At 52.4% G+C, this 70,698-nt stretch overlaps 1 protein-coding gene across 2 annotated transcripts; it reads right to left on the reverse strand.

Moving 5' to 3' along the window:
- Positions 1–17,581: 17,581 nt before the first annotated feature.
- On the reverse strand, positions 17,582–57,762 carry LMO1 (LIM domain only 1). Of its 2 annotated transcripts, XM_032359140.1 has the most exons (5): positions 57,558–57,762; positions 52,902–53,161; positions 22,143–22,356; positions 19,453–19,578; positions 17,582–17,993 (listed from the first exon to the last, which is right to left on the reverse strand). In XM_032359140.1, exons 2-5 carry the CDS (start codon positions 52,924–52,926, stop codon positions 17,888–17,890), a joined length of 471 nt encoding a protein of 156 aa, XP_032215031.1. In that variant the 5' UTR covers positions 52,927–53,161; positions 57,558–57,762; the 3' UTR covers positions 17,582–17,887. The 2 variants fall into 2 exon arrangements, with proteins under 2 accessions (XP_032215031.1, XP_032215032.1); XM_032359141.1 differs by lacking the exon at positions 52,902–53,161.
- Positions 57,763–70,698: the final 12,936 nt, after the last annotated feature.

Genomic DNA, 70,698 nt, shown 5'->3' on the forward strand with positions numbered 1-70,698 from the left:
CCTTGTTCCCTACTAGACGGGACCCCCAATAGGCCATGACTGTGGCACCCTGTTCTACTGCCTCTTGGCGGGCCAGTCCTAGTGTTCCCAGACTGCCTCGTGCCCCCTGCTGCTCTCTGTGGGTAAGGGGAACGTGACTCTCTATGGCAGGACCCAGCAATGTGCATAGCTAATTCTTCCCCAGCCTGGGTAATTCTGAGACACAGCCAGAGTGGAAACTCTGCTTTTGTCAAATGTTTCTTGAACTTCACGCATTTGGACCACTTAAAGAGCTTGATAAAACTTATATTCCTGGGCCCCATCCCTAGAAAGTCAGATTCAGGAGATCCAGGAGCTGGGGCGTGGGGGGCGGCGGGGGAGGAAAAAATTCGTGTTTCTAGCAATCTTCCCAGCGATGGATGCTTCAAGACCACGGACTCCATTCAGAGTAGCAAGAGTCCCGTCCACCCTCTTGACGCAAGGCACGGGATGCTGGCCACCTGCACAAACACCAAGTCTATGAGGGCTTGGGTTCCCACTTGAGGAAGGCAACCCAACTCAAGCCAAACCCAAGCCGGTCATGTTGCCACGTGTCGGACCTCCCGCCTGGCCCAGATGGCCAGGGCATCAGGAGCGTTAGCCACTGTCATTGGCTGGTCCCTCATTGACAGGTTGTCATTGACGGCAGACAGTTGGCCAATGGCAATCAATCAGGGGGCCTGCGCTGCCTTAAATACCAGCAGAGCAAACAGCCTCAGACAAAGCTGCGCCATATATCAATTACCAAGAGGCTGCGTGCTCCTCTGGGTGGAGGGAGCCCAAGCGAGCGGCCGGGCGGCTGCCCCAGCTGATAAGGGCCTGCATTGTTCGGGGACAGCTGGCGGCCCGATAAGGGCCTGCTCGCCAGAGATAATGGCACTGGGCAGGCGCCTCGCGGCAGTTTAGAATTTCTTGGGTCTCCAAGAAAGGTTCTATTAAGCCCACTGACCCCAATTGAATATTAATTAGCTAATTAACGGATTTATTGTTCCACGCCATTTCTGGAGAGGCCATTTTTTTCGAGTGCCATTATTTTTGTAAATGATTTTTCGCATTGTGCATAATTGAATCTTTGCAGCTGCCAGCATCTTCTGCATGATTTGGCAAAAAAAAGGAAGCAGAAGCACTTAGGGCTTTTCACCCCACCCCCTCTCTGAACAAATGTTTTCAGCCCCTCCTGCTAATGCTGGAGTGAGGGGGAGGGAGGGGGCCTGGCTCTGTTTCACAGGTTTGCTTTTTAAGCCGAACTGCAAAGTCCGCACTCCTTTTCCCTTGTTTTCCAAGGCAGCAGGAGGGCCTAGCACTCCCCCACGGTCCTGCACTGGGCCTTTGGCTGTCTTCAAACCTGGCCAGACTTAGCTTTTCTCAGCCCCAACTCCTTATGGTAGGGGGTAGGTAGAGGGAACCAGGCCTGAGCTCATCCACCTGGAGCTCCCCATGGAGGGAGACAGCTCTGACCAGGAAGACAGTGCCTCCGTTTCTGCCCTTACCTACCCCAGCCCGGCCTTCCCTAGCTAGAGCTTACCTTGGATCTGGTGGGCTCTGAGGGCACTGAACCCCAGCCTTGCACATGTCAGCTACTCTTTAAATGAGTCCTCACTCCGAATTCCACGCCCGGGCTGCCTGACTCCCTGGAGCTGGCGTCTGCCCGTAATAAGTTGACCTGGAAGGTCCCACAGGCAAATGGCTGATTGAATCCAACCCATTCCTCAGCAGAGGGTCTGGAGGAGGGGGGGCGGGGTATGGGCGCAGGGGTGGGGCTGGTGTAGACACTCAGCAATATTGTCAGGCAGCATTGGGGAGCCCCCTTGGACCTCTTGGCCCCTTCAGCATTGTTAATGAAGCCAGGGGCAGGTGGAGGCTCCAGGAATATTAGTCGGGGCCCCCGGGTGGGCGGGTCTAAGGAAAGCTTGTGCCCAGGACCTGCCCCTGGCCACCAGGGGCTGCAGAGCTTTATTGGGATTTTTTATTAAGCCACCTCTTCCTGCCCTCATCCCTGTCCCTATCCTGCTGCTTGTGCTCAGAAAGAGGAATTCTGAGGGCTTTTCTGAGCAGAGAGATGAATCAGGAAGTTCTTGTATCTTTGTCTGCAGACCCCGGCCAGGACCATCTGCCTCTGTCCTTCACTCTGGACTGGTGTCGAAGCCCAGTGGACAGACTGACAGACTGTCCTGGGTATCCTCCCCAGGTACAAAAGTGGAAGGGATCCCAAAAGTCTGGCTAAGAACTGTAGGTGGTCCTTAGATTTAGGGCGAGGGGTCAGTCAGCCTCTGTTTGAACAGCTCTACGCGCGGGAAGCTCTTGGCACTGTGGCCGCTTTCATGACAAGAAGGGTCATCCTTATTACAGAGTCTGCGGGCTCCTCTCTCCGATCCCCACCCCTCCCACCTCTCTCCCTCTCCCCATGAGAGCCACTCAGATAATGGCAGCAATAACCGTAATAGTATCTGATAGTAGCTGAACTAGGACCACACAAAGTACTGGGCCCGTCACACATCACCTTGGTCGATGTTCCTGCTCTCCCTATGATGTAGGTGGGAGTCTGAGGCACGGACACAGGACATAACCGAACCTAACCGAAGCAAGGTCACTGGTGAGAGCTGCAGCACAAGGCATGAAAGCCCACTTGGCCAGACCTGAGCCCTCGCTTTTGACCTCTCTGTTCCACAGAGAGGGAAACCATGGCCCTGAGGCTGCTCCCGCAGGGTAAGCCAGCTCCGTGGCCACAGCTGCTCCTTGTCCCACAAGGTCTCTCCCCTCTCTCCCACCCTGAACTCTTCTTCCTAAAGCCCAAAGCCCGGAGGTGGTCTGGCCAGGAGAGAGCAGTGTGAGTCTGTCCTGCTCCACACATGAGACACTGTCCTCTGGGAATTCAGCCTGGCCTGCAAGAAGGTCCTCGGCAGGGGGTCGCTGCCCTCCCCACAACACCTCCTGTCCACCAAGGTTCAGACTCACTGTTCTGTAAAGGAGCTAATAAGATCACTCTCTCCAGTTATTTGACTTTTAGGAAAATTTGGTGTGATCTTCCCCAAGCAGGTTTCCTACAGCCCAGGAATTTGCTGAGGGACCCCCCCCCTCTGGGCTGCAGCCTTCTTCAGGGAGTTAGGGGTATGCGAGTTGGAGGTCAGGGGGGCTGCATAGCCCTGGCTCTACCTTTCTAGGGCATTTGAACCCTGTTCTATTAATGTGACCTTGACAGGACCCTCAGCACTGGCAGTGTCCTTTGCTGGATGCCCTGGGAACTGTAAGCCACATCAGGCCTTTTGGGAAATTCCTTCCAGTTTCTTCTTTTGTAGAGAGGAGTAGGGAGGAGACCTGCCCGAGGTCACCCAGCCACATGATGGGGGCAGGACCCTGTCCCGTTCTTCTCTGTCCCTAGGGAAGGGCCTTTGAGTATCTGGTAATGGATTGGGGAGCCAAAGGTCACACTTGGCTCAGAGGTCTAAGGTCACCTCCTATCAGGTTGCCTGGGACCCTGCCCTCATTACCATGTCCCCGTTCTGGGAGCCAGTCTTGCTTAAACCCCAGCCCCCTGCCCCCTCCGTCTCTAACATGATGTTACCGAGCTCTCAACAGCAATCCTTTCATCAGCTAGGACGACTCAGGCTCCAGGGAGCAAATCTCTTCCCCCCGGGGCTGTAGGGTGCTGGCGGGGGTCTCATGCTCCCGACTCCTCCCTCAGGCTCAGTGGGCTTGGGCAAATCGCATCTCTCTGAATATCAGTTTCTTAGCCGCCAAGTGGCAAAAATAGTAAGGCTAGTCCTCATTTCCTGAAGTTGCTGGGAGCACCGGGTGGGAAGAGGCTCTGTGCTTCTCCCTCTGCAGTGCCCAGCATGATCGTGGGGCCTGTGAACGCCACGGAACACGTATGGGTCCCCACCAACGACAGTTTCACTACACAGAAAGGAATTTAAAACATATTTTGAAAGGCATATATTACGGACTGGCAGAACAGAGGTTACCTTTCAGGGGTAGTGACTAGAAGGGGCCCTAGGGGTTCTTAGGGTGCTGAAGAGATTCCTTTCCTTTGGGTTCTGGTGGCATAGGTATGCTTCTTTTGAAAAACCCTGGGGCTAAGCATTTCTGATTTGAGCACTTTTGTTTACATTTCAATAGCAAGCATACCTTACAAAGGCTGTATTATGAACTGGAATCATGAAGATGTGTGTGAACTTTTGCATGTGATGAAACATGAGACTTACTTTAACCCAATTTGTGCAAAAGGCAGACCACACCCCTCCAAGGCTCCTTCCTTCTGATAACTGGGGCCCTTCAGAGAGAAAGTGTGAGACTCACACATGATGTCACTGGGTGCATGGATAGGGGCTAATAATGATGGTTTTAGGCTCTAGGCAGTTGGGCTGGGGGTTATTCTGGGGCCTGGGGAAGCCTCCTAGATGACAGATAGGCTTTCATTTCTCCTGTAGGCAGGACCACCTGTGAGCATCCGAGTATCAAAAGGCTTGCGTGTCCTTTCTAAGAAAGGAGACTGGGGGATGGGCAGCCTCAGGCTGGTGCCAGCAAAGGCCCTGTGGCAGCCTCTCTACGGAGCCCAACTCTTTTATACAGGGTGACTTAGATTTCACTTGAGAAGAAGTATCTCAGCTACATAGATCCTAGGAGGGAGGGTGGGAGAGAGGGAGAGAGTCAAAAGGAGACAGAGACTGAAATGTAGGAAAAGAAAGAGGGAGAAACAAAGAGAACACAAGGCAAGAGTCACAGGGGAGAGACAGAGAGCATGGACAGGGAAAGGTCTTTTCAGTGGGTAAGGCAGGATATCAAAGCAACCAGCATGGGGCATCAGAATCCCTTTCATGTTTCCGAGGCAGGGGAGAGGAGGAAAACCAGCTTTGAAGGCTCCCCACACCACACCACACCTGCGGTCCTAGCCAGGCCATGCCTTGGAGCTAGGGCAGGCTGCACTGCCCACACTACCTTCAAGAGCTTTCCAGAGCCCTTCCTAGCTGATACCTCAGCCTGAGGGCAGGAGAACAGCAGCTTCTGGCTTTTGCCTGCCTGCCAGTGGAGCCCTTGAGACACTGCCCTCGAGCTTCCACTGGGCTCTAGCCCAGCACAGTGGATTCCCAGGAGCTACCTGCCTGTGCATGGCTCCTCCCTTCAAGACACAGGGTCAGGGACCGGGTGAAATGTGGGGCTCGATGGGATTGAGTAAACTGCGACATTTGAAGAGAACCTGCAGCTCAAGGCTCTCCTTTCTGGCCCTCAGGGGAGGCACACACATGGGTCTGATGATATTCTCTTGAGATGAAAATTAGGAAATTGGCCCTTGAACCCTCGGGCCTGGGGAGCTGCCCATGTCCGGAAAGCCCAGGCTGTGATGCCCAAAAGCAGTGCCAGCGTTCCATCTGAGGACAAAGGAGAAGGTCCTGCCTCTTCTCTGAGTATCTTCTCCAGGCCTGACACAGAGGATGGGGGTATAAGCAGTTTTTCTGCTGAAGGGTTCGGCTAAGCACCTGAAATCAATATGGGAAGTTGGACGATGGTGGCATGACATTTTATGCAACCAAAAAGCTCCTGTACCACACCAAGGGGATACAGGGGAAACAAACTTTCACCTCTGGAGTCTTCTGGAGTGGATATTAGTAAAGATGCTTTAAGCTGTAAGTAACAGAAAGTTACTGCAAGTCCTGATTCCAAGGGGCCTAAAGAACAGGGACATCGGAAGTATAGCAGGGCGCCAAGTATGAACTCCCAGCAGCGTAACGAAGCTGTCAAGGACCTAGGAGATTCCCATTCCTCCATTCTGTCTCTTCGGTGTCATTCAGCCTTCCTAGTTCCCTTCGTGGTCATAAGATGCTTCTGGTGGCAAACAGACTACCTGTTTCCTTACTCACAGATGAAAAGAAAGAAAAAAAAAACCTCTCGTCCAATCAAAAATATAAGTCCTTCGTCTGCTCAGGATGACTTGGATATCTTCTCGCCCTACACCGATAAATGGTCCATTTAGACCGATCATCTGCAGAACAGGGGTTGGGACTTAACCAGATGTCCACCACGGAGGGTGTCTCAGGGAGATGCTCCCTTGTCTACACGAGAGAGAAGAAGATGTTCACGCTTTGACTCTCTCTAGTTCAGTCTCTCAACCAGACACACACTGCTTCCTCCTGGAGAGAGCTAAGAGAAATTCACCACTGCAACAAGCTGATTCTCACCAGAGGAATGCATATGCTTCCCAGCACCCTGATTTTTATTTCTCTCTAATAACTATGACCCAGAATTATTGTGCTAAGGACATGTTTGACTCGTTGCTGCCCCTGCTTTCACAGGACCCTTCATTCACATTCACTCCCTCCCCGAGTCATTTGGGACATTTGGCAGCATTCTCAATTCATCTCTCTATGACCCCCAATGTCTTCCTTGGCAATGGGGGACTGAGGAGGTGGCCACAGCCCATCTCAATTCATAAAACATTCTTTGCCCCACGTGTACATTTTTCCTTTGGCCATTTTATTCTCTGTGCCGGTAGAAGCCCTAGGAGCAGGTCATGGGTGAAGGTCCTCACAGGGGATCTGGGAGGCTGGGTTTTCTGAAAAGGGAAAAAGCAGATCTTGGAAGCTACGGCAGAGTGGAGCATTTCACCTCTGCATCCCCAGGACGGTTCTAGTATATGTTTTTGAGTGGATACAAAAATAAAATAAAAAAAAGCCCAGCAGGAGCTCCTGAGGAGGAAGTCATGCAAAACTCATTTCTCACCTGGGCAATTGAAACGGCAGGTGTCCCCACTGTGGGTGTCTGCTCCTTCTGATTCTCCCTTTATTTCACCCCAGAGTGATCTTTCAAAGAGTGCGGATCTGATCATGCCTCGTTCCCCTTACAAAGCTCTGACATTTTCCTGTTCCTCAAGGACAAAGCCCCACCTTCCCAGGCGGGCAGGAGAGCCCCTGCCGGGAACCTGCCACCCTCCTCCAGGACCTCTGTGCCTGTGTGTGGGCCCACAGAGCTCAGGGCCATCCTTCACCCAAGCTCCACCCTCTCCGGCTTCTGGGCCTTTCCCCACTGTCTGCTATGCTCATTCTCCCTTGTTTGATGTTCAAGTGTCCTTCCCCAGAAACTTCCTCACCTCCTCTGCCTTCTTTTCTGAAGCTGTCAGGACACCGACCACACTGACTTAGGACTTTTCTGCAGGCTGGCTCCGGACTCGCCTTCTTTCTGTGAGAGGTTTTTTAGGGCAGGGACTTCGCTTCATTCCTTTTGTGCCTCCCTGGCCTTACCCTGCATTAGATGCTCAACATACAATGGACAGATAGAAAGGTGGGCGGAAGGAGGAACAGAAGGAGGCAAGGAGGGACAGTGGGTGGGAGGGATGAATGAAATCAATCCTACTTTTTTTCTGCTTAGGGCACCAGAGAGCTATCAAGGATGCTTTGTGGTGTTCAGACTTTTGATAAATTCTTTCATAACCTCATCCATGCCTGTGATGGAAAACTGCCTCAGACATGGTACTACGCAACTGTTTAAAGAACCGCCTCCAAAGAGCACTTAATAACGGTAATCTGAGGGGACGCACCTAGTGACCAGCCACAGGACTTTGCCCTGGGCCAGGTCATGTGCAATTTCTAGCCAACAGAGTGGTCATCTCTGCTTATAATTGGCTTTTTTGGCAGAGATGGCATTGAAAAACGTCACTCCATGTGCAGAACTCTGCCATCTGCAGAACCTTTTGGGTCTATTGGTCCTGAGTTCTCCCCCAAAAAGGGTACCCCTACCTTGATCATGTGCCCAATTCCCAAGAGAGAGACCATCCAGTGTCTCCATGCACCACACCCTTTTGCTTGTCACCTCCTCCCCTACTTCTAGCAGCACAGCTGGGCACCTGCTGTACCCAGAGCTCCCCTAATACTGTCCCACCCCTGGGCCTTTGCACTTGCTTTTGTCTCAGCCAGAAGTGTCCTTTCTCTGTGTCTCCACCCAGATGAATCTAAGGCCCAGCTCAAATAATTCTGCTTCCTGGGACCACCAAAACCCTTCTTTCTCAGCACTCTTTCTTCACTGCAGGCTAGAACTGCCCTTACCAAGGTAGAACTTTGATAAGTGGAAGCCAGTGAGGTTTCCTGTGGGCCTGCAGGAAAGGACATATTGACAGTGGCCATGACTTAGAAAACAGAGGACTTGTGTGCCACATTCTGCCCGAGAACCTAGAACAGCTCTGAGTGTTGCACGTCAAGGCTTCACCTCTTCTGTTCAGTTTTGCATTCTTGTCCCCCCACCTCAACTCCAAGCCCGCTCCCCTGCCAGTGTCCCCTCTTGTGTTCCAGCCAGTCAAGATTTCAGACCTCCCCCTATTCCTGTAAGGCCTCCCTCATCTCTCCAGTTACTCTTTCTGCAACAAGCAACCCAGTATCTGCTTCCTCTCAGGTATTTTGTTCCATGTGCGCTGCCCATCCTTCAGAGTTCTCACGACAGAATACACTTCCATTCATTCTCGCCACGTGCTGCTTATATTGATGTGTGCACCTGAGCTACCAGAGAGCAGCTCCCCGTCCCAAGAGGCAGAAGAGCTGACTTCAATTCTCTCCTCCGCACCACCCAGCTACATCCTGATGTGTTTTATTTCCTCACCTGTAACCTCTGTGCTCCCAGGGACGCTTCAAGACACAGTACAGCAAAGGAGGTGATGCTGATTTAATAAGCAGAAACATTTTCTAGTGTGGGGGGGAGTTGTCATTGGCCCTGTTGGGGCTAAGTTCCCAGAGGGTAGAGACCTATGAGCTCGGGAATTTAGTGTGCAGGGAGCAAGGAGCCCTTGATATCCTCCCTCTAAAGCCTCTTGTGCCCAAGGGCATTGTTTTGCTACACAAAGGGGCTATAGATAGGCGGTGGAGGTAGGTGGAAATGTGAGCATTCTTCTAGGGAATAAAGGCAACCAGAAGTGTAATGGGGATCTAGACATCACCCATGGAACTGGACAGGAGTCTGAAACCTACATCTGTTGTGGGACTCTGGAATCTGTGCCTCTTCCTCTGTATGGAGTTCTTATCCTTGCCTGTTTCCCTGCAAAAGACCAGAAGGCAAAGCTTCCAGGTTTACAGAACTGGTAGAGCGCAGCAAGAGGGGGAGAGGAAGATGGTGCCTCATGCTTCAAAGTGCTGTTGGTGGTGAGGGCCATTAGAGACAAGAGCAGTGGCAGAGGGCAGAGTCTGAGTCCTGCTTGGCTAAGCACGGCCTGGTACTTGCCCTACAGGGCCTTGCAGTCCCCAAGAAGGCAGATCATGTTACTTTCTTCCCCCTTATATTCATTTCCACTTTTAGCTCCAGGCTAAACATAGCTATGCATCCACTGCCGGTGGGGGTGGGAAGACAGCAGGTAGTGAAAGCCCACTGCCACATGTCCCTGGAGAGGGGACTCAAGGGGTCCCAGAATGTGGGAAGGGGAGTGACCTCTAACATGTAGCAAAGCCCATGATGAACAGAACCAGATTAAGTCTGGACCTCAAGTTAGAGGCCCCAAGTTAAAAAATATTAGGGGATCCCCCTATGTGATCTAAAATAAATATAATGGCTAAATTGTAAAATAAAATTATATTCTTGAAAGGAAAGCTTACATAGATGCTAAAATTAAAACCACCCCTTTGTAGATAGTCTTTTTTTTTTTTTTTTAAGTTTGGTTTTTCCACCTTGTAGGTCCCAGACAGAGGGCAGAAGGAAATACACGGGTCACAGTGAAGGTCCCTGTTGACATCATTTCTTGGAGCCAGAGGGGCCTGAGCAGGGGCCTTCCTTTATAGAATCAAGCTGCTTCTGGAGATCATGAGCTTCTGTGCTGCTCTTGCAGGCGTAGCCCACGTCGTAATACTTGGAGGTGCTCTCCACCACCCCTTTCACTCTGTGCATCTCATCATGAGGCCAAAAGCTCCGGCTCAAAACCTTCAGGACCACGGAGAGCTCCTGAGAGCTTCCCCCTCCCACTGGACATGTGCAAGTCTTAGATTTGGGCAGGGAACTCTTCCAGCACTGAGGCTCCAAAGGGGCTGGTGTTTTTCCCTCCTCCTTAACACCATCTCTCCATCCAACTCTCCAGCTTGAGCCTTCCTGAACTCACTGGGACGTCTGGCTGGAGGGAGAAGAGCCTCGGATGCCTCCACCTCCTTCCTTCCCAGCCACCTGGAAAGGATTCTGTGAGGAGCCACTGTCTGGGGAAGACAAGGAGCAGGGTCCCTCTTTGGATGGGAAGTGCATAGTAATTAGTTTTAATAGGGAAGGAAGAGTAGCCCATTTCATTGCAGGGAAATAGGATTTTTAAATCATTTAAAGAGCTGTGTCAACTCTAAAATGGCCTGTGGTAGGGCCTCTGAGGGGTTGGTAATTGGCTCTCTTGTCTCTAATGAAAGCAGAGGGACAGGAGGAAGGGTCACATAATGAATGCAGGGATTAGCTTCCAAATAGGCCCCAAATAAGTAGGCAGGTGCAGGGGAGGGAGTAAAGGACAGGCGTGGGCCAGCTGGGTCTCAGGCTGAGGAGCAGCCAGCCCGTGGGAACTTAGAGAAGGTGTCCAGGGTCTCCTGAGTCCCATGGAACCAGTGCCCACCCAAAACTGCTTTGGGCAAAATGCCTCCACTCCTTCACTATGAGGCTAGGAGTGAATGATGGCCTGTTGTCCCCAGCCTAGAAGCAAGGGGCTCTCCTGTCAGCCGTGTTCTGGAAATCCCCAGCCTTGCATGAGAGCCCAGGGTAAAGTTGGGAAGTATCGCAGGAGCCTTCCTCCAGGGGGCACCTCATGCATGGTACATGCTGTTGGCAACAGACAGGGGATGCCACATCTCAGCTCTGGGCTGCAGGGCCATGAGAAACCCACTTGCCTTGGCTTCCTCTGGATCCCTGGAAGCAGGAAGGCCCAGTAGCAGGGCTGAGCCTAAGCCTGGTGTACCTCTCCCCTCAGAACAAGCCAGCAGGCTGAAGGCAGTGAGTCTGGAGAACGGGGAAGGAGGACTGGTCATGCCAACCCCATTGTCCCTTGGCCCTCTGGGCATTGCCAATTCCTGCTTTTACAGCAAATCTCTTTTTTCCTGGAAAACTGGTCATGCGGAGCCTGCAGAGAAAGTGTGTTCTTGGCGCATTTTCTGCAGAGGGCAGTAACTCCCAGCATTCAGAATAATCGGGTTGCAATCCTCCAAAACCGTGGGCCCAGCCAACATATCCCAAGTTAGTGGCATCATGGGGCAGGGAGACTAGTGATGGCAGCCAAGAACCCAAGCCCAATGTGCTGGTATTTTAAGGAATAGTATTTCTTGTTAACCTGGAAAACAAAGGGAGAGGAGCACTGAGCCGACGTCAGGGCTGAGCAGCCCTTTCTCTCCTCTGTGCACTGTGTGCCCAAGTGGGATCCCTGGAGAATGAAGGTCTCAGGATGCGGGAGACTCCGCTCTGGGTTGCGCTGAAGGCCAGAAAAGTTCAAGCCCCCAACCCAGGCTGGTCTCAGTGTGCCCCTGTCCATCGCTTCCTGTCCGGGCCTCAATTTCCCCAAAGAGAGCCCATTAGAGAAGACGGTTACTCTAAAGGTGAGCAAGAAAAGATCATTCTTGCCCATTCTATATAAAGCAGGTCTCTTTCCCATCTCTCCGTGCTATCTTTAGCTTGTTATTGATCTATTTCTTTGTTTATCATGATTCTCCCCTCCTGGACTGTAAAGCTCACACGGAGAAGGACCCTGCCTGCCTTATCCACCAGGATTTCCATTCCTCTGCACCCACCACCACAGCTGCCACGTGGCAGGTTGGCTTCCTGGCGGACTGAGTGCTCTGGGGCCTGCCTCACAAATAAAACTCCAGCCCAGGGACTGGCCAAGCTACCGGGTCAGATCCCTGTTCCGGCCCACACTGCTCTGATGACATCATCTGAAACCCCTCGCCCCATGGACAGGCTCAGGCAGGGTGTGCAATGTGGGAGAGATGCGCCTGAGTCACTTACTCTTCCTCTCTTGTCTCTCTATCTCTTAACACAAGGATCATGTTTTCTGCGGGGGGGTAGGCCCTAGAGAGAAACGGAGACAAGGTGGGGCTTCTAAGGGCTTTGTCACGGGCATCATCTACCTGTGCCCTCCCAGGCCCACTCCTGTGCACGGGCAGTCTCTAGGGGTCCATTTCACATGGGAATTCCCCGACTGCAATCTGGAGTCAGATGGGGCCCAAGTTCAGACGAAGTTCTATGACTTCAAAGAATAATGCTTAGAGCTTCAGTTTCTTGAGCTATAAAATGGGGATGAGGATAATCATCTCACCTTCCTAATGGAGTTCCCAAGCAGTTGGAAGGGGCTGGGTGTGTTTTTATTTAGGAAAGCCTGTTCCGTTGGTCTGCTGGGCTGATCTCCCCCACAGTCCCAGGGTGCAGGGCCCCTTCCAGAGAGCAGCTTACTTGGGGGGAAGGCAAGTGGCTGCCGTGGGGAGCTCAGGCCTCCTGCAGGAGGGCCTCGGGCCTCAGAACCGGCAGACCTAGTGCTGGTTGGGTCAAGCCTGTGCTCCAGCAGCAGCTACACATTCCGGCATTCACCATGAGCCGGCTCCATTGGGACAGGTGCCATGCACGTGATGACTCCTCTGAAGCTCGGCTCCGGGTAATCTCGAGTAGGTCTTACCATATCCCCCTTGTAAAGATGAGGGAACACCTCCTCTGTAAGATGGGTGTGAAGTGAGCTGCTGGAGGCTGGGCAGCTGCCACGCAGAGGAGTGACGGGTCTGAACCCACGTAATGTGGCTCCTGGTCACAAGTCACCGCCATGCCATGCTGCCCTTCGCTGCCACAGCTGTCCTCACCCCACGCCTCCCACAGTTAGATTCTTCCCAGACCTATTGCCCATTTTCTCCCCCTGCTCTCTTGGCCCGTCTCATCTCTTCCCATCTGTCTCTGTCTCCCCTCTCCTTCCTTCCCTCCTCTTTTACTCTCTTTCATCTCTCTCTCTCCATTCCTCTGTCTCAGGGAAGTGCGCCATCTCTGATCCCTAAGCTGTGCAGGCCGATTGGGAGAGAGGCAGCAGGCGGGGATCCTGGGTCATTCCGGAGAGCCCTCAGACCCCCTGTGGGGAGAGCCCCATATTCCAAAAGGGCAGCCGGGAGACCTGTTACAACAACAGGTGTGCCAGGAACGTTCCTGCCTCTCTCACCCAGCACCTTCAGACTCTGAGAGACAAAACTGCACTTGCCAGAACTGTAGGAAACCCCAGGGGGTTTCCTGGGGGCTCCCCGACTCTGCTCACAGAGCAGACCCAGGAGGTAAGAAAATAAATCAAGCCCCAGGCAGGAGCCCCTGGACCAGCTCCTCTCCAGAATCTAGTTATACCCCTGGAGAAGGCCGAGGACCAAAGAAGCAGAGACCCCAACCCAGTGCCACCAGCAGCCAAAAGGCTCCTGAGCCCCTGAGGGGCTCACGCTTTTCCTGCAAACGCCACAAGGTCTACAACACTCAGTGCCGCTGGGATAGTCTGGGGACTGGGCTGTTGTGTTGTGCTGCGAGCATGTAAGCTCAGAGAACTGAGGTCCATGAGGCACCCACGGGAAGCCTTGCATAGGTGTGCAGCCTGGGGGGTCTAGAGAGGAAGAAACTCATATTGCGGGGAACAGCACAGAATTTTCACCATGTTTCATAAAGGGGAAGGCTGCTGCCCTGAAATAAAAATCATTTGGGAGAGTCCAAAATATTTGAATCCAGCTCTATTTTCCTCCACAGGAAACAGGCTTTAAAAGCTCATTTGTCTCTCTGAGCTGCAGATTTCCTTCCTCCCTGAAACCTGGCCCTAGCCTATTTCTCTTCCTGCTACAGCAGTTGCATAGTAAAGCTCCCTTTGCTCTGCCCCGCGCCATGATGGATGTCCTGAGCAGCAGCACCTGCATTCCCCTTCCTAGGTCTGGCCCTGAGCCCCAGGAGAGGGTCTGGAGGCAAATGCCAGCAAGGGAGGTCGCCTGTCCCATGAAAAAGGTGCAGGTGGTGAAAAGGAGAAACCACAGAAAGAAGTGTGATGTGAAACTCACGTAAGCACAACCCCAGCCCAGAGCGGAGACCAGTGGAGCCTCAGGGGATCTCAGCATGGCTGCAGGAGCAGGTGGGAGCTCAGAGGTGCTGCTAGGTTGGGGGCAGACCAACTGATAAGAGGGGCTATCGCTGGGTGACAAATATGGCAGCAACTGGAGGGAGCTCAAGAGCTATCAATTGGTAGTCTACTTGACTCTAGGAAGTCTCAGAGATCTGGCCATCTGGGGGGCAAGAGACTCCTGCCCTTGTTGAAACACGGCAGTACGAATCCCAGGTGCAGGGATGAGGCTTGTCCAGAGGCTTCTGATCATCTAGCATTCTTGAGCTGTGTGTGTGTGTGTGTGTGTGTGTGTGTGTGTGTGTGTGTGTGTGTGTGTGTATGATATTTTCTCTGATGATTTTATCTGATGATTTTCATCTGATGATTTTATCATGATTAAACCAGGCTTGACCAAGTATTTTTCTAGACTAACAGATCTTCACAGCAGCCCATCTTTAGTCATTCATTTTTGGCAGCTATAATTTTAAAGGTAATGCACAGTTGCAGTACAAAGCATCTGTCCTGAATCTACCCTCACTTGGTGCCAGGGTCCCTAGATGGGCGGTGCTGGGAGCACCCCATGCCAGACATAGTCAGCCGGGCTGTGACGATCACTGACTGCTTTAAGGGAGAAAAGCAAGCGTCTCAAAGATGAGACTGCCTAGGCAGGAATTTCACGTGGGTTCTGCCTTGGCTCCTGTGTATCTCATGATGTGGGGCGCAGTTTCTGGGGCAAGGCCTGGGAGAAGAGAGATTTCATGATGGGCCATGCAGCACTGTCAAGATTAGAACTGAACTTTTTTCCAAACATGGGACTACCTGGTTCAGCTTCAGGCCAAGGAGCGGGGCATCAGCAGGTGCCATGGTCCATGGGTCCCAGGCCCCTCATTAGGGTATGTCTGACATAGGCCACCAAGGAACACAGGGAGGAAAGATGGGGTCCCGCAGGCTGGCTGGAGGACAAGAGGACCGTGCCTGGCTACCATATGATGCCTGTCCGTGCACAATGCCACCACCCACGTGGCCTGGGCTGAGGCTCAAGCTGCTGCAGCCTCCAGCTATCCATGCTTGATGCTTCCTGTCTCCCCCTACCCTCATCTTCCGTGGGGCTGCATCCCCAAGGAGAACCAGGTCATGGCCACTCATGCCCTTCACTGAACCGCCACCGTGTCAGGCTCTTCTTGGGAGCCCCTGGGGTACTCCCCAGGTGCATAATCGCTGGCGCCAAGCAGCCACAGCAGCCTGGCCCCGCTGCCTGCTACAGGAAGGCCCTGGCCTCCTCTGTGCTCCCCTGCCCTCATTTTGGTTCCACACCAGCCACATGTCCACAAGGCCCATGTGGTCTCTTCTTGGAGGCACCTGTGGACCACTGTGGGACTTTCTGGGTGAAGGGTCTCCCACTCAGCAGGTCAGGACATCTGGCATGGTGACCCCAGCTCTCGTAAGCATAGCACTTCACAGTATAGATCTCTGCCTCATGGCTGCCCTGGGAAACAGATCAGCCCCCGTCCTGGAGGGGGACCATGACACAGGCTTAATCGGGGCCCTGGTGTTGGATCTGGCATGCTCCACCACATGCTGAACTGGGGAAGACCCCCAGCAGGGTCTGCGGTGGACAGAGGAGGGCTGGGGTCCTCCTAGAAGGCCAGCTCTGCTCTCAGGGGCTTCCAGAGGCCGGCTGCCTGATGCGGAGTCTATCTCATTGTGAGTGAATTAATTGTTGTGCAACCTAGAGCGGTGAGACAAGTTAATTACATAATTACTGCAAAACGACATGTTATTTCATGGCTGCAATATGGGAACTCTGTTGGAAACAATTGTAATTGCCCAGAAACGGCATTCGAGTGGCTCCGTTATCTCTCGATAACCATGTAATTAACTTGTGTTACAACTTCATCTGCAGTAAACTCTGAAGTTAGGAATTGGGGGCCCAGGGGTGGGCACAGCCCTCCTTGACCTGAGGGCCCGGGGAGGGTCTGGCACAGGGTAAGGAGTTCTGCTACCAATCAGGGAAATGATTCGCTTTTCCAAGCAGAGGGAGGAAATTCCTCACTACAGACTCCAGTCCTCAAATTCACACACTCCGACCCGGTCCCCATCTCACACGGCCACACACAGCTCCCCAGTTCCAGAGTCACATCAGACACATCACACAAAAACCCCACTGCAGTCAGGCCACCTGGCTCTTTGCCACTCTTCTCTGTCATAAGAGGGGGACACGCCACAGATGAGAACCCCTGCGCCAAGATCCTTGGCAGGATCCTAGTGATCCCTGCCCACGGATTGGGCCACTGACCATAAAACCACCATGTGGGGAGGAAGCTGCTCCCAGGGCCCGAAAGGCCCGGCCATGCTCCCACGTCACTCTCAGCGGAGGAGCAGGCCTGGGGCAGGGTGACACGCAGTTCCCCATCCATGAGTAGGTAGAGCTGGAAGCAGCGAGCAGGCTCCATCCGCCCTGGGCTCTGGGCCAAGTCCAGGGTGAGAACAGTCCCCGGAGAAGGAGGAGCAAGTGGCCTGACGGTTGGGGGGAAGCCTGTCCACATAGCCTTCCCCATCCAGGCTTTGGATCCAAGCAGTCCCTATTTGTCATACCATTCATTGCCCGGCAGGGCATGGAAAACGCCCTGGGCATCTGGCTGGATGGCTGTCCCCGCCTACTTCTGCCTACACACCCATCCGCTTGTTTGTCCATGTCTCCTGCCTGCCAGCATGCACATCTGTCTGACTGCATGTGTCCACTGGATGGGTTGTCTCTGACTCTCCGCAGTTGTCGCAAGTGGTCGTGGTCCACAGAAGGCCACTGGCCCGTCCCAGGTTTCCCTGTGGGGTTTGTCCTCACTGTGCTGGACTCCGCTTGCTTTTCTGGCTTTCTCCCTCTTTCTCAAGGGCAGGGACTGTGTCTGATCCATGATTCATCTGCATGGCTGGTGCTTGCAGCACGGGGATGAGACAGAGTAGATTAAGGTTTGCTGAATGAATGAATGAAAGCCTCTAGCCTGTGTGGGTTGAATACAGGCCAACAAGATTGTTCTTGGTCACCCAGGAGTGCAGAAAGTTGGGCCCCAGGACAGGCCCAAGCTGCAGGGAGGAGACAGCAAAGGCTGTCCATCACCCTGAAATGGAAGAGGGGTTTGTGAAAGGTATTCTCGAAGTAGGAGGCTCAGGATTCGGGGTCTTACTATGGGAACAAGTCAAGGCTGGGTTCCTGGCTGGGGGTCTCAGTGGAGGGAGGTCACACAGGAACCCAGGGAAGGGAGGGTTTTACCTTGCTTCTCTTTATCTTGGGGGCCAGGGTATAGGCTCTTCCAGGAGGAGGGGAGGACACCCCTGGTCCCACCTCTGGCTGTGGGATATGTGGGTTGTCCCCTTCCCCCCAGCTTCTACCCCCTAAAGCCCACCTGGAGCTCCCCTGCCCGGCCCATCAACAGCACACACTGGAGCCCCAGGTCCTGCTCTGTGCCCAGCTTTAGGGAGCCCAGGGGAGGGCCCTGTTCCACTCCCAAGCAGAGGAGAGGGACCCCCAGGTCTGTATCAGTCAGGTGATCAACGCACAGTAACCTCCCCGGAAACATTCATAAGTTTAATCCACGCCAGTAATAAAATCGCATTACATTTCTCATAAAATAAATGTTCCCATTTATATACAGAAGACAGACTGTACAGGCCCAGCCTGGCCCCAGGAGGGGTCACACACAGACGGGCAGCGGAGGAAGGGCCATCCCTCCCATCGAGGACGGAGGAGTTCTAATCGGCAGGAGAGTGGCTGGCCGGCCAGGCGGGTGGGCAGACGGGCAGACGGGCAGACAGGCAGACGGACAGATGGGCCTGGAGGCCAGGCGCTGGGCATTACTGAACCTGGGATTCAAAGGTGCCATTGAGCTGTCCCTCCTCATAGTCCATCTGACACAAGATCATGTTGTTCTTCAGGAAGAATTTGTCTCCCACACAAAATCTGGAAAATCCAAGCAGGAGAGAGAGGCCATGGAGGGGTCCCAGTGGATGGTGGGGGCTCTAGACAGGCCCCAGCCCAGCCCAGGAGGTAGACATGTGAGAACTGAGGTCCTGGAGAGTTTCGTTCCTTCAACTTTCCAGAAGGGATCCCTTAAAGGTCTCATAGCCAACCCAGTCAATCACCCTGGGTCAGCCCAGTCCTCATCCAGGCCCTGTAGTCTGGGGTGTAGGACAGACAGATGGACAAGTCTGGGCCATAGCTGGGTCTTCCCTGGAGGGGTGGGGTTGGTGGGAAGCTCTAGGAATATCCTACCCCAGTCCCGGAGAGGGAGAAAGAGAGAGAAGGACAAAGAAACAGAAAAAGACCGAAGAGAGGAAACAGGTGGAGAGAGGCAGAAATGGGGGAGGAGGAAGGGGTAAAATGGTTGATTTTTCTATCCTGCTCTTTTTCCCAACTTAAGAGGATGACTCAGTGAAACTCTTCCTTTGAACAGAATCTGTAGTTTTCCTGGAGCATCCTTCCAGAAGGTGACCCTGTCCTACCATTTTCCCTCCCACCCAGAGAAGGCCTTGCTTTGCTACCTGCCCGCACCCCCCACCCCTCTGTTCTTCTACAGTATGGGAGGATTAGGCTCTTTCCCCAAAGATGTCCCCAGGGTGGCTAGGCCTTTAGCCAGACCCCTGGGTCACAGGCTCAGTCCCAGAAGATCCCAATCCCACCACCAGGTGGCACTGCAACTTCACCAAGCCCTCTTAGCCGCAGGTCTGTCCGCGCTCCCCTCCTGCCCCCACCCCCACCATCCCCCTAGACCCTCCCTACAGGTCCCTCTGGACCTCATCCTCTGGGAACACTTGGAGGAGCCCCTGAGAAAATGGCTTGTCTTCCAGTGTTAAGCCCCCAGAGAGGGCTGAGAGGTTCCGGCCCCTTAGGTCCCTGGGGCCTCCCACGGGTCTGGGACATGGTGTAAGGGTTAGAAAGTGGCTGGGCTGGACTCCTGTGAGTAGCTGTTCCCATCAGGGCATTCCCTTCCAGGCACAGGAACTCCTCACTGAAATGTAGAAACATGCACATACGTATGGCCCGGTAGACCCCTGGCACATGAACATTTGAATGTGTGTGTGTTCATACTCCTTTGTCATGTGCACACAGTGCTGTACATACCTGTCCTGTACATGCACGTTTAAAAATCCACACACGCGCGTGACACGATGTTCATACACAGTAAGCACGTGCATGCGTGACCCATCACACCCACACAGACATGGGCCCTCCAAACACATACACAACAGTGCCAGAGGGCACACATCGGCTATGGGGCTCAGGCATACACGAAACACACATATGCACATGCATGCTCACGACCACACAACATCTGAGCCCATGCATGTTTGCACGTACGCGCCGGCAGTGCGCTGGCCCTGCAGGCAGCAGCTGGGGTCTGCTCTAGGTACGCACTCACCTCTGGTTGCAGAGCTGGCAAGCGAAACAGTCGAGGTGATAGACATTGTCCCGGGCCCGCATCACCATCTCGAAGGCTGGGATCAGCTTGCTGCAGGCAGCGCAGTTGCCCGTGGTGCCAAAAAGCCTGCCAGGTGTAGGGTGCAGAGGGCTCAGGGGCTGGTCAGGGTTGGGGGGCAGAGGAGCGGGCTCTACCAGGGGCCCTGCGGGTCCCTACTCCTGGGTGCTTGGCAGGTGGGCCTAGGCAAGGGGGAAGGAACACAGAGGGCAGCCTCTGGATTCTGCTAAGAGATTGGGCTTCAGAGAAATCAGTTCAGCCACCCATGGAGAGCAGCACAGGGGCTCAGGAGTTGGGTGACAATGTCCTTCTCTGGGCTGGGCTGACAAGATCCCCCTCCTAGGCTCCCACTGGGGCTGGGCTACTGGGACCTAGGGCCAGTGGAAGAACACTGGGCTGGGCCATGAGCAAGGACTCGAGTCACACAAGCATGAACTCAGGGACAGTCCACTGGCCCTCAGGCAGGTCCTAGGTCTCTCTGAGCCTCCTTTATTTTGACTATAAAACGGAGACTGAAGAGCAATCTTTGCAGGCTTGTTGTGGAAACTTCGGTTAAGTTCTCAGTCCTGGATCACTTAGTGAATGCCTCTACTGAGTGTGTTTGCCATGTGCCAGGCCGTGTTCTGAGGGCTGTACTGAGATCAACTCATTTAATTCGACAACAGCCCTGTGGGGTGGTCTTTTTCAGCAACCAACTCACTGGGTGACTTGCCTAAATCCCTTTTTCCTCTTCCTACATCTCAGCATAACCTTTTTCAAAAGGGGGTTCTGGACTAGGTGATCCTGCTCAAAGATGCTTCTAAAATAAGACAAATGCCCAAAGAAAGTTCCAAGGCCATCTGGCCCAAGGCCTCTTTCACACAGGCATTCACTCCCTCCTCCTAGCTGCTGGTTGCAGAGCTCTGGGATGGGGGTGCTCGCTTTCTCCCCATGTAGGCCAGTCTCAGGCAGGGTATTCCAATGGCTGAAGCCCCCACCCAGGCTCCTCTTTGCTTCTTTTCTGCACACTGGCTGAGCAAGTCCCAAGTGAGGCAAGAGGGCTGAGAGGCAGGCGAGAGACCCCCTAATCCCTGATTTGTCCGGCCCAAACCCAGGCGCCTGCTGCTCAAGCTTGGGTCCATTGTTCATCAGCCTGAGCTGCCTGGTGGCTCAGATTAAGGCAGACAAAGACTGGGCCACAACATCTGCCAACCAAGGGGGGGGCCTCACTGTCCCCAGTGGCTGCAGGGGGGCAGCCTTCAGAGAGGCCTCTCTGGGGAGGAGCTGCCCCAGGAAGCCCCACCCCTACCCCAGCCCACTAACCTACCTGGCCCCAAAGTCATTCCTTGGCCTCTGCCAGAGCCCAGAAACAATACCTTCAGCTCCAGTAGGTGTCAGGGCTCAGAATGCGTGTGGATGCTTAGACTCTGCTGAGGAGTCCATCCTACACTGTGGCCTCTCCCGCCCAGGTCCCAGGGACCGCTGGGTTGGTATGCCAACTCTCCTCAACCTGGGATATCCAGCCCCCAGGGGCTGTCCGAAATCTTCCAACTTGAAGGTCATCGAGGGGGGAGTCCCCAGAAATATTCTTCCTTAGCCCCTCCTCCTGGCCTCAGCCCTTTCCTCCAGCCCAGCAAGGAGCACTGAGTTACACAGGTCCTAGATTATTGCGATACTTAAAAAACTTCTGGCTGAAGGCAGAAGTTGAAAGAAAAGGTGCAGGCAGGTAAACCCTAGGCTCTTCCCAAAAGTAAGTCTGCTGATAACCCTGCCCCCTACCATGGCCCAGACCTGAGCAGTGGGAGGCCCCCCGCGAAGCCCTTGCCTGACCTGTTAATTAATGCAATGGGCCTTCCTTCCTCGCAACGCCCTGCTTCAGCCTCCCAGCCAAATGTAGATGCTGGGTCTCAGCCAAGGCCCCCACTTTGTGGCCTCCTTCCAGCCTTGCTGATGTCATAAATGGCCTAAGGGAGGGTTAATTGGGGGAGACAGCCCCAGGGAATAGAATCTAGGTTGTTGGGGGAGGGCGGGTTAGAGCTCCACGGAATGCGAGCTGGGGAAGCTTTTGTCTTTATAATTAACTATTCACGGAGGGACAAACAGCTGCTTGGAGAAGGTCAGAAGCTAGAGGGTTCGGAGCTAGTTCAAACCCAGGTCTTTAAGCTCCAACATCAGTGGTCCTTCTCCCAGGGTCTGGCTACCTGCCAGATGCCCCAGGCACCCAGGTGTCTAATGCCAGGGCCCGCTGGGCACAGGGAAGAGGAGGCAAGAGGACTTCACCAGGCAGGAGGGGCCCAGGGAAGTCAGAGCTTGACCACCTGGTCCTGGAAGGCCTCTGAGGTGTCTCCTCCCAGATTCCAGGGACAGGGTGGGTCAGAAGCACCTGACAAAGACAGGCAAAGCCAGGCTGGTACCCTTGGGAAACTTATCTCAGATGTCCCCTGGTCTCAAAGGCTGGCTCAGGCCCTGTGCTGGGCGCTGAGCCAAGCAGCTGACGGTGTGGCTCTGTCTTTAGGCCTCTGTGGACATCTCGGGGAGCAGGGCCGGGCAAGGATGGTCAGGAATGAGCACTCAGGGCCTGGGTCTAGAAGCAGGGGCAGAGCCACGCTGGGCCTGGGGTTGGGGTGGGGGGCTGGGGCCGGCGGGAGGCGCACCTCAGGTAGTCGCGCCGGCACAGAATGAGGTTGGCCTTGGTGTAGAGGGTGGAGCCCACCTCGCCCAGGCGGCAGTCACAGCAGGCACACTTGAGGCAGTCCTCATGCCAGTACTTGTCCAGTGCCTTCAGCAGGTAGCGGTCCTTGATCTTGCGGTTGCAGCCCGCACAGCCCTTCTGCTTGCCTTTGGGCTGGACGGAGAGCATGGGCACGCCTGTGGATGGGTGGACAACAGACGGACTGACACGGTATTGACTCTGTGGCTCCAGGGCTTGGGCCCATCCCCTCGAGGAGTGGGAGCCCACTGCTTCTCCCTGTTGCCCTCTCCAGGGTGGGGGCTCCCAGTCCTCACTTGTTCTCCAGCAAGCCTCCCACTGCCCGACCCTGGCCCCGGGGGTCCTGTCCTTTGAGCCACACGGCACAGTCTGTTCCCCCCACTGCAGAGGTCCCTTCAGAAGCTGCAGGCAGCCTGCGGAGCCCCACATCAGCTTGGCTGTACAGCACACATGTGGCCGCAAGGCCTAGCCCCCGAGCTATTTGTCCCCATCTGGCCACAGCCTCCTGCGCCGTCTGCTTGCCAGGAGGCCTGAACTCTCCTCATGCAGCCCCATCTGCCTGGCTCTTCCGGCAGCCCTAAGAACTGAATCTCACAGTGGACTTGGGTCCACTGCGACTCCCAGATCTTTTGGCTACCTCAAGACTTGCACCTGGGACCCTTTCGCCCTCAATCAGCCTACAGACTCTTGGTTCACTCCTGTGGAACTGTGGTGGTATCAGGAAGAGTGTGGGACACCCCATGACACTCCCAGTGGGGAGCAGGAGCCCTGGGGGTCCCTGCGGAGTGAGCAGGGAGACAGCAGAGCCTGGCCTCCTCTGGGCTCTCCTCAGCAAGGCTTCCAGCTAGATTCAAACTTCCCACCTGCCCTGGCCTGAGGCTGGGGAGGTTCTGAGTCTCTGAACCCTTGCTCCACACACCAGGACACAGTCTCTGAACCACGGGGTTCCCCCCACCCCACCCCCAGGGCCCATGCATGCTTCTCAACATACAAGAAAAACTACAAAAGCTAGGAATTTCAGCATGGAGTTTACTGGAAGGAGAAGCTGAGCTCTCAGCAGGTAATGTGCACTCACGCACACCCCATGCACGTAGGCCTAGCGTGTAGGCATGTGCGTGCGTGTGCACAGAGACTGAGGCTCCTAGCCCCAAGCCATGGGGGCATAAGCAGTGACCACAGGGAACAACAGCAAGGAGGAGGTGGGGACAGAGGTCATCCTGAGTCTGGACATCCAACACGGAGCCCTGAGGCATGACTGTGGTGAAGACTGATTGGAGTGAAATGCAGGGAGTCTCAGAGTCGAGACCCAGGACTGGGGCAGGTGTGGGGCACCTGTAGGAGCTGCCTGAGAACCCCTCATGAAGACAGTGGGGGTGGGGGTGCGCCTTCCCTGACCAAGGCTCAGGAGCACAGAGGAGTCCCCTCTGGAGGGAAGAGCCCACCCTTTCCTGCCTCCCTAGCTCTCCACCAAGCCCATGAAGTCTGCCCTCCTCCTGGCCCTGTCCTCTCCAAGGGACTCCAGCACTCTCTAGGGTACCTGGGTTCAGTTCCCTCTCCCTGGTATCCCTCTTATCCTGCTATCCCTGCCTCCACCCACTGCCCTCGGCCCAGAGTTGGAGCGGCTTCCTTCCCCTTCCCTCTTCCTGGTGTCTGACCCTTCCTCAGACTTGAGAAGAGAAGCAGCCTCCAAGAGGCCTCAGCCTTAGAATCCACAGATGTCAGGCCAGAAGGGCTCTCCGAGCTCTTCCAGGCAAATGCTCCAAGGAATGGTGGGGAAACTGAGGCACTGGTCTGAAGGCAAGGTCTGGTATAAGCCACTCATCACCCAACAGGCTCCGGGGATCCTCCCTGCTGCTGTGCTTTGCTGCCTCTTCAGACCTCTCTTGGGAGGCCTTCTAGGGCCCGGGAGCAGGACAGGTGACGGCAGAGGGGACGCCGCACTGACTGGCAGTGGACTCTCCTTCCTCCTTCCTCCAGTCCCTGCAGGGCCGGTTAGCTGGGATGCCTGCCGCCTAATTTCCTTAATGCAGCTCTAAAGGTTAATTGGTCTGAGAGTGATGAGGCTGAGGATGACTATGTCCTGAGGCCTGCCTGTGTCTCCTCTGCCAGGGTCCAGTCTGGTTACAGAGCTCTGAGGAGGCCAAGGGAGCCAGCTGGGGAGCAGGCAGCCCTGAGAGCTAAGGGAGCTCTGAAGGGTTCCTTCCAAGGCCAGACCTACAGGGTGAGGGAAAATGGGGGAGGGGTCCAGAGAGCTGGATATGAGGAGGTCTTTGGAACGACTGTCCCTGGGTCCTGTAGAGGGAATACCCAGCCAGCACAGCTATAAGTACACACTCACCAGCTTGCAAGGTCGGGTCTCTAGGATAGCCCCACCAAGGCTAGTTTTCCCCTTACGTACCTGGACAGGCAACAGCTTAAGCCCCCCTCCCCAAGAGAGGTCTGGCATGGCTCCTAGACAGGCTGTCCTTTAGAGCTGAGGCCTCAGCACGCCCAGCTGCAGAGCCCGCCGAGCTGTGATCTGTAGCACTAGCTGGGCCTGGAACCGACAGGACCCAGAAAGGCTGTGAGGAGCAAAGCCACAAGCCAGCCCAGGTCCTCTGCGTCTTGCCCATGCTTGGGCTGGCTCTGGCCCATGGCAGGGCTCCATAAGGCCTGGGAACTCTGTTTCCTGGGCCCTGGAGAACTTAAGAAGCCACAAGGCTTCTGCCAAATAGTGTCTGATGTCCACCGACACACAGAACTCCAGCCTGGCTAAGGAGCTCCCAGAACATATGGGGACCTTAGGCTTTCTCTTCCTAGAAAGACTGAGGTCCTGGGAGAAGTCTGACTCACTCCTTCCTTCTTTACTGAGCACCCACACTGTGTTTGCTCTTTCATAGGGCTAGTTCAGGAGACCTGAAAACATTCCTGAAAAGGCAAGGAGGTTTAAAGGGGGCATCTCTTCTGTTCCCCAAATGGAGTGAGATGTTCCCCAGAGGGTCAAGGCTTGCCCTCACCACCCTGCCTCCCCAACCCCCACCCAGCCCGCCAGTCAGCCCTGCAGACACCTCTTCCCTCCCTCCCTCCCCTGCCTGGCTCTGGGAGCTGAGCCTCGGGCCATGCACTTTCCATTAAGGAGATAGCATCCCTTTGCTGAAGTCCATTTGGGATCCATTTTAGTGTTATCTAAAAATCAAATCTACATGGTAATCCTTTTAATGTACTCCTGACTTTAGAAAAAAAAACAGCTTTGCGCTCCTTCAGGAAAGGTTTTAAAGCATTACCCAGTAATTACTACTCACCCATGAAAACACTGATATTTTACAATGGTTGATGTTTGAGCCTGCCCGCACGCATGGGCACATGCTCAGACACACGCAGGACCCAGCAAAATAAACCAGTTCACAAAGCCCATGCGTTACCCCTACATCTCAGGGTGTGTGGGGGGGATGCCATTTGAGGGGAGGCAGGCCAAACCCCAGCCCGCCTCTATGCCAGGCAGGCTGATAGGAGGAGGAGGCAGCCTCCGGCTCTGACTCATCGGCTGCCAGACACTTACCCTCGGCTCTTTAATCTGGGGAAAAGCCAGACAGTCCCAGTGACCAGGAGGGACTGCCAGAGGTCATTCAGCTCTTCCTGTACCCACTCTCCAGCCAGGAGAGAAGCCCTTCTCTTCACTTGGATCCCCCAGGGGTCTGCAACGTCAGACTCAAGTAAGTCCTCAGTAATCCCTGCCCAGCTATCCCAGGCCAAGCTGCCCCCGCCCCCATATCAGGTAAGTGAACTTCTCCAAACTGCCAAGCCCACCGGCTCCCAGTCCCCCTGATGCCTCCCTCCAGCTTGGACAGCAGGCTTAGCCCAGCTGGGGAGCACTCCTGCTACCTCCCACAAGCTCCTCCAAAGCCAGTTCTCCACTCGCCAAAGCCCACCCCACCCAGCCCTGGGTCACTCGCAGGTATGCCCTGCGCCACTGCGGCCACTGCTGGCAACAACAGCTGGCATCAGAGACCCCCCTCCCACATGCTAGCTTGTCCTGCTTGGCACTGCGCGATCTGGTCCCTGTAGAATCCTAGAATAATATCCCTCTCCAACCTGCATATGGACGTGGTCTGCATCTATCCCAGCACCTTCCCTCCACCACGGCTCCAGGAAGAAATGCCTTGCCCTCCCCATCCCACCTGCCACCCAAAGTCAGAGTCAGCAGTGGCTGTGAGGTGCAGGGCACAGAGCTGGAAGTCAGAGAGCCTACTTTCCAGCCTGAGCGCTGTCCCAAGGAGCTCGAGGGCCTGGTGCAAGTCCCCCATCTTTCTGACTTGCTTCTGTGAAATGGGGAGCCAAAAAGATGGTGGCGAGGACAGAACAAGGTCACACATACTAAGGCTCAGCAGAATCTGGCTTCCAGGGGGAACTGACATGAAAACTGGGGAGTATTCTTAATATGCATCCCGGGATGCCCTCCCCCCTGTTCCAACCCTTGTTTCATTCGACTTTTTATCTTGACACAATTTCAAGCCTTCAGAGAAGTTGCAAAATAGAAAGAATTCCTGTCCACCTTTTGCCTAGATTCCCTAAATAGGAACATTTTACCATATTTGCTTTATCCTTCTCTATACAGCTACCTATGATTTTTTCCCCTGACTCATTTGCGAGTTGGGTTCAGACAGGAAGGCTCACACTCCTAAATACTTTGATGTGTTTTTCCTAAAAGAAAGGACCTTCTCTCACGTAGCCACAATACAATTAACACAGCCAGGAAATTATCCTTGATCTAACACTATTACTTGCGGACTTCATTCAGATCTGACCAATTTCCCCAATAATACCCTTTATGGCAAACTAACATTCTGGATCCTGCCTCGCTTTCGCTTGTCAAGTTTAGTCTGTTCAAATGTGGAAGAATTCCCAAGCCTCCCTTTGTGTTTCAAGACACTAGCATTTTTGAAGAGTCCAGGCCAGTGACGGAGTACCCTTCAGTTTGGGTTTGTGATGCCTTTGACGGTGTGACTTTAATTCCTCTGTGCTTCAGTTTTCTTTGTCGTCCAATGAGTATGAAAACAGTCCGCATCTTAGGAATCAGGGAGCCAGTCTCTGCGAAATGCTTAGGACTGATGGGACCCGGCAGTCAAAGGTTAGCTCTGATCAGTGTCACTTTATCTGGCGCAGGGGAAGGGATGATGAGTCACAGCTCCATCTCAGGCCCCTAAAATAGTGATGATCACAAACTTTGAGGCAAATACACGGATTTGAATGTGTGACCCTGGTTAAAGTCACATAGGCACCGGCTCGAGTCCAGCATCACCCGAAGAGCAGTCCTGTGGTTGCGGTAGACATGTGTAGGAGGAAGCAGCGCTGCCTGGCTGATGGGCAAGCAGGTGGGAAGGGGTCACTATGGCAGCTCAGCGCAGGCCCCCTGGGGGCCACAGGGGGGTGTTCCCTTGGCAGCTCTCGTCATCTCTGTATGTGTCTCAGTGGTGCTTCTAAACCTGTCTCCACTCACCGCAGCTTGGCCACCTGAGGCAGAAGCTGGGCTCCCCTGGGGCTTGTTATTCTCATTTTACCAATGAGAAAACTGAGGCCCAAGAACGGTTCCGACCTGTCAGGGGACACATGGGTAGAATGGGACAGTGCTGGGATTTGAATCCCAGGTCCAAGCCCTGGCCTCGTTGGCTATGCTCTCAGACTGTGTGCTATGAACCTCTTGAGGTGCTTGTGGACCCCAGGCAGGAGGCATTAAAACAAAGAGCGACAGAGACTCAGGACACGCCTGCAAACATGCACAGCAGCACACGGGTGCTCGTGTGCAGACACGTAAACACACGCACGTACGCCAGCTCCACGAAAGGTGGGACTGTGCCGATTCTCCCCACGACGGTTTCATCCCGCAGCCTGGCACAACGCTGTCGTCTAGCAGCTGCTCACACACACCCCTGTATCTGCGCACACGCATGATGGGCGTGCTCAGGTATTATACACACCTACGCACAAGTGGTCACAACACCTTCACTGCCTTTTAAAACACAACATTTCCGGGCACCTGGGTGGCTCAGTGGGTTAAGCCTCTGCCTTTGGCTCAGGTCATGATCTCAGGGTCCTGGGATCAAGCCCCATATCGGGCTCTCTGCTCAGCGGGGAGCCTGCTTCCCCCTCTCTCTCTGCCTGCCTCTCTGCCGACTTGTGATCTCTGTCTGTCAAATAAATAAACAAAATCTTTAAAAAACAAAACAAAACAAAAAACACACATTTCCAAAAAGTAGATGGTCTCTTGAAATTGAGCTCTGATTTTAGCAAAACCCACGAGGAAGAGGCCCAGTTCTCAACACTACCTTCCCAAGGAAACGGAAGGGTGGGAGCCCTTGGGTTTTACCCACACAGGACCCAGGGCAGTGCTGGGGATTCTCCAGAAAGGCAGTCCCATGCTCTGCATCTGCTCCAGCTGCTGCAGGTGGGGCGGGGTCTGCGGTCTTTGGGGATCTGGGTCACCGCCAAGCTGCAAGGTGCTTGTGTCCACATGGGCCCACACCTGGGCCTGAGAGGGCAGAGGAGGGTCCCAAACAGAGCCAGCCAGTGGCCCCTCTACAGCATCAGTCCTGTTTAATAAGGAAATTTGAAAGTGTAATCTAATTCCGCAGAATCTCTTTAAATCTCGTTTTCTCAGAAGTAACTTCATTTCGCACGGACACATCCAGCCTTGTGAGAAGGCCTCCATTTCACACCAGTTTTATCTCCACAATTTCTCGTCTCACTGCACTCCTATCCCAGGGCCTTGCCATGCGGCAGGCGAGGCCTGAACTAATAGCATTTCCTACTCATTTGGAATCAAAAGCCAACGAGAACAACTGTTGAAATGCGTGGCTACAGCCACCTAGAGCACGTTCATTACCACACCTCCGTGCACCCCTTTGCAGGTGGCGTGCTCATTGAGTGAGAAGAGGGAAAGAAGTCAGGTTCCCGTGGCCTCCAACTCCCCACTGGGCCAGGGGAGGGATGCTGGAACGGTGGCCAACTCACTGGAGGACTGGTCCCTTTTGCCCTGGCACTGCCCCTCAAAGGGGCTGGTGTAGAGGCAGGTGGTAGAGACACAAAGACGGGGGGCCCTGCAGAGAGAAGGGTTTGACTTGAATTCTGGCTCCATTGCTTCTCAGCTCTGCCTCACTTTCCCTACCTGCTAAATGAGGACAGCCCACTTTAAAGAATTATTCTGAGGGTTAAATTAATGGACAAAATGTACAATGTATGGACATGAAGCACATGGATATAGTGGCCTAAAAAAATCAGCTAAGGGACATCTGAGTGGCTCAGTCGATTAAGTGTCTGCCTTCGGGTCAGGTCATGATCCCAGGGTCCTGGGATCAAGTCCCCCATCAAGCTCCCTGCAGTGGAGAATCTGTTTCTCTCTCTGCCTGCTGCTCCCCCCTGCTTGTATGTTCTCTCATTCTCTCTCTTTCTGGCAAATAAATAAATCTTTCTAAAAAATCAGCTAAGAAAAATGATCTATGTCTTACAATCCAATAATTCTCTTCCTAGGTATTCCCCCACCAGAAATGACAGCATATGCCCACCAGAGGCGATGTACAAGGACATCCAGAGCAGTTTTCTTCACAAGGGCCCCAACCTGCAAACACCACAAATGCCCATTAACGACAGCAAAATGGATAACACACTGCAGTGCACTCACACAGTGGAATACCACACAGCCATGAAGAAGATGGATCACGGGTACACAGCAACATGGAGAATCGGACAGCATGATGCTGAATGAAAAAAGCCAGCCAGACACAAAAGCTATGTACGGTATAATTCTATCTCTATGCATTACCCAAACAGGCAAAACCGGTCTGTGGTGAGAAATGTCAGAATAATGGCATATGTTATCATGGGGCAGAAGGTTTGAGGAAGCCCGCTGAAGAACTGGAAATGTCCTGGTCTTGATCTGGGTGGTGTTTAAAGGGGTGCACATAAATGCAGAAGCTTGTTGGACTGAACATTTGAGACTTGCACCTCTTACTGCATATACATTCTACCTCCAAGAAAAAAAATAAAGAACTGAGATGGACACGCCTCAACAAAGACTTTGGAGGCTTCTCCATAAAACCCACCATTTACTCTGTACTCACTACACCCGAGATCTCAGGGAATCCTCAGATTCACTCTGACGTCCTAATGATGACCCCCATTCAACAGATGAGGAAGCAGAGGCCTAGGATGGTTTAAGTCCTTACCCAAGGTCAAACATCTAGGAGGCTGCGGGGCAGGGACTGAACCCTCCTCTCCTGCCAACTCTGGGACTTCAGATTCTCACCCAGCCCACGACCCATGGCTTCTCTGCACAGACTGGTTGGGGAATGGTTACTGGGGCAGCATCTGGGTCCCCCTCTGTGGCCTAGATGCCAGGATGATCCCAGGGTGGGGGCCAGCAGCACTCCTAGAGCAGGACCTGGGTTGAGAACAGGAGAAATGATGGCAGGGCACAGTCCCTATGCTCCGGTGAGCCACAGGCCACTTCTGCTCCACTGGTGGTTCCAAAGGAGCTATAAGCTATAGCTGCTGTGGGACCTTGGAAGGGCTTAGAGGTGGGGCCAGAAGGGGGACAGGGACCAGAAGGGCTGTGTAGTGGCAGATGTAAGATGCCTGCATTGCAGCCTTGAGAGGGACAAAGAAGCCCTGAGACGGCACATGTCCTCATATGTCCTCAGGGCAGTGGGCTGAGCTGTGAGGGGAGGACCGGGGGGCTTCAGACCCAGAACCCAGTTGCTGGGGGCGGGGGGGGGACCTCAATCAACAGCCAGGGGCTGGTGTGTGAACGAGGGAAGTAGGGGGCACCTAGAACAGGGCCCAACTCAGGGTGAGAAACTGAAAGGAGGTCCAGCAATAATTGCCTTCTCTAAAGTGTGAAGTCCCTTCCTGTGTCCATAGCCCATCACAGTAGGGCTGGTGGGAGCACCATGCAATGCTGTCCCCGTGTACCTGCAACTGCTACAGTCACGTTCAACAGCGGGATGATAGCCTTTACTGCCTACTCTGTGCCGAGTGCTTTACATTCATTAACGCTCGTCTTTGTGATGACCAGGAGGTCAGAGAAATCATACAACCTGCCCCATGGCAAGCCTAGGAGTGGCTAAGTGAGGGGGCCTGGGACCCAGACTGCTGACCCCAGCCCTTTCCTGCTCTAGCTCCTTGATCTGACGGTATGGCATCATGATTTTCCTAAGCACTGGGGAAAGTGAAGTTCTGCTTGGACTCAATCTGGTTGCTGCCAAAAGAAGAAAGTTCTAAACACATCTTGCAGGGTACATCCGGGCAGGTCAGGCCTCTGGGCCCCAGCGCCCTCCAGAGGAGCCATTTCCTATGAGGGTGTATTTCTGCAGCAGGTTTTAGGGGATGGAACCTCCTTAGGAATGGTGTGTCCTAAAGCCTGGCCCTGCCGTGATCTTCGAGTGTCTGGAGGTGAAGGGGCTGAGCTGTCTCTACGCACATCTCACAGGCCCTCACTATTGAGGGAAGCCAAACCCAGCACAGCCTGGTGGCTGGTGAGGGCTTTCGGAGACCTAGTCTAGACCACACAGGGGCCCGAATGATGCCCTGGCACAGGTGCAAATGGAAGCAGCTCCCCAGAGACACACGGTTCTCTGCTGATCTTCGGGACGGGGGTGGGGGTGGGGACTCAGAGACATCAGAAGCTGCAAGTGCTCTTTGGAGACTGTCACGGGGAATGACACTTCAGTTAACTGCCCAGTTGTCTGCAGGACGAGTGCAGGCCTGCTCTCCCAGCTCTCTGATTGTTTCTGTAAGGCCCCAGCCATACCTCAAAAGCAACAGGTCCAAAACAGGACTCGACCTCTCCTCCCTGAAACCTGGCCCCTTTACCCATCCCCCAGGCTTCCTCTCATCACGCTAACACCGTCACCCACCCAGATGCTCAGGCCAGAGACTCAGAGTCACCTCAGGCCTTCCGTCATCCTCACTCCCGACTGCCGACTCCCACTTCCCAGACTGCCTCCCCTTTCCATTTCCGGAGCCACCATCATCTTTCGCCACGCTATCAGCATAGCTCCCTACCAGCCTCTCATGTCTACTGTCTACAATCCATTCTCCACACAGCAGCTACAGAAATCTTTCAGAACAAAGTAGGTCAGGTCACTGCTCAGCTTGAAACCCTTCCATAACTTCCAGTGGGCTGAGAATAACATCCACCCTCTTCAACAAGCTTATGATATCCTCATGAAGTCTGGCCCCTGCCTCCACCTCCCATAGTGTGCACCAGCCACATTCCAGATCTCCCTCCTGCCTCAGGGCCTTTGCACATGCTGTTTCCTCACCACCCCACCCCACCCCACCCTGTTCCCAGAACACCCTTCTCTGCCTCTTCATGTGGCTGGCTCCTTCTCATCCTTGGGCTTCAGCTTAAATGTCACCTCCTCAGAGAGGCTTTCCTTGATCACCTTATTTCTTTAGTGAAATGACTCCCTGGACATTTCCTTCTAAGTTTGTAAACATAATTTATAATTGTTTTAGGTTTTTTGTTTGTGTGTGTGTGTGTGTGTGATTGTACTTAAGACAATGAATGATCAGTCTCTCTCGTAAGAATGAAAGCGCCCTGAGGGCCTAGTTTGGGAGTCCTGTCTTATTCACCACTGTGTCTCCAGCACTTAACCCTATAAAAATCACTTCTTAACTATCAGTTCAGTTAATGAATAAAGAAACTGAGCGGAATCTATCCGAATATTATTGGTAAGAATCTGCTGGCCAGAGGGGGCTGATGCAGACAGCAGGCTTCCTGGAGATGGGAACCTCAGTCTGGCTTGTTGCTGGCCCATGCCACACATTGCTAGGCATCTATATCTCTGTGTCTCTACCAAAGCAGGTCAAACCGTGGCAGTGTCTAGGTCCTACCATCCTCAATCTGGAATTATGAGAGGTCCAGCCCAGGGCTCCAACTGACAGCTCTTTTGCAAATATAAGCCTCTACCCCTTAGATCAAGGGGCAGCAATCCTCTTCTTCAACCCTTGCAGACCCATGAGGAATGAAGTCCCCCCTCTGAATGTCCCCTTGCACATAAATACACCATTTCAACCCTCAGCGGGTAGAGGGAGAGCCCCAAAGTTCAGTCATCTGTGTAACCTCAGCAGCTCAGGCTTCCCCTTTGTGCTTGTGACCTAGACACCCCTCTTCCTCGGCACAGACCGAGCCTCCCCTACTCGCCACCTGAGGGTCCTTTGGGCTTAGGGATGTGACTCTCTCCCTCCTCCCAGCCAAGTCTGAGCCTCTGAGGGCCAGGGGGAAGAAAAAGCCCCTGAAGGTTACTACAGAAGAACCCCAGGCACAAGCCTTTCCCATCTGTAGCTTCCACCAAACCCTATCCTGTCCTGGGCTGCTGGAGCAAGCCCCCAGTTCCCTCGACAGGATGCTGCTTGGAGCCACACAGCTGTAGGAAATCAGCAGGGAAGTGTCTGGAAGCTGTGTTCCCCAGACAGCAACTCAGCTGCTCCCTGGGAACCCGCAAAGCCCACGTCACCCATCTAATGAAACAGGGCTCCCAAGGGGCCTGCAATCTCCGCAGAGGAGGAGGAGGGCACGGACTCTCAGACGAGTCTCAATTTCACAGCATCAGGGACGTGAGCACCAACGCGCTGAACCAGAAAACGAGAGTCTGGCAGGAGCTGCAGACACACCGTGAGCGCCAGGGGATCAGAGATTAGGGCCCTTCAAAATCAATTTTGAATTCAAACTTTTAAATGTGTTCTCCAGACACAAGGAGGGGACCCTCCAGGCAGGCTCAGCCTAGCCAGATGCCGGGTTCTGCTTCCTTCTGGAAGCATCCAGAACTTATCTGCTAGCCACAGGCTGGCTGAGGGAAGGGAGGACAAGAGAGCAAGGAAGGAGACTCCAGTGCCTGATCCCAGGGGCCACAAGGACAGGAGCCCCTTTGGCTCTAGCTGACCCAGCACTGCCCTCTTGAGGTACCCTCTTGAGGCTTCCTGTTGAGACCCTGGGGGCTGCCCCACCCTCTTTTGTAGAACGGGATGAGAGCCACGAAAGGTAAGGCCTGTGTGGGCCAGATCCCTCCCAGCGCCTGGCTGAGGAGGCTCATGGGGCACCAGTGGAGGAAGCCATTTAGGAGAAGACCTTGGGAGTCGGATTTGAGTCGGATGAGTTGTATATTAGACCAGCCACAGGGCCCTAGAGAGATCTTGGTTCAGAAGTGGATGCCCCTTCTATGGGAAGGGAGAAAGCTTGCTGTGAGTGTGAGGGTTTTGGAGAGCAGGCCTGTGAAGTCAGAGTGCTTGGCAGCCCCCAGAGTGAAGGGAAAGAAAACATTCTGCGTGCTGGTCAGTAGGGCAAGCTGGCTGCCGGGCCACATCATCCAAGGCATGGTATCTGTTGCCGAGGAGCTGACAATCGTGCTGTCAACAGACAAACCATGTGTGGAGCACTGAGTACTGTGCTGGGCCCACACGGGGAGATGGGCAGGGACACACAGGGCAGCAGGCCTCACCAGGCAGCTGAGCAGAACAGACTGCTCAGCCAAACGCCGGAAAAGGGTCTGCGCCCGTCGTAGGAAGGCCTTGGGGGATAGGGCTGGCAGCGGATGCTCTTGCCTTGGGTCCCTGATCAGCCCCATTTGTTCCTCCAAGGGTATGATCGGCCCACCACTGCTGCCTTCTCCATCTCTGCATGGAGAAGCAGGTCCACGAAAAGCCTCTCTGGCCCCAATGACCTCATAGCCCCCTGCTCCCCGGTTCTCTGAATCTCCGGCCACTCCTCCTTTAAGCCACGCTCCCGAGACATAAACACGAGTGACTGTGAACTCCTCTTCAGCTGAGAGGCATGAGAAGGGGTGGCTGAAGCCTTCGGCCCACAGAGACCTCCTGGGGAGCCCCTTGTGGAATGAGGAGCAAGGGAAAGGGCTGGGGTTGCCAGACCACATAATGGAGGTGCAGCCAGGGCTTGCCATGCCTCCCGCCCCCTGGCTTGGGAGCGGGGCTGCCAGCTCGGCAAGGAGATTATTACAACACGGGCCTGGGTAATGCTCCTTTTAGTTACAGCATAAACTGCAGCAATAAAGCGTACCTGGGGAATGTTTAGAGAAAGCACTAATGATTTCTTCCCCAGTGGTTAATAAATTCACTTCCAGATCAATTTGTTCGCGATAGAGCCCGGCGAGCGGAACCCGCGCGGCGGGCACAGCCGAGTGTGTCTTTTTCAGTATAAATGATTTATTACGATGATTAGCGGCACATAAACAATTTAAAATACAACGCTAATTAGTTTGGGGAAGAAAGGAGGGGAAAAGCCACCCTGCCTCTCTCCCCATTATGTTCTACTTCCCTAAGTGTGTACTTTTTAATTAAATCCAAATGTCACAATAAATTTAAAGTGTTTTATTACCACTCGGGGTAAGAAAGGCAGTCATGCAGGCCCCCCTCTCAGGCGTCTATGGGCCCGGCTGGGGGAGAGGAATGGGGGCACAAGCAGGCCTGTCTACACGCTCTCCTCTAGGCTGGGGCTCTTTCATGAGTCCCCTGGAAACCCCTCCTGGTTTCTGGCAGGCCCAGGCTGGGGAAGGCCAGGCCTGCCTGGGAGACCGCCCATCTCTCGCCTTCCTGGCCAGCCCAGATGATGCCTCCTCCCTTAGCACTGGTCCCAACCCACCCAGGCACTTCTTCACAGCCTGGCAATTCTCTGTGCCCTCTCCACGCTCTCCACCTGGGCTAAGTGTGCAGGTAACACCTTCTGTCTTCCTGGTGACTCGCTTGTCCCTCCATATACAGCATCTCAGCACATTCCCTAGTGTGAAGAGTCGCGATTACGGTTTCAGCTTTATGGATGGGGAAATTGAGGCTCACAGAGGTAGAGCGACTTAGCCAAAGACACCCAGCTACAAAGTGGACTTTTGCCGAGTCCTTATTCCTACAGCACAGTTCTATCTTGGAGCCCTTATTGGGCCACATCCAGGCCCTCATTCCCGGCCCTCGAGATGGGGCATAAAACATGGTGGTGGCTCAGGCAGGCATCACCCAGAGACACATGTGAGGCAGGAGTTCAGGCAAGGGAGTTGGACTCTAATGAGGCCAGGGTCAAGATCAGGCTCTGCCACTGACCCCCAGTGTCACCTCAGTCAGGTCCGTTAGCCTCTCTGAGCTTCCTCTTCCCCATCAGCAAAGCAGGAACATGACACCCAACTCACAGGGCTGAGGAACCAAAGCAGTCAACACCAGCAGAGTGCTTGCAATCCTTGATGTGCTGTGTGAGTAATAATTACTAACAAGGTCCCTGAAGGTGAGCAGGGATCCATGAGAACCCCATTTCACAGATCAGAAACCTGAAGCCAGCAGGAGAAAGGACTTACCCACGGTTCTGCCAAATCTCAGCACCCCGGGAGGGGCCAGGAAAGGATGCTCAGACAGCCAAGGATTTCTCTCTGATACACCCAGGCGCTGAGCATTAAAATGAAAACCAAATAGCCCTAAACACAGAGGTCCCACATGACCCAGCAATTCCACTCCTAAGTATATACCCAAGAAAAAGTAAAACTGTGGGCCCTCACAAAATCTTGTATATGAATGTTCATATCAGCATTACCTGCAATAACTAAAAAGGAAAAATGATCCAAATGTCCATCAACCGATGAGTGGATAAATAAAATGTGGAACATACATACAGTGGAATATTATTTGGCCATAAAATGGAAGTACTGATTTGTACTACGACATGAATGAACCTTGAAAATTTCAGGCTAGGAAAAAAGTCAGCCACAAATGCCATGTGTTGTATGATTTCACTTACATGGAAAGTTCAGAACAGGCAAATCCATAGAGACGGAAAATAGATCCGTGGTTGCCTGGGAGTGGGTAATGGGGAGTGACTGCTAATGGGTATGAAGTTTCTTTTCAGAGTGACGAAAATGTTCTTAAATTAGGTAGTGGAGATGGTTGCACGACTGTGAATGCACTAAAAACCACTGAATTATACATATTGGAAAGGTTGATTTTGCGACATGCAAATTATATCTCAATAAAGCTGTTATAAAGCAAAACAAAGCAAATACTGCTTTGAGAACAGGAGGAACAGTTGATAAGAAGTCCAGCTCTAGGGTCAGGAGTGGGGGCCTGGGAGGTAAAGTCTGCCCTCACAGGGAAGTCAGGCCCTGCTCCTCCCATCTCCCATTGGCTGCTCCCCAGAGCACCCCCATGCCTGCTTTCCTTGCCACCCCATCCAGAAATCTGGCTGAACCCACTTTTCCAGCCCTGCTTCCCAGGGATCCACCATTCTCCTCTGATCTGTCTGCTTTCACCAATGCATTCATGTTTTGTCTTTTTTCATAATTTCTGCATCTTCAGAGGCCTATGCCCTACCCACCAAATTGTATGTGCTCGTGTATGGGGGGGTGCCTCCCTTAGGTCTTGAGCTTGTCCCACATTGGGTACCACGAGTTAGCCTGTGTGCATAATGAATAAGATCACAGTGAGACCCTCCAGGCCCCCAGCCCAGGCTCAGTTACGGAATTGTTGCCCTCTCCTAGGGCCTGGGAGCCTCCTGGGACAGAGGTGTGCACGTATGGATCCAGGCCACGGAGGCCATGGAGGACCTCTGCAAGGCTACCTCTGGATGAGCGGAATACCGCTGGAGAGAGCACACGCAGTGCCCAGGCTCAGCACCACTTCTTTTGCAGCTCATCTGAGAGGCTGACTCAAGAAGATGAAGCGTCCTGGTCAACAGGGGGCGCCAGGCCTGTGCTGTGACAGGCATACCCAAGCACCCTGAGCCTAGAGAGATGACCAAGGTTAGGTTCTAAGTTTGGGCACCTCAGGCCTCATCTCAGCACATAGAGCAGCCCCAGGGAGGGGACAAGACAGCTCTGGTCACTAGAGGAGGCCATCTGTGCCATGGGCTGAGAGGACACAAGTCCGTGTTCCAGGCATGAGGCTGGTTCCATGAGCCTCCATGGCTTCACCATGGGCTGCTGTCTCAGGAAGCCACCCCCTTGGGAAACGATCCCCCACTGTCCCTAAACTTCTCTGAAGTCCTAGAGGTCCTGGGGCTGAGGGGACTCCTCAGGGGTAAGGGGTGGAAGCTACCCTTCCCTTTAGGCAGCCACCACGTTCTGACTACTCCTCAGGTGGGAGTACTACTGTCCAGTTGGTGGAACACATGGAAACATATTCTCCCATTTGAGTTCTGTGCAAGGGACAGGGAGGCTGCTCTGAGCCCTAGTGTCCATGTGAGGAAACAGGCTTGGGGAGGACACATGGTATGGCCCAGGGTCACACAATGGTGGGTGGACAAGCAAGACTTGCTTGAGACCTCACTATCAGAAGGCAGGACAGGACTGGGGTCCAAAGCTCATGCTGATTACCTCTCTCCAAAGTCCAAAGAAGGCCACCTCTGCCATAAGTTGTCACCCTCTCCTGTAGCCACTGTTTCTCTTAGAGAATTAGAGAGTTCTCCACCTGTGCCTGGGCAGAGGCTCTGGAGGTTTCTCTCCTCTTGGGGGAGAGAATTAAAAGCCTTCCCTGCTGTAAGAGAAGGCAGAGCTCCTGGGAGTGTGGGCCCTGGAGAGCAGAGGGCGTGGCGCCAAGACAGGACAGAGTAGGCTAGGAGGGTTTTGAGGCCCCGGGCAGCCAGCCAGGGCCACCCACGGATGCCCCTGAGAGCCAGCTCACTGCCAAGGCAAGACCTTCGACTCATTTGCACCACACGGAGGTGCCCTGAGACACAAAGATTCTGTTCTTCTCAGGGCCCATCTTAGCTATATATATAGTTAGGGAGAGGACTACATTAGACACAGAGAAGGCAGAAATACTTAGCTCTTTCCCCCAAATCAGGAGCTCTCATGGAAGCCTATCTGAGAAAGCAAACTGGCCCAGAGCTGGGAGGGCCGACCAAGAAACTCTTTAAGGACTGATCACACGAAGCAGAGTGGTTAGGAGCTGGCCCATGGTGGTGGTTGGGCAGGTCTGGACTGGTTGCTTCCCTACCTTGGTGTTCTCCTGCCTGCCTCAGGCCCACGGGCTTCAGATCATTCCTTTGGAGCCTGGAAAGCTAGGATCTACGTCTGGTCATGGGGCAGCAACAGAAGAGGAAGGGGAGGGTCAGGGGAGGCCTCAGGCCAAAGCTGGGAAGAGCAAGCAAGGGTCCTTGGGACAGAGGAAGGTGAGGCCCAGTTTGCAAAAAGGACCTTGGGGCTGTTTTCCCTGGGGTTCAACTCCAGAAGTTCAGGCCCTGGTACCCGGATCTTGATCCCTGGGAGACGTCAGATGAGCCACCACATTCCCAAGGCCACAGCTCTGGCCATGCCCTCTACCCTTCTTTTCTTGGTCTTCGGCTGCCTCCTCTGATCACCCAGACCTCCAGCCCCACCAGTCCCCTCACATGGCCAGACTGCAGACTCACCAGGAAATGGAAGGAAGGAAGAGGGGGAGGGAGGGAAGGAGAAATGGAGTGAGGAAGGGAGAGAGGCTGGAGGGGTAGGGGCTGAGAGCCTGGAAAGTTCAAAAGGAAGAATACTTCCCCCTCACATCATGAGCTGTTTTTGCTGCCCCTAATGTTATCTCCTCTGATTTATTTCCCCCATAGTAGCTGTGGTATAATGTATTTGGTCTTTGTCTCTGGTTCCTGGCACAGAGCTCCTAAAACCCTTGGTGTTTCCTGAGTGCTAAGGCTATCTTCTGTGATTCGTGAGGAGCCCCTTCTGAGCACACTTGCATTTATGCTCCTGAGGTGACTTAAGGTGAGCCCCCCAACTAGTCTCGGGATGAAGCTGGGCCTGGACACCAAAAAGACCAAGCAATAGGAGGGCTGGAACTTCCAGTCCTACGCACTGACCTCCAGGAAAGACAGGGAGGGCGCTGGAGGTTACGCTTTATAGAAACTCTTGAACAAGACTTAATGAGCTCTGGATTGGTGACTGCATCCAGGTGCCAGGAGGGTGGTAGAACCCAGTTCCCCAGAGACAGAAGCTCCTGGGCTCGGAACCTCGCCCTATATACCTCTTCATCTGTATCCTTATACAGTGAATGGGTCAATGTAAGAAAATGATTCCAAGTTCTGTGAGCCTTCCTAGAAAATTCTCTAACCTGAGGAGGGAATCGTGGGAACCCTGATCAGAAGTAGAGATGACAACTGGGATTTGTGATTGGCCTCCGAAGTGGGGGCAGTCTCGAGGTGGGACTGAGCCTTCAACATGCAGGGGCTAATACTAGATAGCGTCAGAATTGAGTTAAATTGTAAGACACCCAGTCTGTGTCCCCTGAGAATTGGAGAACTGCTGGTTGGTGCCGGAAAACATGCCTGAGTAGTACAAGTCTTAATACACTGTAAGTCTGGGGCGCCTGGGGTGGTTCAGTTGGTTAAACGTCTGCCTTGAGCTCGGGTCATGATTCGGGGTCCCAGGACTGAGCCCCATGTCAGGCTCCCTGCTCAGTAGGGAGTCTGCTTCTCCCCCTCCCTCTGCTCTCCCCCCTGCTTGTGCATTCTCTCTCTCAAATAAATAAAATCTTAAAAAAAGAAAAAAAGAGAGAAGTGTACATCTGTCCTCTCTCTGGAACAAAGACTGCTTATGCTTGTGATCCTCCTCTTTGCTTCCCCCCACAACCTCCTTGGCCTGTTCATTCATTCTCACTCACTATTGACTTAATAAATAAGTGCTAAGCATCTACTACTAGGAACTGGCCCCTAAGCCATATATTTTAGTAAGAATTATACTAACACTGATGATTTTTCATCAAGAAAGTAATTCTTAATGAGCTTCATTAAGTCAGTTTGATTCCTTGATCAATTTTCTATTCACTAATGTTTAAGATTTTTTTTGCCCTTTCCCTATTCTTACTTTACTGAAGTTCCTCCCCCCTGCCCCTTAAAACAATTAAAAAACAATTCCTTATTAAAATTATTTTCATTGGGATCGATTATTTTTAAATTTAAAGTGACTATTCAGTTCCTGATCAGTTTTGGCTCATATTAAATCTTCTGAACTACAGCTTTTGACACTGTTGAGATTTCTTTTGTGATAATTATTTCTACCAAAAAAAATATTTCCTGAGCCAACTTTGGCAGATCTAAAATTTCTCAGGAAGAGTTGATTCCTCCATCAATTTTTAGTCAATAACATATTTTGCCAGGTGCAGTGTGAACTGTTGCCAGTTTTGCTTTGTGTTAATTATTTCAACCAATTTTGATTTTTTTTCCTGGATCATATTTTTTACTTTTATGTTTTTGATAATATTAATGAGATGTTATTCTCACACACAGGCATATTTTAGCACTGATCTGATAAAGCTTTCTGAGGATCAAAGAACTGTGTTAAAACATCCATGGGGCAGAAAGGCAGGTCACACTCTGCACCCGGGCTGAGTATGAGGTCAGAACCTGGTACCTGAGAGAAAGCTGTCCCTGCCCTCGGTTCTTCCAGAGCCCTTGCCCCTGCCAAGACACCTCACAGATGGGAAAGAGCTTCTGGCTGGAGTGAGAGCAGCTGCCTTCAAGAGACAGCCTCTTACTGACAGGCGAAAAGATGAGGTACAGCCCTGGCTTCCTGTCATGGGCCAGAAGCAGCCTCTGCTGGGCTTCAGACTCTTCTACTCAGAAAGTATCTCCGAGACATTCAGCTGAGAGAGGACACAGAGGCTTCTTGGCGCCTTAGTCTCCCCAACATAAAAGTCGAGGGAGGGGGGTAACTACCCAGGGTCTTTTCAGGCCTGAGACTGTGACTTCTGGTTCACTGGCTTCCAGGCTCTGGGCCTGCTTCAGGGGTCCCCTCTACCTCTTAGCTGAGGCTCTGCCTGGGAACAGCTGGAAATGAGACAGCCCACCTGGATTCAAATGTGGCAAGACCATGTGTGGAAGGCCAGAGGCCACAGATGTTCTCACCTGGGCTCTCTGCTTCTCTGACCCCAGGACAACAAAGAAAGACAAGAAACCTGGACAGGAAGGTTTTTTTCCTGGCCTTGGCCACAATACACACCTTCCCCATGGACCTATCTCCAGACACAGTACCACTGGGCAGCAAGCAGCCTGCAACCCTTGAAATGTAAATGGCAAAGCACAGACCCAGAGAGCAGAGGGCACCTGCCCAGGGACAGACTGAGAGCGGGGGTGGGGGGGTAGGGGGAGCCAGGCTGTGGATGCAGGAGTTCTGGCTCCTAGCCCTGGGCTCCAGCCCACAGGAAAGCCTCCTTCAGTCCTGCTCCCATGTGAAGAACTGCTCAAGTGGTCTCTGCCCAGGCCGCTTTGAAGATGCAGCTCCCCCTGGCCAGACAACAGCCGGGGAGAGGGGTTGAGGCCTTAGTCTAATGGCCGCAGGAAGACTGGTTCAGGGAGGAACAACCCTCCCCTCCTCCCAGGGTCCAGTGAGTGAGAAGAGATGCCTCTGGATAACAGAGAGCTGCGTGGCAGGCCCCCAGTGTCCTCCGCAAACCTATCATCTGTGACACGAGGAATCTAACCGTTCCCATATGTGGCCCTGGTCCCTGTGTGTGCTTACAGTCAGTGATAGTGCCTCTCACCACCAGGGCCAGGGAGGCCTGGGAGTGCCTTTACCACTACCTCCCCAGGCCCACGGAAGGCCTGGTTCTCATCTGAACTCAGCCACAGACCAAATTATTGGGCTATCCTAGCAAGTGTCTTTCCCTCTCTGAGTACAACCTACTCCTCTGCAAAATGGGGCTAGTGTTCGATCTCCCAGCCTCCCAAGGGGGCTGCGAAGATTAAATGAAAAGCCTTGAGATATCTGTGGCCCTCCGTGGTGTAAGGCAGAGGCAATGGGCCTCCCGGGGATGGAGCTGACGTTTCATCCTCTCTGGGGGCTGGGGCCAGAGTTTGCTGACCTCTCACGGTAGGCTGATATCTCAGATGGGGTCCACCGATCCCATTTTCTGGTGTCCATGACCTTGTGTAATCCCCCCATTTCCTTGAGTTCTAACTGGGCTGAGTGACTTGCTCCCAAGGAAGAAAATACAGCCGGGGTGATGGAATGTCACATCTGTGATCAGATGTGTCACATCTTATAAAAGACTGTGATTTCCTGCATGCTAGCAGACACTCTCTCAATGGCTTTAAGGAGACAAGCTGCCATGTTGGAGAGGCCCATGTGGTACGGAAATGAGGGCTGGCCCTGATCCACAGTGAGAAATGGAAGCCCTCAGCCCAAAAGCCCAGGAGGAACCGAATCCCGCCAACAATGAAATGAGTGAACTGGGAAGCTCAATCCCCAGATGAATCTTGACATGAGACCACAGCCCCAGCCAACACCTTAATTACGGTCTGCAAAAATGTCTGTGCTAGAGGACCCAGCTTAATCTGGACCCGGACTCCTGACCCACGGAAATGAGATTAACAAGTGAGTGCTGTTTAAAGATGCTAAACTGTGAAATAATTTGTTACGCAGCCATAGGTAGCGAAGACATACGCGTTGGCATATGTCTTCATGTCTTTATGTCAACGAAGCGTTGGCATACCACAGAGGACAGGGGCCTCTCCTCAGGCCACAGAGGGGGCATCCTGCAGACCCATCTCAGCCCTATAAGCCATATTGTTGCGAGTTTCCCTCAGGAGTCCAGTCCTTGCTGTGGGGTACTGTGAGGAGCCCAGAGGACAGAGGCCCCTGCTCCAGGCTGGGCAGGCAAGAAAGTGGGCGGAGCCGACCCACCTCCTGAAGCCAAGGCTCCTTTCCAAAGAGCGATCCTGCCAGGGCTCCAAACCCCATGTGTGTCTGGAGCAGAGTAAGTGTTTCAAGGTATAACCACGTCCACTTTCTCCCCTGCTCCTCACTAAGACCTGACGAAGTTTAGGCAACTATACCAACTGTCTGCAAGACCGGCAAGAGCCTGGCCTACTGAAGGCTTGACGGACCTAAAAGGTGGTTCGTGACCACACCCACTGATGGGTCATAACTAATATCGCAACTTACTACTCAGAATCAATAAGTGGCAGAGGTGGGATGTGAACACGGTCTGTCTGACTCAAAGCCCACGCTAGTTCCGCATGCTTTAACAAATGGCGAAGCTGAGAAACAGAGATCCAGCATCTGATGGCACCCATAGGCAGCCCCCACACAATCCTTCCCAGACACCAGGGATCAGGCGTTGAGAGTTTTTAAAGATTCAGGGAGGGGAGAGACAGGACAGAGTAGGTGCAGGCCATGGGCTGCAGGAACCCCTTGCCAGAGCTGCTTCCTCTCACGTGGGAAGAACAGGTCTCCCTCCCACATGGGTTTTTCTCCACTGAGACTCTGAGCAGAGGGGCAGCCGCTCCCGCCACACAATATTAAAATGTCAGGAGTTTAAGGCCTGTGTTGGTTGAGTCATAAGTTATCGGCACCCAGTGAGGGCCGACAGAATGCCTCCCTTAAATTATTAAGCAGAAAGCGTCAGACTGTAATATTTTGCTAAACCAAAGTACAGACACAGACAAAGATGTCATTTCAATATTTGAAACCAGCAAGTTTAATTTAAAATAAGAGCAAACCAATAAGCTCAGAACATAGTGGCGTATGAGAGGAAAATTATACTGTGAGAGGAAAAAAAGTGGAAGGACTTAAGAAATTTATAAAAGTAATCTCCAAGTGGAAATTAGAAATCAAGGCCTAGAAACAGAATAACACAAAAGAAATATTACTGTCCACTTTCTAAATCAATATAACACTGCTCCACGCCGGAATTACCATGGTAACTCAAGTAAAAAGAATCAAGCAATTCTTATTATTTCAAAATAAAATCACAGCCTGAAGCCTGGGTTTTATTACAACCACTGATAGATCGCTGGCTTGTATTTATCTGAAATATTGCTTTTCAATCAGCTGGTTTATGAATGTACACAGGCCTCTCACCAGCCCACTTACCGCCCCGTTTTGAGGCGAGGGGCTAACCAATGAATTGATTCCCGCCTGGCTGTATCTGCATATAGACCCAGACTTGAGTCCGCGAGCACAGGAGCTGCTCACCCCTTCCACCTGTCCAGCGGCATCACAGGGCAGAGCGGAAAAGCCGGAGGAGGCAGAGGGGGCTGACCTCATTGTGGTTCCCCTCCAGGTCTGCCATCCAATGGCAGCCCCCTGGAAGAACTGCCCTGACCACCAGCCTCCCACCCCTTGTCCCCAGGCATCCTCTTGCTGGCTCCACCCCCTCTCCCTTGAGCCCTCCCCGAGTGTCCCTCTCGCCCACCTCCAAGTCCGCCAGCTGGAACAGGAAGGCTGCAGAGCACACTGCTGCAGTAAGATGGCCTGAACTCTGGCCCTTGCAAGCGTGGGACCCGCGACCAATTACACAGTCTCTTTGTATGGCAGTTTTCTCATCTGTGAAATGAGGATAATACGTGTGGCTTTTTCCTAGGGTGGTTCAGGGTATTCAATGAGATCATACGTGGAAGATGCTTTGGTGGAATGAGTACAGAAATGGCCCCAATTCTCTACCCCTCCTGCTGGTAGTATGCACGCCCTTTGCAATGTGACTTTCCACCTCTTCCCTTCAAGAACAGAATCTGACCACCCCCACCCTGCCCCCAAATTCAAGCTGGCCTTGTGATTTATTTTGGCCTAAGGAATGTGGCAGAAGCAAAAGCCTCCCAGAGCCAAGCCCAAGACTCAGGAAACGTTGTGTACTTCCACTCTCCCTCCTGACCTGTTTCTACTATGAGAACAGGCCAGAAGAGCTTGCTGGACAACAAGGGATGCTCGTACCCCCAGCGTCCAGGAGATTGGCCATCTGCCAGGCACGAGAGAGTCCAGCTGAGACCCGAGAGACCACTCAGCCAAGCCCAGCCTAGAGCACTGACCTACAGATTCAAGAGCTAAATGGATGCTTGTTTTGAGCCTCTGAGTTTGGCGGTAGATGGTTATGCAGCAATAACTTACTGATACACATGCGAAGCACAACACCCCAGTTTCCAGCAAGAGTTCAGTAACACCATAGCAAGTGTGTTTATAGGAGCCCTAAAGGCTGGGAGGCTGAAGCCAAAGAGATCACACTGTATCTGTGCAGAGAACAAGGTCCCTGCACAGAAGCATGAGGCTTCCTGGTTGATCAAGTAGTGTACATGGATATTAGGTGCCAGTTAGGTATTGCTCCCATTACAGAATGTGAAAACTGAGGTCCAGTAAGTTGTCTGGAGTCAGCTGTGACTAGCACCCGGGTCTCCTGAATCATGCCAGCAGGCTGTGCCTGGAGACACAGGCCGCTCCAGGAAGTTCAGCCGGGAAGAGGCGGAAGGTAGGAGCTACTGATGCAACATGACCTAGCTGGCCTGCTCTTTGGGACAGCTGCCCTGGCAACCTGGACCAGCCTGCTCACTCCTCTCACACCCCCTGCTTTTAATTTGCCCCAAGTTGTGTCAGCCTCTGTGGACGCCTGCCTTAGACAAAACACAAAATGAATACCCCAACAGGACACCAGCTTATTACTAGGTAGGGTGGATGGACTCTGAGCCTGGCCTGGAACAGTATGTAAGAGGCCTTGACCATCCAGAGGCTCCTGCGAGACCAACTGCTAGTGTGGCAGCAGGTCTCAGGCACCATGACAGGGCAGCCCAGGCCAGGGCCCTGGCTGTAGTGAGAGCTGGGAGAAAGGTGCTAGGCCGGAGGGAGAGGCTGGGTGGTGACAGAACAGAAACAGGGTAGGGCCAAAGCCCCAGATGAATGCCATCCAGTTGTGTGCTGATTAACACTTCACATTTGGCTCCTTCAACATCCATGGGTTTAATACACCCCCCATGGCTCATTTCCCACTACCAGTATAATGCCACTGAACTCAAGAGTGGGGGAGAAATGTGCCAGATCAGCTCCCGTAGGCCCATACAAGCTGACCCCACTGGTGTGGTCCTATCCCGCATGCAGGCCTGCCAGGCAAACTCACTCTAGCAGCAGCGGGATGAGTTAAGCCTGAGGAGGGGAGGATGCTCTCCGTGCCTCAGTTGTCCTTTCACTCTAGGCAGGGCGGGCAGGCAGGATGGGCTATATGTTATATGCATCTCTGGGGCTTCTCTGAAGACCTGGGCAAGGTTAGTGCCCATCAGCACCTGCCAGCAGGACTTAATGTGAGGATGGAACTGTGTCCTGTGGGCAGTCAGCAGGCTGGCTGGGGCCACAAGTGGGATACTCGGGCACCTGGCAAGAGGACAGGTGATGTTCCTCCTGATCAGACTTTCCTACCACCAGCTTCATCATGCCTCGGGGCAAGGATTAGAGGACATGGAATTTGGGCAGAGAACCCTGAAAGGAACCCCAGGTTCCCGACCTAAGCCAGGCAACCCTCCTGCCCACTTTCAGCCTTGCCTATCCCTCTATAGATGGAAGCGCTTGCAGAGAGTGGTCTTGGAGGCTCCTTCCTACAACACTACCTGCCTTGGGGAATCTGGCCAGTGGTGGTAAGTAGTGAAGTCAGCCTCCCTCCTGGACAGACAGCAGTGATCAATGGCCATGATGGATAAACGGAAGAGGGCGAGTGAGTGAACAAGGCACCACATCAGGCAGCGGATTACTTGATCACAGGGTAGTTGGTGGAGCACGAAGTCACCTCACACAGGCAGGAGGCTTCCTGGCTTATCAAGCGTATACATGGACTCCATCTCATTGAATCTCAATTAGCACCCCAACCAGTTAGATGCCACTGTTCTCACTGTAGAGATGAGAAGGTAGAGAGGCATAGCAACCTCAGCACTGGATAAGCATGGGGCACAAACCCACAGTGGACGTGCAGCCCACTGGTTCCTGGCACACTGTGGCACCGATGCCCTTTTCTCTACCTTGCTCTCTAACTCCTTCCTGTCTGCTGGCCCTCCCAATAGGGGGCTCCTCTGGGCCCTGAAGGTGGGTCTGAACAACAGCCTTGGCCTGCTGGCTACTTGGGGGCAGCTGTGCCCTGGGTGGAGGCAGCTCTGGAGGCAGCCCACGTTTGCTGGAAGCCCCACCTTGGCTTGGGCCATGCCCCCAGTAGGCTCCCCAGCTCTGTCTTGGGCTCAGAGAAGGTCCTGTCCAACCACGACCACTTCCCAACTCTGGCAACCGCGCTCCACAGTCCACCGTGCCAAGGCCCAACCTCACGTTCCTCTGCCCATGACCGCAGAGGGGCGGCCACCATTGCTGGCTGGCCATCATCTGTCGTCCCAAGGGGAGACAGACCAAAATAAATCTGTTCTTGGTCTTGCTCACAAATGGGCCCTGCTGGGAGGCTCCTTAAATGGGAGTGGGTGGGGTGGCCTCCAGGTCTGATTCTGGACTCTGGCTGGGGTGGGGAATCAGCTCTCTGAGGGACCAGAGACAGACCCGGGCTCTGGGAGAATGCATATTTCCACGTGCTAAAAAGCATCGTGTGGGACATGTCCAGAAGGAGAGAGACAGTAAGACAGAAAGGCAGCCACAGAGGCCAAGTAAGTGGCCACACCAGCACCAAGCCCCGGCACGCAAAGGGTGAAGCTTTTAGGCGAGCGGCGGCCAGTGATCTCAGCTTCCCCCAGTCCTAATGCTCCTGAAAGGCTCTCTCCCACTCCCTGTAATTGGGCATCAGTAGTTAATGCAGTATTGACTGCATTACACGCTCCCGTGCCTCCCCTCACTAATGCCAATTGCATCACCTTGTACAGTCACCGGCTTGCTTAGCCAATAGCCGTTAAAAGCAATCCAAATCATGAATCATATGGGAAACTTTTAGCAAGACACTGCCATCCAAGGAGACAATTTACAGTTGAGTTAATCTGGGTACATTAGCGAGACATGGATTCTGGACGACAGACCAATTTATGTTGTTTCCCTGTCCCCCGCCCCCCACCCCCTTAGTGCTCTGTGTGGACAAATGAACAGAAGAGCAGGGAACAGAGAGAAGCACCTGCTTCTTTACGCAAGGCTCTGGGAGGGGGTGAGGGAGACCCGTCTCTATAGGCTCTCCGCCCAGCTGAACTGGGGCAGGAAAGGTAAGCAGCTCGTACATGCTGCTCAAGATTTGTAAAGCCTCATTTCCAAAGGCTGGGAGGTAGCTGCTGCCAGAGCTGCCACAGGCGGTACAGATGGGGACCCTCCTCTTCTAGGCCATGGGCAGGTGTCAGCCCGAGTGCCCCCCACACTGGCCTCACCAGACCTTTACACACCCGCAGCAGGCAGCGGTGCCTTTTGGGCACTGCCTTCCTGCCACCCGCTGGGGTCTCCGGAGTGGACAAGCATCACGGCCCACTCCCTGCCTCCATCTCTGGGGCCAGGAAGGGTCCTAGCCACACTCTGCTGGGAGAGACGCTGGGGACTCTTTGCACTCCAGGGCATGATGGGATAGCCCAGGAGGTCCTGTTGATGGCTGAGCAAAAGCTGGTTGGTACCCAGGAATAGCCAAGAGCCGCCCTGGCAGGTCACCCAGGTCCACTGTGGAGGCCACACTCGCAGCGGTCATTAACAATTGAAGACTCACTGTCTGGCCTTCCTCAGGCCAGCTCCACTCTCCTTAGGCAATTTTACTTATTCAAAATGCTCTCAGAATCGTGTCTGGTATTTAGTTCTGCAACCTGCCTGCTGCTTCCTGTGGGCAGCCCCGTCTTCCTACGGGTCCTTGGCAGAGGCAGCTTACCTGCCTTTCTCCAGCATGCACCTGGGGACAGGCCAGCACCCCCAAGAGGGCACCTGCAACATCCCCTCTTGCCCAGACCCCCACAACCCAAGGCTCTCCCTGTTCTTGGGGCTGCCTGGACCCTCTGCTGCCTGTTTCTGAGTACTCAAGCCCCCTTCTCCAATGGCCTGAGGGCTAATCTGTTTCAGAGCAGGAGTACCCTTTGCTCCCCTGAGCCTACAAGCTTCCCCAGAAGGCCCCCAGCTGATTGCCAGTTCAAGTACCTGTGCCAGGGAGAGAAGGGCTCTTTCTCCAGGGAAGTTGGAGCAGGGCTTCCTTTGCTGACAGGCATGCCCGACGGCATCTAGAAAGCCCGGACCCTGAGTTCCAGTAAAGTGGAGATGGCTAGGCCAAGAGCAAGCGTCCAAATGAAAGCAATTAATCTTAAAACCAGAAGTTTAACCATTTGCAAAACAGATCTTTCCTCTCTGTGGTGGCCCTTCACTGCTCGACCTAATGGATTACTTTATTAATAATGCACTGTGCTTAAAAGCAAAAAAAAAAAAAAATTTTTTTCTGACAATTCAATACTTCAGAAAGTCTCTTAAACCCGTTGCTACGGCAAAGCGATTGATATTTTATTATCTTTCAGAAGTGCAACATGAAAGCCCTGCAGCCCAGCAGAGCAAGAGCTTTGGTCCTCGGCAGCTGGCAGACCTGACTTCAACCAGAGGAGCCCCGGCCTCTTCCGACAAGATGCTGTCAGGTGGAGAAAAGGCATTGGGGGTGGTTAATAAGGGCCCCGAGTCCCTGCTGCAGCCAGACAAAGGGTGCAGTGCTGCATCCTGGAGGTACATGCTTCTTGGGGGCCCTGGGGGGCAAGGCTGCCACCTAGCCCACAGGGCTGCCTGCTGGAAGAGCATAAGTGCCAGGAAGAAATTAGGCAGCGGGTTCGGACAGACAGGTGGGTCGATCCAGAGTTTTTCTTCCTTCCCCAATGGAAGGTGCCACCTTCAGAGTTTCCTGGAATTAGAGGATATCAGACTCTAATAGGGAGTGGAGGGCAGATGTAGGAGCAGAAAGACTGCTTTTGGAGGACACCTCTGAGCTGGGCAGGACAAGAACCGGATGGCTCCTCGGGACCCCAGCTGTCTACCTTCCTGGTGCTCTGGGCCCCAGGGCTCAGTGGTATGAACTGCAGGAGGCACCACTCTGTTCCGACTAAACTAAGCCAGGGACTGAGAAGCATCACGAGCTCTCCTCTGCAGATCTGGTGGAGACTAGGGGAAAAAACCCATGCCCAGGGCAGCTGCAGTGCACTGCCGTCTGGAGGCAGGAGACTGGCTAAAATGACCTCCAGGTATCTATTCCTATTCAGGGCTCATCTGAAAATCTGGAGTATCACGGAGCTCAAAGGGACTCTGGGGTGCCTGCACAGAGCACGACCTAGGTGGCAGTGGTGGGGTCATTCTGTTGCATGAGACCAGTCTCCCCGCCTGAGGCCTCCCATGTACAGGGCCTGGGTTTTCTCCAGTTCTGGCTTGATCCTGGGGAATAAGCATGCCAAATAGCCACGGCTAAAGACACGCCCTGAATTCCATATCTCCCATCAGGAGAGTACCCCCACACACTGAGGAAGGGCCCTCTGCGCTGACTTCTGCAAACCCCTCATTTTACCAAGAGCGAAAGCGAAGGCTAGCTCTGGGCATGACTGGTCTAAGAGAACCCAGCGAGCTCATGACAAAATGCCTCTTCCCTCCTTCTGGCCTGACCAGGTCCTTCTCCTTGTCATTCTGTACACACCTGCAGAAGCCTAGTCCTCTGGTGGCCCCCATAGGGATCCTGGGAGAGGGCCCCAAAATGCTACAAGCATACTAGAGATGGAGGTCAGACCCTGGCCAACCTCTTGCAAATGCATCCCCTTTGCCAGAAGCACTTAGTCACCCCTTTCCTCTCTTACTGTATACATGCTGAGAAATAGCCTTCAAGGCCACCCCACATGCCACCCCCAGGCCAGACACCTTAAATGCCCCTCCTTGATGGAGGTCTCAGGGCTGGTGGGGAGGCTAGGAACCCCAGCTTGTGGTAGCAGCGAAGTGCACATCCTGTGTGACCTTGAGCAAGTCACTTAACTTGGAATTTTCACCCAGTGACCATGACAATAACACCACTGACCTGCTGGGCTGAGGGCACAGGCCTAGGGGAGACTCACTAGTAGAAGGTTAGAGAACGGCCACCACCATTAATCCAAGAGGATTCCTGGTGACATGCTGCAAACCACCTTCTCAGCTCCTTACCAGTAGAAATCAGGTGACAGCATGAGTGCCAACAATTCTATCCTCATCTCCCTATAGCACCAACACACCAGGCAACCATCACCTACAGGGCAAGGAGAGCCCCTGCCAGCCAAGGAACAACTACTGTGTGGCTACTGGCCTCTGCGTTTGGGTCAGGAGGCACCCACCCGGTTTTACCTTTAAGTGGGCTATGATCCCCAACCTCTCCTGAACACACCAGGACCCTTTCTGCAGGGCACTCCTAGTCAGGAAGGCTTTAGGGTCTATGGGACCATCTTCTAGAGGCTTCCAGCAACCATGGGCCTTGTGTTCTGACTTCTGGGGTGCACTGAGGCTCTTGACCATGTCAGGTTCATGCCACTCTCCAGGACCTCACCTGCACAGTGCTACGGGCCAGTGGCGGGACACTTTCTTCCTCTGGGCCAAACTCCCGCCTGCGCGCTCAGGGGACCGGGACCCAGTGGGCCGGCACAAGAAGCGTCTGTCTCCCCAGGGGCCGGGGGGCCTTCTCCTCGCTCGCCGGGCACCCCGGGGCCAGCATGGTCTTCCCGTGCGCCCGCGAGCCGCAAGCTCTGGCTTCCTCTTGGGTTACCCGGCCGGCGCGAGGGAGATGGCTGTGGTGAGAGGAGCGGCCGCAAAGACGAGACGCCGCTCGCTGAGCGCCACTGCGCGGAGATCCGAGGGGACCCGAGCCTGCACGCGGCCCCGCAGAGCCCCACGCGGCAGGCGCAACGCCCGCCCTCCGGCTTAATCACCCCTCCCCCGGCCCCACCTGGCCGCCCCCGCGCCCCGGCCCCCGGCGCCCCGCCCGCCTGGCAACCCTGGCGCGTGTGCGTCCCGGCGTGTGCTCCCGCGCGCCACCGCGGGGGGACGAGGGGGTGCGGGGCGTCGACCCCCCGCCCGCCACCTACCGTCCTCCTTGTCCAGCACCATCATCTCGGGCGCTCCGTGTCCAGCCGCAGCTCGGCTTGACCGGGAGAAGGGCGCCGACTCTGGGCGCGCTTCGGCGGGGCGGCCGGTCCTCGGGCAGCTAGCGGGCTCTAATTACCCGCTTGTCCGGCTCTTAACCTAGATTGCACTCAGCTAGAATTACATTCAGGAGCGAAGCACTTCGCAGATACAAAAGCAGTCTCACCTACTTTTGTGCCTCAGAATTGCAAGGAACTACGAACTGCAATTTAGAGAGAGAGAGAGAGAGGGAGAGGGAGAGAGAAGGGGGAAGAGAGGATCAGAGCCGTTTCTTTGATTCTCACCTTCTAAATGGCTCAATTTGCCCAGTATAATCTGTCTTAATGTAATTGCATTTGATAGCTCATAACCCTGGCTCTGGCAACGACACAGCTTTCAGCCTCATAAAGTGTTTTCCCCTCGGATTTAATCTGAATCTCAATCTAAAATTATATTCAAAGAGATGGGGGAATCTCGGCGGCCGTCTCCCGCTGCCTTTCTCCCTCAATGTATGAGGTTTGCACTTCTGCTACTGAATAAATGCACACATTTCCCGAGGCCCCCCTCCCTCCCGGGTTAATGGGGAGTGGAGACGCGCGGCTGCCTGGCTCCGCAGCGCCACCTGGAGGTCACTCGGCCCTAGCTCGGCGCTTGGTTCTGCGCAGCACCCAAGGTCCTCATCCTAGATATTTGTCCTGTGGACCACCCTTGTCTTCCACTCCCACCCCGTCAGCCTTAGTTTCTGACCGCCCTCCCAGCCGGGCGATCTTTCTCTGATCTCGTACCCTCCCTTCCTACCAGCGCTGCCGGAGGGTTCTTGTTACCTCCTGGATTGTTTGGCAAAGTTAGCCTTCTGCAGGGTACAAACTAGCATCACACATACCCCAGCACGCAGCCCCCCAACCCCCTTAAGAGCATCCTAATTCCTTAGGGAGCAGAATCCTGTCTCAGCTTCTCTCCGAGCAAGCACAGTGTGGCCTTGAAGGTTTTTCTCCTCCCAAAACTATTTATTGAGCATGTATTATTCTAAGGTGCTGATGATAACACAGTGAACAAAAGATTCCTGCTATTTCGGAGTTGAAAATCCTTGCTCTGTACCTCAGGAGGCAGGAAGGAAGACAGTGCTCATCTCCTCTCTTCCCGAACCCTACTTCTCCTCCAAGAGCTTGGGGTTAGTGCCAGACTGCCTAGACTAGGAAGACCAATCTTAAATATCAAAAGCTTTTTTTTTTTCTTTTTTCCCCCCTTCACAGTACCGTGATCCAAGAGGATGGAAATATTAACGATTTTCTATAGCTCAAGGAGGGCTTCAGAAAGACATGTCAGAAGTTCATCCCTGGCAGACACTTCTAAGGACTAGACCCAGGAAAGGAGAAGGTAAGGACCACCAGTTGGGATTTCATCCCATCTCTGCCTATTACCAATGGTAATAGGCAAATCACTTTGTCTCGGCCTCAGTTTCCCTGTTTGTGACGTGGGAAAACTGCGCTGCTCTCCAAGGTTGTGGTGGGAGTCAGATGAGCTAATGGTTGTGAACATGCCTTGTAAACTGTGGCACCCCGACATTGCGCAGACTTACTGAGTATACATGAAACCTGGAGGCCAGGCGGTGCCCCTGAAGCCAGGGGAAGGATCCAAAGCAGAGTGCCTGGCAAGGGTGGGAATGGGAGAGTGGGGCTGCCGCCCATCTTCCTCCAGCCTAAGTGGGGAAGTCAGTCTTTGAGAAAACAGAAGAGAGGCTGCTTCTAATGAGATGCCTCATCCGCAGCTCAGAGGGTTTCGCTTTCCCCTTCATCTAGAATACTTAATCCTAATAGTCCTTGAGTATATTTGATGTTAAATATATCATTTTGCTCAGCCTCACTGTCCCTCAGGACTGTGAGCTTGATCTCTCCCCTGCCACCGCAGCCAGAGCTATATACCCCAAGGGTCTGAGGGAGGCTTTGACTCTGCTGGCCACGGGCTCATTTTGTACCAACCCATCACCCCAGCCTAAGCTGGGGGCCAGACAGTGTCACAGGCAATGGGCCTGACAGGCTGGCAAGGGGTAGCTTCTGGCTGTAGATGCCTCTGTGGGCATCCCCTCAGAATGGGGAGGCATTCCCTTCATGAGGGCTGCGGTTTTCCTCTCAAGTCCCAGGGCCAGCTCCTCCTCCCTTTCAAGGGTCGGGCCCTGACCCACAACCCAGGACTTGAGTAGCTGGAGGCACTTTCCCACTCTCTTGCTCATGTTGGGCTTGGGGATCTGTCCCAACACCAGCTTCCTCAAGCCTCCAAGTTACCCAGTTAGTAGCCGTCTCACCAGCATCCCTCTGGGGAGTCGGGCACCCTGTACCCCACCTCAGGGATGGGAGCAGGCCTGGAGTTCTGAGCCATGGGCTGAAGAGGCAGGTAGGGTATGTCAGCAGGGGGTTGCCACTGTGTGTGAAGGGCTGCTTGTGTCCACAGGCGGCTCTCTCTGCACCCCCAGTTGTGAGCATTGAGCTCCCACAGTGATCTGGAAAAGGGCCTCCAAAGAGTCCTTCCACTTTTCAGAGCTACCCAGCAAGTCTTGGAGGGTTTAGATGACTGGAGCTCTTAGCCAGGAAGGGGCCCACTGGAGGGACGGAGCCAAACATAAGCCTCACCCATCTGGCAGCCACCCTCTCAGCTCATGGGGAATTGCTGGCCAGGAAGGTAAGTCCTGTGCCGGGGCCTACCCCCATCCAAGCTGTCTCCAAGTCCAGGGGCACACCCACAACACCAGAGTGGAATCCTCAGATCCCCTGGGGCTGGGAGAGGTGGTTTGCACCCAACATAGCCCACAGGCAATGAGCATGTACTCTCAGGTCGATGTTGCCAAGAGTGCTCCAGAACGTCTTTGAGATGCCTCTAGGAACAGCAGAGACAGACCAGCAGCTGATCAGCCCCCAGGTTATGGTGAGGAGAAAGGGGGTACTACTGGCTGCCTTTCAAAGTCTGGGGCAGGTCCTAGCAGTTTGTCCCTGTACTTGGCAGGAAAGTCGTGAGGAAGGGTTCCTGCACTGGATTAGGGAGGTGTGTGGGGTGGGGTGGAGGGGCGGGAGACTCTTTGCCCCAGGGCCTGGGCAGACCAGATATTCCAGAACTCAGTGGAGGCTGTCATATGTGCCTCAGCCTGAGGGCCCTGCTTCCAACACAGTGCAGTCGTCTCCAAGATGGGTGGCTTCACAGGTGAAGCTCACAGATGTATTTGGAGTAGCCGCCACAGATGACAGGACAGAGTGACCCTACAGATTTTGCAGTACAATCAGGATGCCTGCTGGCCAAGTTCAGATGCCCTGCTCTTTCCCCTACTAACACAAAAGCAGCCTAAATACAGGAATTTGCAATCACCTAGAATGGATAAGGTGACGAACTTTCCTCCTTTGTTGAGGAAGCTGCAGTTATATTGGTAAGGCCTGGTGGAGGCCTAGGCCAAATCTGCTCCCCCAGGAAGCAAGTCTCTGGCCAAGCCACCCCTGCACAACAGCTCTGAGGACATTGTGGATGTAGGCTGACCAACTGTCTTGGTTTGTCCCAGGACTGAAGGGGTTCCCAGGAGGCAGGACTCTCTGTGCTAAAACCAGCTGGTTCTGGGCAAAGCAGGACAGTTGATGACCACAATGGGACAAGGGACTAGTGGGGCCAGAGAGAGAGGTCAGGCAGCCAGACCCTTCATGACACACCAGCAGCTGCGTGGTAGCCTCAAATTTCCCAGCCTCTTGCTCAGGGCTTCATACCCCAGGCACTGAGGAACTGCCTAGCCCCGGGGAACGGCTCTATGGGGCAGCCTGGCTGTGCCTTCTCTTGCAGATTGGTAGTCACAGTGGGAAAGCTGGGAGTTGGACTCAGGCGTGGATCCAGATTTTTCAAGAACCAAGCTTACTTATGCAATTTAGGGGTTGGGGGTGCTCTTTAAGAAAAGGAATACAAGCCTGCTAACACAAAATGACCATCAAAGGACTATGAAGCTGAGACTTCATAAGCTTCAAGGTAAACCTCCCCCCCCCCCCCCGATATTCTGGATACAGGACCCGACCCTAGCCAGCAGGGCAACTCCCGACACACTTGGTGGAGGAAGGGGGGGGGCGTTAGGGGTGAAGCAATGTCACCCATCCCGCAGCTGTGAAGTTCTAGATCTGAGGGACCCCCGGGCCGTGCGGGTTTGCCTGCAGGCTCTCTGGATATCCCCCTGGGGGAGGCGTTCCGCAGTCGGGTGCGGAAGGGGGGGGGCGCAGACACCCAGAAAGCCTAGGAGACTTGGGGGCTGTGGGCACTGCGGGGAAGCCCGCGGCGGCGCGGGTCGCCGAGGCGCTCCCAGTGTCTGCGAGACGGCAAGAGCCTGAGAGAAAGTTCCCGGCCGGAGCGTGCAGGGCTGGCGGGCCCGCGGCGGCCCGGGTGACTTCCCGACCCCGCTAAGGAACCCGCGGGCTGAGCCCAGCACCCCGGCACGCACGCCCGCGCGCACACCCAGCGCCGCGCTTCCGGGAAGCAGCCGAGCGGCCCGAGCCAGCTGAGGCCCGCGCGGGGGACGCTGCCGGCGCGACGCGAGCGGGGTGGCCTCGGCAGGGCCCGCGCCGCCGCCGCCCGCGCCCCCACCCCCAACCCCGGGCACCTACCGTCCTCCTGGTCCAACACCATGGTCCCCCGGCGGCGCCAGCCCGGCACGGGCGGAGGACGCGGAGGGACGCGCGGCTCGGACTCCGCCGCCGCCCGACTGCGTTGCTCACGCCGGCCCCGCGCGGGCTCCGCGCCCCGCGACCGGCGGCCGGGGACGGGGGCGGGCGGACCGGCGCCTGCAGCTCAGCCCCGCGGGCAGGGAGCTCGGGGGGGGGGCGGTGCGGCCGGCGCGTCCCGGGGGCGGGGGCGGGGGCGCGTCGGTCCGCCGCGGGGTCGCGGGAGCCCCTGGAGCAGCCGCTGCCCGGGCCGGGCCGGAGCCGCCGCCGCCGCCGCCGCCGCCGCCGCCGCCGCCGCGCGCCCGTTCTCGTCCGCGCGGGCCGCGCTAGCCGCTGCCGAGTGCAGCCTGCGTTTCCCAGGGCCCCTCAGTTCCCCTGTTAATTAAATCAATTCATTATGCTCAGATCTGATTAGCGGCCCTTCCCCCCTTTGAATCAATTATTCAATACACAAACATAATTGCTTGGGCCAGAGGTGCCCGCCATTAGCTTATTTAACTCCAAGGACACTAATTACCCGCAGGGCACGGGAACTTTTCTCATTAATTCTGACAAAACACAAAAGCACAGCCAGAGTGTGTGCGTGTGAGCGACTGCGTGCGCGCGTGTGTGTGTGTTCGTGTGTGTGTGTGTGTGTGTGTGTGACCGCATGCCAGAGTGAGGGCAGTGTGGGGTGGTGAGCCGCCGCGTGAGCCGAAGATGAGCGTGGGGGTAGAGGAATGTGTGCGATCGCGGGTGGGAGTTTGAGTCTGTGGCCGCGCTGGTGTGAGTGGGGAACCCGTGCGTGTGATTGTGAGTGCATCGGGCTGGGTGTGGCTCTGGGTCTGGGGACTGCGGGCCGGGGTTTGAGACCCAGCGCAGCAATGGTGAGATTGTGAGCGCTTCTCTGCGTGACTTTGTGGACTTGATTCCTTGGATACAGTGGTGGGTGCCCCATCCCCCCAGCCCCCCTCTTTTTTCATAACTGCCCCGGCACTGCCGGTTGCACATTCAAGCCCACGGGCTAAGTGCAGAACACAGAAGAGAGACGTGAGGATCACGAAGTGGTGGCTGGTGTTTCTGCACTGGATGGGCTATGATTTCCCCTCCCCCGCCACCCCTGCTCCTCCAGCCCACCCGCTTTTTCAAACCCCTGGTTCCCATGCTCGGCTTCCTTGGCCCATCTGGGCACTGCCCCCCACCCTACCCCACCCCCAGCCCTCCCCACCCCTGCCTCTACCCCTATTTCCACAGGTGCCTGCCACCCAGGCACACCCCCACCCAACGCCACCCACCCTCTGCCTAGTTCTTCCCTCCTGTCTGCCAGGCTGAACCGAGGGTGTGTCTGTGGTTGACCAACTTCACATTTTACCTCCCAGGAAATCTCTATTGAGAGAGAGTGAGTATGAGAGCCCACAGAGGCAGGGACACAGAGGGTAATTGATTCCCCCAAATTAGGTTTCTGCTTTCTAAAGACCAGTATTGTTCCTGTTCTCAATGTGCACAGAGGTATTGAAGATTTCCTTTTTGTTTCCTCAGGCAATGAATGAGCTTAATCCATTTGGCTTTATAAATCAGGAAACTAATATTCGCTCCTTCCATAGCAGCTTTTTAAAAAATTTAATTGGTGGTGGGGAGGGGCACAGTTTGTCACCCTTATGCTGTCCCCAAGCCACCGCTTATCAAAACACATTCTGACTGAGGGGTGGGGAGAAGGCTGAGGGTGGGGAGTGGGGGGAGTGGGGGGAGTGGGGGTTGTGGGGTGGGGGAGGGGAAAGAGAGGGGGGAGGGGGCTGGGATTGAGGGTTGGAGGGGTGGGAAGGCTCATCCTAGGTCTCCCTGCCCTCCACTGTCCTGCACTTGGACCCACACAGTATCTGGAAAAGTTTGTGAAATGACTGAATGATAATCAATTTGGGTGAAGAAAAGGGGAGTGTAGAGGTGCTCTTCAGAATGATCTTCCAAGCCTGCTACTCGAAGTCTTCCACTGGCACTGAATGTAACCACACCACACCCAGGGGTGGCAAATCTCCTGCTCGCCGTTCTGCACGAGCTGCTAGAGAAACCTTCTGTTGTCAGGATCTGGCCCTGCCACTCTCCTTCTCAAAAACCTTCCATGGCTCTCCGTGGTCCATGTGACAAAATCTAATTACTTATCCTGTCATTTCAGGTCCTTCCACAGGATCTGAAGAAGCTACCCCTACCCCTTCTTTCCACGGATCTCTGTTGATAGCCAGCAACCACTTTGACACTCCTGCCCCGCCTTCTGGACTGCTTTCCTGTCCCTGAATGTATGTGGTAGGTTCCGGCTCAAGGGACTCCTCTCAGAGAATTCCTCTGCTTAGGAAACCTGGCCCACATCTCAAAAATCCTCTAAGGAAACAGCTCTTCTCTGTCCTTCTAAGTGGGTGTCTCTGTGTGAAGGCTCTGGTCTCTGAGGGGTATGTGGATTATTTGGTTGAGGCCTGGGGGATGAGATCAGCCCCTGAGGGGAGTGTTAGAGCTCTCCCCTGGTGAGGGAGGAGAGATACCATATCAAGAGTCTATACTGGGTCACTGGAGAAAATGGGAGCTGCAGAGTCAGGGGAAGGAACTCTGCTTTCCTGAACATGAGATACAGGAATGGTGGCTCAGAAAGGGAGACACTTGGGCAGCATCTTTTTCCCCCCAACCAGAATCTCAGATGGCCTGGGACCAGAACCCAGGAGTGTGCTTCCTCTGTTGGCCCAATATTTGGATCTCCATGTTATTTAGTTAGGCATGGCCAATGCCTACATTCGTGCCAGCTGTTCCCTCTGCTAGAGCAGCCAGCCAAGCGGGCAGGAGGAGGCTGAAATTCTGCCCTCTGCTTTCTAAACCATGGGCCTGGTGTAGGCTGCACCCACTCAGAGAAAGCACCCTTCTCTAATCTGTGTAAGGGCCCCATGTGGATGAGCATGGTGCTGAAGTGAGAGTCTCTGCTTGGCCAGAGTTCATACTCAGAAGGGCCAGCCTGAGAGGTCTCCCAGTTAACCCTGTGCCCCAACCCCAGGATCTGGGAGATCGTTCTCCTAGTTTTCGTAGAGAAAAAGAGAGTGCAGAGAGCTTAACCATCACGGAGTCCTCAGGGATACTGAAACAGAAGCCCAGCCCCAAGCCCTGGTAAAAGACACTGAACTGAGTCCACAGCTGAGACTCAGACATGGACAGACCTACCATGAAGACCGAGGTCCCTAACGGCAGCCATGTTGGAGGAGAAAGAGTGAGGTTCCTGAGAAGGGACCGGACAGAACCACAAGGCTTGGAGTTTGGTGGGGCCATAGTTTCAGATACAGCACTAAGCTGGGCCTGACCCACTCCCAACCAGGGCCCCAGGAAGAGGAGAGCAGTGGTACAAATGAGGGACCCAGACACTCTGGGCCCATGGCTCTGCTAGGGGATACCCTCCTGAAAGAGCTGGTCACTAGAAGCAGTGGGTATTTCCATGCTGGGTCAACACAGGTAAGAGCAGCTGGGGTCAGCAGCCTGGTGGCCTTGGCAGCAGCACGTGCATCGCATGGAGGACAAGATGGTAGGAGCATAGAGAGCAGCTGTAATTACATGAGAGGCATCTCTACCTCACGCCCATCTACCCCGTGCTTCCAATGCTGGAATTATTAGAGAGAAAGTGACTTTTTTCCAGAACTCAAAATCTCACAGTGCCCGGAGACTGCTTGGGTTACACGTGTAAGCATTCCCAGAAGGTCTCCCAACTTCTTGGAAAGGAGGCTCCTGAAGAGGAGAATCAGAGGACCAGATCTGGGGGCTAATTTTTATAAAGGTTTGAGACCCGATACTTGGTATTTGTGTAGCTTTTATGTTTTGACCTGTCTTAGCTACATGATGGGCATGAAGGGAAAGGCTGTGTGGGCAAGAATGAGCCAGGGCAATGATAGGGGAGCAGCTCCCACTGCGGCTTTGCCTGGTGGCAGTGGAGCTCAGCAGGAGCCACTGAGGGCAGTAGATCAAGGTCATACAGCAAATCAAAGGCTTTGCTTCCACTGCCCTTCCCTGCCTAGAGGGCCTCTTGAGGCCATACTTGCTCTCCAGGCTCCTGAACTTCTATTTCATTTCCTTCTCATTTCCCCAACCATCTGGTCCTCCTGCCCCATTCCACTTTCAGCAGATGACATCACCTCCTACCTGACTCAGATGAGAGAAGGAATCAGACAGGAAGGCCCACCCCTTCCTGCCTCCAGTCTGCACTCCTAGCCTTACCAACAGCATCAGCAACAGACCCCTGGTCTCAAGCACCTTCTTTCCCCAAGCCGTGGCAAATATGGTCTCCCCCCCCACCCCGCCCCCAGGGCACACCTGCTATCACCTGTCAAGGTGTTCTGTTGGCTCTTCCTGTCCCTTTTGATGTCCCCTTTCTGCTGGACCTTTTCAGCACAGTAGGCAAACAAGCTCTGGGGGCTCATGTAAAACAAGCAAACGAAGTCCCTGAACTTCACAGTTGTTCTTGAGATACTTCCCACCCATTCCCTTTCCTTGTCTGACTCCTTCCCTCCCCCTCTCCCCGCACAAACTCCTATCGGTTCTCTATAAGGCTTGCCAAGGTCGCCAGTGACTTTAATGTCACGAAGGGATTATTTTCAGGCCTCTCTTGACCTGACCTCCCAGCATGTAATAATGAAGTTCATTCCCTCCTTCTTGAACATGACTTTTCTCTATACTAACATGCTGTCTGGGTTTTCCTCACCGCCCCCCCCACCATAGATGTTGCCTTTTGTCTTAGCTATTGCTGGCTCTCCTCTTTCTTCCAGTCTTTAGCTGTTGCCTTTCCTCAGGACTGGGTCCCGGGCCGTCTTAGAACACCCACCCCTAGGGTACCATCCATAGCTGCCCATGTGTGTGACCTTCGCTAGGATCTCTGCTTTGAGTTCCACTCCAGCATTTCCAAATGCTCTCTTGACATCTCCACTTGGATGTCTCAAAGGCATTTTTTAAAAAGATTTTATTTATTTATTTGACACACAGAGAGAGAGATCACAAGTAGGCAGAGAATCAGGCAGAGAGGGGTGCGGGGAAGCGGGCTCCCTGCTGAGCAGAGAGCCTGATGCGGGGCTCAATCCCAGGACCCTGAGATCATGACCTGAGCTGAAGGCAGAGGTTTAACCCACTGAGCCTCCCAGGCACCTGTCTCAAAGGCATCTTAAATTTTAAAATCCGAATTGAACTCTTGATATTTCTTCCAAAATCTTTCTTCATCTTATTTTAGTAAACTGGCCTCCATTTTAAATACCAGAATTTCAATCAAGCCAACAAAAGTAAAAAAAAAAAAAGAGAGAGAGAGAGAGAGAGAAAAGAAAAAGCTAAGTACATCAGGTTATTACACAGTTAGTTACTACACTAACTGCATTCCCTTATCAAAAGACAGATTGAATAAGTTAACTAATAAAAATACAGCCAAATGCTGTTTACAAGAGATACTCCCCAACAAGGTGACAAAGGAGAGTGAGAAGAAAGCCAATGGGCAAAGATACACCAAACAAATGCAAACAGAGAGGAAGCAGGAACAGCAATATTAATGTCAAACAAAGCTAACTTCCAGACCTCAAACATGAGCTGCTTGGAAATGAAGATATTCTCCCTTAAATTACTAGTGGATCAAAAATAAGTTCAAAACTGAAATTGCATATCATCTAGTAATGAAAAAGAGAACAGAGAGTGCCATGCAGAATTTCTGGGACACAGCTGTACTTAGAGGAAAAAATATAGCCTTAAATGCTTTTTAATATTAAACAAACAAAGAAAGGACTACAGCAATCTTGGTATTTAATCTAAGAAATCAGAAAGAGAACAAACTAAGCCAAAAGAATGTAGAAGGATATTACTAACAAAGTCAAGATCGGAAATTAATTCAATAGAAAAAAATAATTAAAAGAAAAATTAAAACCCAAACTTGATTCCTTGAAAAGACACACAGAATAGGCAAAATTGGTTGGGGAAAAAAAAAGGCAAAAATGTACAATATTACCCAACCATAAAAAAAGAATGAAATCTTGCCATTTGCAACAATGTGGTTGGAGCTAGAGAGTGTTATGCTATGAGAAATAAGTCAGTCAGAGAGAGACAGTTACCATATGATTTCATTCATATGTGGGATTTAAGAAAGAAAACAATCGAACGCAGAGGAAAAAAAGAGAAACAAACCAGAGAACAAACTCTATAGAGAAGAAACTAATGGTCAGCAGAGGGGAGGTGAGTGGGGGGATGGGTGAAACAGGTGATGGGGATTAAGGAGGACCCTTGTGATGAGCACTGGCTATTGTATGAAGTTTTGAGTCACTGTATTGCACACCTGAAACTAGTATTATGCTGCATTTTAACTGCAATTTAACTAAAAATTTTAAAAAAGAGAGAAAAGAGATATATCACAGGTACAGAAAAGATTAAAGAATGATAACAATGTGTAAGCCTATGAAAATACATGTGAACCAAGAAGTGGATGATTTTCAGGCAAAGTAGAAAATTAATAAAATTGAGTGTAGAAGTTGAAATTCTGAATCGGCCAATAAACAGAAGAGATTTAAAAAGAAATGAAAACTCTGCCATTAAAATATCACAAGACACCATATGATCCAGCAATTCCACTTCTGGGCATATACCCAAAAGAACTGAAAGCAAGCTTTTGAAGAGATATTTGTACACCCATGTTCATGGGAGCATTATTCACAAAAGCCAAAAGGTGGAAGCAACTCAGGTATCTTTTGATGGGTGATGAATAATGAAAAATGTGTGTGTGTATATATAAATATATACATTGTATATACATATATACATTATATATACACTTTGTGTGTATATATATATACACACATATGTGTGTGTATGTATATATAAAATGAGATATTATTCAACCTTAAAAAGGAAGGAGATTCTGACACCTGTTACAACATGGATGAGCCATGAGGACAATAAGCTGAGTGGACTAAGCCAGGCACGAAGAGACAAATATCGCACAATTCTGCTTATATGATGTACCAAGAATAGTCTGATTCATAAACACAAAAACCACCATTACTAGGGACTGGGGCGGGGAGAGAGAAATATGGAGTTTTTGTTTAACGCATGTAGAGTTTCAGTCTGACAAGATGCAAAGAATTCTGGAGCTTGGTTGCTCAACAGTGTGAATGTGCTTAACATCACTGAACTTCACACTTAAAAATGATTGAACTGGTAAATTTTATGTTATGTGTATTTCACCATAGTTAGAAATAAAATACAAAATATCACAGGGCACAGTTTATATTGAAAGTGAGTTTTATATAATCTTTGAAAACAGATAATTTTTAATGTTATTTAAACTATTCCAGACAAGAGAAAAAGTTGGAAATCTTCCTAGTTTATTTTATGAGCTAGCCTTTTCTTAATTCCCAAACCTTATAAAGATTGAATTTAAAAAGAAAGAAGAAATCACAGAGCAGTTTAAATGCAAAATCTGACATAAGATGTTAGCTAACTGGATATGGGAAAAGTAGCAAAAGAATAATATACCATGTAAGGAAGAGTTGCTTTTTTTTTTTTTTTTTAAAGATTTTATTTATTTATTTGACAAACAGAGATCACAAGTAGGCAGAGAGGCAGGCAGAGAGAGAGGAAGGGAAGCAGGCTCCCTGAGGAGCAGGGAAGAGTTTATTTTTTAACACTGAAAACATCATTCAGCATCAGAAAATCTATCAATATAAGTCATGACATCAACAAATAAAGGGAATAAAATACAATTAGAGTAATGGATGCCAAAAATCACTTGATAAAATTCAGCAGTTATAACTAATTACATATTAAAACAGAAAGAAAGCTATTTCAATTTGATAGACCATTTACCAAAACCCAGTAGTAAATATACAAACAGTGACATTCAAAAGCTGTTTCCAGAAATTGGGAACAAGATGCTCATTATCATCACTATTATTCAACATATTTTAGAAATTCTAACCAATTCAATAAGACAAGAAAATGAACTAATCAGAATAAGTAACTGGCTTAAAACAGGATGAAAATATGTTTATTTACAAATAATGTGATTCTGTATTGAGAAAATCCAATAAAATTTAGGTCAAAAGCTATTAGGTTAATTAGGTCATGGGGGAAGGTAGCTAAATACAACCTAAATGGAAATATGTATATTTTTCCCTAAATGCAATGAGATACTAGAAATAACAATGAAGAAACTGACCATCTGCAATAGTGACAAAACTATAAAATATTCAGGAATAATTTTAAAACAAGAACCACCATCACAAAGTTAAAGATATTCTTTGAAGAAAACCATGAAATTATACTGAAGAATGTGTAACAAGATCTGAACATATAGTAAGACAGCCAGGTTTCAAAGACTTCTTCTCATAAACAGTGAATCCTCTCAAAATTAATATATATAGGTTTCATGTAATTTTGCTTAGAATCCCAAATAAAAAAATTTTTAGAACTGCTAAAAATTCCAATTTGAAAAACATTTGAAAAATAAATATCTGAGGGGCGCCTGGCGGGCTCAGTGGGTTAAGCCTCCACCATCAGCTCAGGTCATGATCCCAGGGTCTTGGGATGGAGCTCCTCATCACATGGGGCTCTCTGCTCAGCAGGGAGCCTGCTTCCCCCCTCCTTCTCTCTGCCTGCCTCTCTGCCTACTTGTGATCTCTCTCTCTCTCTCTGTCAAATAAATAAATAAAATGTTAAAAAAAAAAAAAGAAAAAGAAATATGTGAAGCTAGTTAAGAACACATGAAAAGAAATACTAGTTGGAGAAAACTTGTGTTCTTGGATAATAAATCACACTACCAAGCCACTGTGATTTGAGCGGTAAGGTGTGAACCAGGGAGAGATAAGTAGGTCAGAGAAACAAAGAGCCTAAAAATAGATCCAAATATAGAAAGGACTTTAATATGTGATAAAAGTTGCATTTCAATTCATCAGAGAAAAAATTAATAAATGGTACTACCATCTAAATAGACATTTTTCAAGGGAAGATATACACATAAGCCAGTAAGTACCTGAAAAGATGCTCAATATCATTGGAAATACGCACCAAATCATGATAAGATAGCATTTCACATTCACTAGGAAGCTAGAATTAGAAAGTCAGAGAATGGGGTGCCTGGGTGGCTCCGTTGGTTAAGTATCTGCCTTCTGCTTTAGGTCATGATCTCAGAGTCCTGGGATGGAGTCCCACATCGGGGCTTCTCCCTCTCCTTTGCCCCTTTTCCCCACTCATGGTTGCTCACTCTATCTATCTATCTATCTATCTATCTCAAATAAAGAAAATCTTAAAATAAAAAAAAAAAGTCAGGCAATAACAAATGTTGGTGAAGATGTGGAGAAATCAGAACTCACACATTGTGGATGGGAATGTGAATGGAGCAGCCACTTTGGAAAGCAGCTTGCTGTCTCTTCAAAAGTTAAACACAGAACCACCATAGGACCCATCAATTCTACTCCGAAGTATATAGCCAAGAGAATGAAAAACATACACCTATTCAAACATTTGTACAGTAATGTTTGTGGCAGTAATATTTATAATAGTCAAAAGAGGGGGGGGAAAACAAATGTTCATCAACTGGCAAATGGATATTATTCAGCCATGGAAAGCAATGGAATACTGGTAATGCCACAAGATGGATGAACCCTGAAAACATGCTAAATGAAAAAAGCAGTCACAATAGTACATTCATATGAAATGCCAAGAATAGGCAAGTCTGTAAAGACAGGAAGCAGATGAATGGATGCCAGGGACTCCGAGTTACAGGGGGTGACAGCTAGAGGGTTTGAGGTTTCTTGTTGAGGGGATGAAAGTGATCTGAAATTGATTGTGCTGAATTCCCTACCTGTGAGTAGACTAACACGTGTTGAATGGGTGAATTTTATGGTATGTGAGTTATATCTCAACAAAGTCGTCTTAAAAAATGGTGCTGCCATATCGGTTATCTATCTGGAAGAAACAAAAGGGGTCTCTACCCACCAAATATAAAGGTTATGGTCTAAATCAGTTAGAGATTTTAACATAAAAGTGAAACAATGAAAATATTAGAAATGTTAGGGGGAAAACTGAATGGATTTGGATAATATAAATGAATTTGGTGGACACCTGCAAAACCAACAAAAGGAAAGACACACTTGATTTGATTTTTTAAAACTTCAATGGCAAGAGATGCCATAAACAAAGAAAAAAGACAATGATATACCAGGAAAATATTTGCAAAGTGTGTAACAGTGAAAGGGAAAGTATGCAAAGAATATACAAAGAATTTCTCAACATTGTAAAGAAAAAAGACAAATGCCCAAGAGAAAAATGGAAAAGGGGTATGAACAGGCCATTCTGGGAGGAAGAAATCTAAATGGCCAAAAAGGATCTTTTCCTCATTATTAGCTGGGAAAAGGCAATTTTTTTTTTAAGATTTTATTTACTTGTTTGACAGACAGAGATCATAAGTAGGTGGAGAGACAGGCAGAGAGAGAGGAAGGGAAGCACGTTCCCCGCTGAGCAGAGAGCCCGATGCGGGGCTCCATCCCAGGACCCCGGGATCATGACCTGAGCCGAAGGCAGAGGCTTTAACCCACTGAGCCACCCAGGTGCCCCGGAAAATGCAATTAAAAAAATATATATTTTATTTATTTATTTGTCAGAGAAGGAGAGAGAGAGGGAGAGCACAATCAAGGGGAGTGACAGGCAGAGGGAGAAGCAGGCTCCCCACTGGGCAAGGAGACCAATGTGGGACTGTATCCCAGGACCCCAGGATCATGACCTGAGCTGAAGGCTCAGCGGTTAAGCTGAGCCACCCAAGCCTCCCACGGGAAAATGCAAATTAAGCAAAATCCGCTTTCATTACCTTAATTCATCAGATTGGCAAAAAGTTTTTAAAGAGTAAAATGGTCAGGTCTGCTAAAATATTGGGAAAATGGCTAGTTTCATTTGTTGCTGAGCAAGTAATCTGGCACTATCTATTACAATTTGGAGCAAGTCACCTGGCATTATCTATCAAAATTAAAAACGCATGTGCCTTTTGACCCAGAAATCCTCCATCTGGGAATGTATCCTATGGGGGGAAAATCACCTGTATATAAGGATAACCCTATAACTTCTGCATTGCTTGTGGTGGCAGAAAACGAAACGATCTGAATATCACAATCAATCAAGCAGTGACTACCTTGTCGTACAACCTCATGAAGAATATTGTGCTGCTGTTAGAACTTGAGTTAGAGCTACAGCTCCCGACTTGCAGAGGATGTCTGTGATGTACCATTAAGTGAGAATAGTAGGCTACGGTAGCACTTAATAGCTCCCTATTTAAAAGAAAACCTCTTTCTGTTCAAGTGGACATGAAGAAAAGATAACCCCCCGGCTGTCCCTGTTCAAGCTATCGATATGGTGACCTTAGCACGTGAGAATGAGAGATGGGAATTAAGGGGAAAGCATTACCTTTCATTATTATATGCTTTTAGACTCTTTTCACTAATCTGTGATTTAACAAAATTTGGAAATAAGTCAGAGTCCTTTTTGGCACTCCCTCCAGTTTCACAGTCACTGCTACTGCCCTGGTCTGAGTGATGGTTCTCTTTTGCACACTGCTTCAAGAGGTTCTTACTGGCTTCCCTGCATCTACCCTGAGCCCACTAATCCAGCCTCCGCGCTTCAGATGCAGCCAGGAGTTATTTTGAAGATGCAAATCAGATTTTGTCAACCCCTCTCCTCCCCAAACGTGTAATGGCTTCCCTGTGCTCTTTGCAGAAAGCCCCCATTCTCTGCCTGTCCCTTGGCTCTGCACGTACAGGCTTTCCCGAAGCATCTCCCATTACTGACACCCACCACTTGCTCCCACGAGGCAGCGGATTGTCTTGACATTGAACCAACACCTGCCTCAGGGTCTGCAGCTGTACTGTTGCTTCTGCATGGAATATTCTTCCTCTCATCTTCACTTGGATCTCCTCTTGCTCACCTCTTAGATCTGGGATTTAATGTCATTTCCCTTCTCAGGGTGGCCTCTCCCCTCCAGACTAGGTTAGACCTCCCTGTTATACCCTGGCATGGCCCTGTGTGCTTTTCCTCCATTGCTCTTATCACAATAATCTAGTTAATTACATAGTTATTTGTATAATTATTTGTGTGACAGGGATAAGAGAAAAACTATTAAGCTGTAAGTGTTTCGCATCTTCTCCTCCCGCCTCTGCTTTGGGAGAGAAGTGGGTCAGCCAAGAAGGCTTCTGGGGTCTAACCCAACTCTGAGATTCTGAACATGCTCCTGCTCTCCTCACCACCATCCTCCCCTCCGCCTCCCAGTTGGGAGAATTTGCCAGGCTTAAATATCACCCTATACTCTCTGATTTATCTAGCCGACTAGCTCATTCCGAGAATTGGCGATGGCCAAGCCCTCGGAGGTGCTGATGAGTGCTCAGGCTTCCCCAGCCAGCGAGAGTGAGGCCCAGCTGGAGTATGGGACTCTCCCAGTCTCCAAAGGGCTTTACTTCTGCACCTCCCACCCTTCAGAGACCCTCACCAAATGAACCCCCAAAGTCCCCCATGGGCCCTCTGAAGCCACACACATTCTAGCCACCAAACCCTAGTCTGACCAGTAGCTTCAGAATCTCAATCTGAATCCTCATTCTGCATGATGAAGGGCCCTCTGTCCCCTCTCCCGCCCTACTGATCGCCTGTCCACTGAGGCCTGGACACCTGGAGCGATCCTGGGCTGGGTCTTAGAGGCCAGGGGTTCCCACATGCTTCTGAGGCTAGTGCTGGCTCAGGAGCTGCATGGCCTCCAACCGATTGGCCTGTGGGGCTGAGAACCGTGACTCACTCGCAGAGAACAGACTGTTTCCCGACAAGCTCACCAGAGCGAACACACCCACACACAGGTGGTCCCCTTGGAGCTACGACCGCATGTCCCAACAGCACACACATCTCACAAGCGGTCCCGGATGCTACAGGCTGCGGCTGTGGTAGGTGACGCTGGTTGGGGAGCCCTCCTAGTCTGCTCCCCCCACAGTCTCTACTTGAGTTCTCCAGTTCTGCTCCCTTCCGGATCAAAGAGGCCAAAGGGGTTCCTCCTTACCAAGTGCCCAACCTGTCTTGAGAGATCCTGCTGGCTCCC

Source organism: Mustela erminea, chromosome 9, assembly GCF_009829155.1.
Source record: "Mustela erminea isolate mMusErm1 chromosome 9, mMusErm1.Pri, whole genome shotgun sequence".
NCBI classification, from domain to species: domain Eukaryota; kingdom Metazoa; phylum Chordata; class Mammalia; order Carnivora; family Mustelidae; genus Mustela; species Mustela erminea.

Excerpts from the sequence above, each read along its gene's own strand:
- LMO1 (XM_032359140.1), bottom strand. The coding sequence starts at position 52,926 with ATGATGGTGCTGGACAAGGAGGACG. Across the intron at positions 19,579-22,142 it reads TGCCGGCGCGACTACCTGAG|GCTTTTTGGCACCACGGGCA; the intron begins GTGCGCCTCCCG and ends TACACCTGGCAG. Across the intron at positions 17,994-19,452 it reads TGCCAGCTCTGCAACCAGAG|ATTTTGTGTGGGAGACAAAT; the intron begins GTGAGTGCGTAC and ends TGGATTTTCCAG.